This window comes from Triturus cristatus, chromosome 10 (genome assembly GCF_964204655.1).
Source record: "Triturus cristatus chromosome 10, aTriCri1.1, whole genome shotgun sequence".
Classification (NCBI taxonomy): Eukaryota; Metazoa; Chordata; class Amphibia; order Caudata; family Salamandridae; genus Triturus; species Triturus cristatus.
Window position 1 is genome coordinate 333691971 of NC_140593.1, and position 72089 is coordinate 333764059.

The window sequence follows — 72089 nt, forward strand, 5'->3', positions numbered from 1 at the left end:
AGCCATGGAGGTCAGGCAGGATGGGCACTAGAAGCAAGACACACCATGAAGAGCAACAGTGAGACTGTGATGGCATACACACAGACCATGGAGGGAAGGTGGGAGGGGTTCAGGGGCAGCTAACTGACCACACAGGGAAGGTGGGAGGGGCCATGGCAGCACAGAAGACCATGCATGGCAAGTGGGAGGGTTAGTGGCAGCACAATCGCTATGATGGGCAAGAAGGAGGGTGCAGGGGCATGCACAAAGGACGATGGAGGATAGAAGGGAGGGTCAGGACCTGTGCACAGACAAGAAAGTTCAGGGGAAGGGGCCTCACAACAGACCGCACGGGGTAGGCAGGAGGAGCAGTTGCAGCACAACAGACCAGGGAGGGCAGAAGGGTGTGGCAGTACAATGGACCATGTAGGACAGGAGGAAGAGGATAGGGGCATGGCATGTGGACAGGCAGGGTGGAGGTGGCAGGGACAGGTTACAGTCATTTGACAATGCTAGGCAGGTGGGAGGGGAGTGGCAGCTCAACAGAACACTCAGAGTAGATAGAAGTGGAAGGTCCATGGAACATGGTGGGCAAAAAGGATGGAGCAGGGGCATGCACAAAGACATCAGAGGGCAGGGGGAAGGAGAATAGGGGCAGCAAGCTAAGCACAGAGTTTAAGCAGGAGGTCAATGATGGGGCATAGAATTGGGCAATGGAGGGCAGGAGGAGTGGACTGGTACATCATACTAAATTGAGGGCAGTGGCAGCACATCAGACCATGCATGGCAGGAGGGAGGAGGCTAGTCCATGGATTCACACAACAGAGGATAGGGAGGAGGGGGATGGGGCAGCAAGCTAACTGTTCAGAGAAGGCGAGTATTAGGAACTTTATTGCTTTTAAAACGTGTGTCTGTGCGAACTACTTAAGATATGAACAAGTATGCAGCATAATCGCACTTTTATTCAGGAAGAAGAGGACGTTTGTTACTGTGACTCCGGGCTCACTTGGCAGAAACACCCCCTGACCCTCCACCCCCTATCGCAAAATGTAATGCCCGTGAAAAGGGTAGGTGAACACAGTGTTATATAGAACATAGTCCTGAGAGCACGATTGAAAATGAAAACTAGATATAGTGTATGGTATAAACTATGCACCAAAAAGTGTGATATAAGATGAACCGGGCGTGAAATATAATATGCAATACATTGTGCGCAATGACAGATTCATTGGAGAGCGCGAGATAGCACAGGCACTAGCGCGTGCTATGCGATATGTGCCTTGGAGTGTAATATGCACAGGGCAGTGTTGTGTAACCTAACTAGTCTCTAAAGTTGTAATATAAAATATGTGCTGGGGAGTGTAACGTTGCATATGCACTGTGACAAAGATATGGATCCCAGATTGTAATATGTATAGCATAGCACTGTGCGTTATAACATAGGCATCGAGGAAGGCACGTTAGATGGGGCAATATAACCCGTGCGAAGACAAGTGTGGCATGACATATTCACTGGGTGGTGTTACAGTGCACATGGGCTAGAGAGTGTCATAGCATACGCACTAGCTAGTGGAATACAACACAGAGGTGTGTGGCACTCAGCAGGCAATGGTGGGTGTAACACAACATTGGGCTCTGCCAGGAGCACGCTGTGACTCTCAAGTGATGTTCGTCCCCTTTCCAGAGAGTAAAATAAAAAGTATTACACATCCGGCAGTGGATGTGTGTTTTATTAACCGTGAGGGGGATTTCTTGCATAGTTTTGGTCGAATTTTTGGCGAATCCCCTTTGAATGGCTTGGTGTGCATGTGTATTAAATGTACCCGTCAATGGCTACCCATGTTTGTATAAATAAACGACAAGGGTGTCTACCGGAATTAGGCACGGTAGGGCATCAGATATGTCAGAGCTTCACTAGTGGTGTAAATACATTCCACGTGGATTCATTGTATGCATAGTCGCCTTTTAATGAATATCACGCAAATCGTCATGGTGATAGGTACGTACGGTTTGTCCAGCATGTCCTAGGTGTGTCTATAAATATATATTTTTTAAAAATAATAAAAAACAGTGGCCGGCCCTGGGGATTGGGGTCAAAAAAATATAATTAGGAGACAGGCCCTGGGGGATGGGGTCATCAGGGCCAATAAATTAGAATAAGAAGGGGAACCACACAGCCCCCCTTCTTAAAAAAATAAAATAAATAAAAGACTGGCATCGTGCCGGAGGCCACGCCCCCTCCTTGCAGCACTCTGCAAACGCGCCCCCTGGTGAGTTGTAAGTTGGGAAATTAATTCCTCTTCAATACTGAGGGTCCCTGAGGGCCAACTAGCCCAATAGGCATCTCCAGTATGCGCCAGGGAGCTGCGCTGCAGACAGGTGTTCTGAGGCCAAGCCCCTTTTTACACCTCTCTGCAACGCAGCTCTGTGGTGCTTACTGGAGGTACCTAGTGGTCTAGTTTGAACCTAGGGACCCTTAGGATTAAAGGGGACTTAATCTCTCAACTTAGAACAGCCATCGGGTGCGTTTACACAGTGGTGAAGGGAGGGGACGGGGCCTGAGGTGACGTGTGACGTGTGCAAACACGCACTATGGCACCTTTTAAATTGGGGATATAATTTTCCTTCAATACTGAGGGCCCCTGGGGGCTAACTAGCCCACCAAGTGCTTCCAGTAAGCGCCACTGAGCTGCATTGCAGAGATGTGGTCCAGGCCGTGCCACTTTTAACACCTCTCTGCAACGCAGCTCTGTGGCACTTACTGGAGGTACCTAGTGGGCTAGTTGGACCCTAGGGACCCTCAGGATTCAAATGAACTTAATCTCCCATCTAAAAACGGACACAGGGCGTGTTTACACAGTGGTGAAGGGAGGGGACAGGGCCTGAGTTAACGTGTGCAAAAACACCCTGTGGCCTGTTTTAAGAGGTAGTTTTAATCCCCCTGCCCTATTATATACTTGGGGCTTACAGAGGAGGTCATGCTAATCACAGGGTGACCCCAACGCATGTTCCCTAGTGTATGTAGGTGTTTTCACTGTATTCTAAGTGTCTTTTAACATAGCACTGGCTCTAGGACTGGTTAGTCAGACTCAGTTACCACCAGTATCCGTCTGAAAAAGTTGAGGGTACAGGATGATTTTGCAACAAGGCTTCTTTCTGCTCTTCTTTTTGTTCTTTCTGCACGTTATCCTTCTTCCTGCACTTTTCTTCGTCTTTGAGGACTTCTGTTGCTTCTTTCTGCACTTCTTTTTTTTCTTTCTGTGCATTTTTTCTTCTTTCTTCACATGTCCTATCTCTGTAGGCATAGTTAGAAATTAGCATTTAAAAAACCTTTTAAATTCACAGAAAAAAACATAGGTTTCAGGCACGTTATAGTTAGGAATTAGCATTTAAAAAACCTCAGAAATTCACTGAAAAAAACATAGGTTTCAGGGGTGTTATAGTTAGCTGGACTTTTCACTTGTACAAAACCATTGAAATTCCCCCGTTATAGTTAGTTCAGCTAACTATAACTCGCGCGCCCGCAATGCACTGCTGATGACGTCACATATTACATCACTCATGACATGGTCAGTGACATCACTCATGACATCACTGATGACATCTCAAATGACATCACTCATGACATCACTGATGACATCATCCATGTGATAGAGTAGCAGACCTCCTCTCACCCTAATATAACCTTTGATACACACATTCAAAAATAGAGACTAAACTTTTCAAAACAATGGACATACCAATACCAGTTACAACAACCTCTTCAGTAATTCTAAGATCCACATACACATCCACTCATTCACCAACAGTCCTATACAGTCACTCATACATGTACTCACTCATCATATGTACTCATACGCCTATACATCCTGTTACACAATGCCACTCATCCATTGAGTTACTCACACACATAGTCACTCATGCTAATAAAGAATCAAACATACATTTACTTGCATATACAGTTATACACACACCAACACACTTACTTCTACGGAAACTTACACATACTTAGTCTTTTAAACAATCACTTATAGAAACACATACTTATTCATACAGGAACTCTTTCAATCTCTCACTCTCACATGTACTCACTTATATACACCAATAGTCACATATACTAGTTTAAAACATATGTAGTTACTCATAAAGACACTATTGAGACAGTCATTCACTCACTAACACACCCATACACACACTCATCCACCCATACAGTCCTGCACACATGCTGTCTTCAACACATACAAAGAGTGAGTCACTCATTCATGCACCTATGCACTACGTAATACCCCCCACCGAACCATGCAGACACTCAGACTGATACTCAAAAAACCAACTAATAACCTATATAGACACCCATGTAGCTACTCACCAACCCATGCAGCCACTTATACACAAAGTGAGAGACTGATACAGATATTTACATATTTAAACATTACTCTCTAAGCCATGTATTCACTATGATACACTTAATCAGTCAGTTACACAATCAATTTTTCAAAAACAAATCATCCATTTAGACACTTATATACCCATTTATTCTTCCATCGACCTTGAGATATACATATATAAAACATATTTAATTTTCAGAAAAACACACATTCACTGGATGATGTCATCAGTGATGTCATTTGAGATGTCATCAGTGATGTCATGAGTGATGTCACTGATCATGTCATGAGTGATGTAATATGTGACGTCATCAGCAGTGCATTGCGGGCGCGCGAGTTATAGTTAGCTGAACTAACTATAACGGGGGAATTTCAATGGTTTTGTACAAGTGAAAAGTCCAGCTAACTATAACACCCCTGAAACCTATGGTTTTTTCAGTGAATTTCTGAGTTTTTAAAATGCTAATTCCTAACTATAACGTGCCTGAAACCTATGGTTTTTTCTGTGAATATATATATATTTATTACCTACTGGCGGTCGCCAGTAGGTAGTTATAGTTAGGACCTATTATCCATAGGAAAATTGTAACATTCCATTCCCAATAACTTTGACGCCGGTTGACAAATCTTCGCGAAATTTTCAAAACTAATGGCTCGTTACGGTCAGCTCTTCTCCTGAAAGTTTGGGGGTTATTCGTCAAGCGGGGGCCGAGAAAAAAGAGGGGTCCCAAAACACATTTTCCCAATGTTATTTCCCATAGGAAATTTTAGACACGGCTACAGCCCGAACTGTTGAACGGAATTACACCAAATTCTGCAAAAAGGTAGCGTTTGGTCAGAAAGCGCCCTTTTTTTTAATGGTGTAAATACGTTCAGTAGTTCCTGAGAGATTCAAAAAATAGTGGTCAAAAAATCATTTTCCCATAGGAATCTTTAGACACGGTTATAGCAAAAACTGCTGAACGGCATGACACCAAATTTGGTAAAAAGGTACTTCTTGGTTCAGAGAGCGATCTTTTAGAAAATTGTGTAAATCCGTTCAATAGTTTTTGAGAAATTAAGAAATAAAGATAGTGATATCTATGGCCGCGGAGTATCTTTACACCCTCCCGATCATGAGCTTCATGCTAATTGACTGTCAACACTCCAAACCAGGAAGTGTTGGCAGCCATCTTGTGCCTCGGAAGAACCGAGGCACAAGAAAACAGAAAAATAATCGCAAAAAACAAGAAAAGGGGGCAGGGTAGAAACACCCTGACCCCCTAGGCCTGCTCAGGGGGTCACACAACGACCGCCAGGGCCAAAAAAAGCATTTTTTTTAAAAAAACAAATTGGCGAGATTCGCGCACCCATTCGTTAATATTTAGCGCACCCATTTGTTAATATTTAGCCCCCGGGTGGGCCAAGTCCCAGGGGTAATCTTTATATTGTGATGGGGGGCCCAAAGAAGTCCCCCAGCCCCGGGGACCACCACCCCGGCGCTTTTTGAAAATATTTGCGGGGGGCTCACAGCTCCCCCGCAGCCCCGGGACCAACACGACCCGGGACTTGTGTTTTATTTTTGAAAAAAAAAACCTAACCTGTGTGGGGGGGCTCAAGCCCCCCACACGCCCCGGGGACCACCACTGCTCCAGGGCACTAAGTATGCAAATTGGGTGGTCCGTTACGAACCCCCCAGCCCCAGGGACCACCACCTCCCTGGGGCTTTGCTAATAATGGGAGGGGGGCCATGCGGAACCCCTCCTGGAGCCCTGTCATGGCCCTGGGGACCGCCACCCTGCAGGGCCAGCTCCTGCAGTGTCCCTGGGTGCCCACCCCCGGGACACTGTAGTTTGCTATGGCAGGGTGGGAGCCTCGTGGCTCCCGCCCTGTCATAGCAAACTGCTTTGGTTTTTGGAAGAGAGAGCAGGGAATCCAAAAACCAAAGACGATTGCTTTTCCACACAGGGAGCTGCATCTTAGCAGCTCCCCGTGTGGAAAAGCAATGCTGGCTCCCGCAGGACGCGGGGAGCCGACGGGACCGTGTGGGGATTGGGGACCCCCACGGTCCCCAGTTGATAGGGCCGGCCCCGGGGGATGGGGTCCCAGGGGGCCATAAGTGGCCCAGGAGGGGGGCCACATGGCTCCAATCCCATATTATAAAAAAAATATTTAAAAAAGAAAAAGAATGGATGGGGTCCCCGGGGCCATGAATGGCCTGAGGAGGGGGGCAACGCAGCCCCCATCCAAAAATGTAAATAAATACAAAAAAACTGGCCATGCCCCTCCCTTCACCACTGAGTAAACGCGACCCATGGTGTGTTTTAAGTTGGGGGATTAAATCCCTTTGAATCCTGAGAGTCCCTGGGGTCTAACTAGCCCACCAGGTACCTCCAGTAAGCGCCACAGAGCTGCATTGCAGAGAGGTGTAAAAAGGGGCGTGGCCTGGACCACCTCTCTGCAATGCAGCCCTGTGGCGCTTACTGGAGGTACCTGGTGGGCTAGTTGGCCCCCAGCGACCCCCAGTATTGAAGGGGAATTAATTTCCCAATTTAAAACGCGCCACAGGGCGCGTTTGCAGAGTGTTGCTGGGCCGTGGCCAATTCCGGCCCCAGGGACCCCATCCCCCGGGGCATTGCCACATATTTTTTAGTTTTTTATGGAGGGGGGCTGCGTGTGGAAAAGCAACTCTGCTTTGCTTCATTGAAGCGAGAGCAGGTTTCCCTGCTCTCACTTCAATGAAGTAAAGCAGTTTTCAATGACAGGGCGGGAGCCGCACGGCTCCCGCCCTGCCATAGCAAACACATAGCAAACAGCAGTGTCCCGGGGGTGGGCACCCAGGGACACTGCAGGAGCCGGCTCTGGGAGGTGGCGGTCCCCAGGGCAATCAAGGGCTCCAGGACGGGGGCCGCGCGGTCCCCATCCCAAAGTGTGCACAGCCCCGGGGAAGTGGTGGTCCCCGGGGACCGCCACATTTACATACTTAGTGCCCCGGAGAGGTGGCAGTCCCCAGGGCGTGTGGGGTGGCTTCAGCCCCCCCACACAGGTTCTTTTAAAAAAAAAAACAAGCCCCAGGGGGTGGTGGTCCCCATGGCTGCGGGGGGCCATGTGCACCCCGCAAATATTTAAGAAAGCTCCGGGGTGGCAGTCCCCGGGGCTTGGGGAGGCCTTGGAGGCCCCCGACACATTAAAAAAAACAAGCCCCGGGGGCTGCGGGGTGGCCGTGTGCCCCCGCAAATTTTTATAGAAAGCCCCAGGGGGTGGCAGTCCCAGAGGCTGCGGGAGCCCCCCTGGGCCCCCACAATTACAATATGGCATGCTCCCAGGACTTGGCCCACCAGGTGGCTAAATAATAACGAACACGGCAGCCCACGCTTTGTTTTTTTTTTATTTTCACAGCCGGATCGGTAGATAATCTTTTTTGGGCAGGCCTAATGGGTCAGGGTGTTTCTACCCTGCCTCCTTTTCTTGTTTTTCGTGTTGTTTTTCTCTTTTCTTGTGACTGGGTTCTGGCTGTCAACACTTCCTGGTTTGGAGTGTTGGCAGCTAATTAGAATAAAGCTCGTGGTCGGGAGGGTCCGTGGATCCACCGCGCCTCTAGATATCGATATTTTTATTTCTTAAATTTCTCAGGAGCTACTGAACGGATTTACACCATTTTTAAAAAGGTCACTTTCTGAGCCAAGCAGTACCTTTTTGCCTAATTTGGGGTATTTCCGTTCAGTAGTTTCGGCTATAGCCTTACCCAAAGGAAATAGATTTTTTGACTCTTAAGTTTTTGAATTTCTCAGCAACTACTGAACGGATTTACACCATTTAAAAAGAAGGTCGCTTTCTGAACCAAGCTCTACCTTTTTGCTAAATTTGGTGTAATTCCGTTCGGTTCGGGCTGTAGCTCGTCCCAAAATTTAATATGGAAATTAAAATGGGGAAAATGCATTTTGGGGCCCCACTTTTTTCTCAGCCCCCCGCTTCACAAATCACCCCAAAACTTTCAGGATAGAAGCTGATCTGTATAGAATTTTTTGGGGGGAGAATTGCGGGAAGTTTAGTCAAACGACGCCAAAGTTATTAGCAAATAAAAAAATGCTTTTCCTATGGAAACTAGGTTGTAACTATAAGTACCTACTGTTGAACACCAGTAGGTAATATATATATATATATATTCACTGAAAAAACCATAGGTTTCACACACATTATAGTTAGGAGTTAGCATTTAAAAAACCTTGCAAATTCACTTAAAAACCCATAGGTTTCACACATGTTATAGTTAGGTGGATATTTCACTCGTAAAAAACCAATGAAATTCCCCCGTTATAGTTAGTTGAGATAACTATAACTCGCGCGCCCGCAATCCTCTGCTCATGACGTCACATATTACATCACTCATGACATGGTCAGTGGCATCACTGATGACATCATCCTTGTGATAGAGTGGCGGTCGCGTTAGTTATAGTTATCTCAACTAACTATAACGGGGGAATTTCATTGTTTTTTTACGAGTGAAATATCCACCTAACTATAACGTGTGAAACCTATGGTTTTTTAAGTGAATTTGCAAGGTTTTTTAAATGCTAATTCCTAACTATAACGTGTGTGAAACCTATGGTTTTTTCAGTGAATTTGTACGGTTTTTTAAATGCTAAGTTATGTAAGTATTATAATTTTTTTTATATATTTATTTTTCAATAAACTACGTATTAAATTATTATTTTTTTTAATGGTTTTTCACCGTGCGCGCACCTCCGCGATTTGAAAAAAAAAAAAGTCAATGTTTTTTTCTGCCTTCTGGGTCCTTCAGGGACCCCCTGACCAAGGCTAGGGGGTCAGGAACTCTCTACACTGCCCCCTTTTCACATTCGCCACCTTCCTTTTCCACTCTCGCACTGAAAACAAACAAAATGGCGGCCGACACTTCCTGATTTCGACCGATTCGAACGTTGACTGACATGTAACAACCAATCAGAATTACGCTCGCGCACGTAAGGGTGCGCGCACGGTGCACGCACAGTGCGCGCACGGTGCGCGGCTATAGATATGTATGTGCTTTTAACTGCAATTTTCTCAGGAACTACTGAACAGATTGACTCCATATATGCAAAAGGCACATCCCTGACCTGAGGACTACCTCTCTGCCAAATTTTAAGTAATTCTGTTCAGCCGTTCAGGCTGTACCTTCGACTAAAGGTCCTACGGGAAAATGCATGGGGGAAAACTCGTTTTGGGACCCCCCTTTTTTCTCGGTCCCCGCTTGACGAATCAGGGTAGGAGCTGAGCGCAGCGCCCCATTAGTTTTGAAAATTTCGCGAGGATTCGTCATCCGGCGCCAAAGTTATTCAAAATAGAATTTTTAGATTTCCTATGGAAACACGGTCCTAACTATAACTATCTACTGGCGACTGGCAGTAGATAATTATATGTATGTATATATATATATATATATATATATATATATATATATAAACAAGAGTTGCCACCAATAGACGGAGCCGCTCACAGCGTGTAAAACCATTTATTCCAAGAATTTCCAACAGCCTGGCTTAGCACACAAATGAAATGCCAGACGCGTTTCGGGCTGAGAACGCCCTTGATCACTGGCCCTGGGACTCGACAGCACGAGCAGACCACCTGAGCATAAGAAATACCCCGCCCCAGTGGGCGTATGCTCAAGAGTATTCTGGTACATGAAGTCAGCTCAGATTAAACTACAGTGGGCGTCGTTGAGTCCCGCAAAAATGTTAATGTTACCCCAGTGGGTATGTGCAATACAGTCAGACTAGAGATAATAAATCCTCCTCAGAACGGACAAGCTGTTTCTGTAGTGCCTCTTGATACTCCACACTACGAACCCGCATGATGTGCAACATGAACCAACATTTTTTATAAGTCCCGGGGGATGGTGTCCCCGGGGATAATAAAAATTTGTGATAGAAGCTATTTTTCTTTTACGGTAAAATTAGGAGTCGCGCATCCTATCGCGTTGGGTGCACGATTCCTGCCACGTATGGTGCGCGATTCCTAACGCGTTGGGTGCGCGACTCCAAGCAAAAAAAACTGACATTTTTTGGCGATAAACCTCAAGCTTATGTGTTTCGTTCTTGAGTGGCTCTAAAAAGAGACGTTGTGTTCATTGAGAGTTTTTGGTACTTATAAGTAAGTACCTATACAGAGTCTAAAGTTGTTGAGGAAGACTCTGTTTCCTTCATCAGTAAAGTGTACACCATCTCTCCTATACATCTCTTGCATATGAAAATGCAGATTGTTATTGTAAATGGACCCCATTCTATAGTCTCGGAGAAAAGCAGAAACAGATTCATTCACATGTTTCCTAGCTTTCTCAATCTGTGGACAAAAATGATTGGACCAGTTCCATTTCTGCCTTTGGCATATGTTAGAATAGACAAAAGCAGTTTGGGGAAAAAGTGAAATCAATTCTGCAAAGGTGTCCTTGATAAGCATTTCCAGACCTACCCCAGTCAAAGTGCCTAGGTCATTGCCGCCACAGTGCACAATTATGAGGTCAGGGTGTTGGAGATGCAAAAAGGATTTTACCAATGGCATCAATTGGCGCCACTTTAACCCTCTCTGTCCAATCCATTTAATGTCTACATTTGGCAAACCTAGGTCTTTGTGAATGCCTTTGTTTTCTGCATACCTTTGGCTCCAGAAAATATAGCTGTGTCCCACAATCCACACTCTAAGCATCTTGAAGGGAGGTCTGGATGCATTCAGATGGTCTCTGTAAAAGAAATGGCAGTTTAAAAAGTAAGATTTTTCTAAAATGGTGGATAAGATGCAGTTTTGAAAAAAGAAAAGAAATGATTGGTTGTTTGACAACCTTCTACACTGAAAACTAGGGTGCATGTTTCTGTTTTTTAAACGCATGATTCTTATTGGTTAACGAAAACTGATTGAAAGGAACATTATATATGATAAGCTGAAATGTTGAAAAGTCAAGCACACTTGTGTTTTGATTAGCAAAATTGTGTGCTGAACTTGTGACCTGTGTGCTCAGTTAAGTGTTCCATGAACTGTTTCTATGGTGACAGGCAGAAGGCAGATTGGGGTAGGGTTCAAATTTATATCATTTGGAAAGGGTTGAATTGTTTAACCAATAGAAATGTGTGTTAGCTTTTGAATTAATGTGGGAAGGAATGTGATTTGATGTTTACATGTATATGTGTGCAAAATGAGAGGGAAAATTTGCCATTCTTTGGTTTTGCTGACAGGTGCACAGTGCAGAGATTCTGTATAAGAAAATCTGCTGTGTGACTGACATACTTCTTAATCTACAAAATAACTTGAAAGGTGAGTTATTTAATTGTGAGGGGATGTATGTGGTCTATTTTGATTTTAATCAGACTAATGTATTTCTCCTGCTAAAGTGGATGGAGTACTTTGTTTTGTCTACAATCTTATTGTCAGTGTGTGTGCATGTAGAAACCATTCTGTGATAAGCATTTGTGTTTTTCGTGTGTTTGCAGACAGATAACTGTGCTTTTTTCATGTTTTGGTAGAATTAGAAACCAGTCATTGTTTATGTATTTGCAAAATGAGTCACGTTTCTACACTAAAATGTAGTACGCCTTCTAGATTAAGAAATGTGTTTTGGTACAGTGCAAGGGATAGTGTTGTTTGTCTAGAATCACACAGTGAGTCTGTGTGCATTTAGGAATTATTTTGAGAGAAACATTTTGGTACTAATGTGTGCAGTCATCTTACATCTTGTAGACTAGTAAATGTATTTTGTACAAGGGATAGTTGGTTGTCTACAATCACACTGTGAGTCTGTGTGCATTTGGGCAACTATTGTGACAAAAGCATTTGGTAACATCATGTATTTGCTTGCAGATAACTGCTTTAAAACCTGTTTTGTTGTCAAGTTTGAGTAGCATTAGAGGCCAGTCATTGCTTATGCAATTGCAAAATGAGTCAGGCTTTCACAGTAGTGTGCAGTATTGAAATATGTAGAATGTGTGCAGTCACCTTACCCCTTCTAGACTAGTGTCTTGGTAAAGTACAAGGAAGAGTGTTGCTTGTCTACAATCACACTGTGAGTCTGTATGCATTTGGGAACCACTGTGAGAGAAGCATTTGGGTACTTCCTATCTTTGCATACACGTAACTGTTTAAAAACCTTTCCTGCTTATGTATTCGGAAAATGAGTCAAGCTTTGACACTAAAGTGCAGTACTGAAATATGTAGAATGTGTGCAGTTACTTTACTTCTTCCAGAGTAGTGAATGTGTTTTGGTAAAGTACAGGGGATAGTGTTGCTTGTCTAGAATCACACTGTGAGTCTGTCTGCATTTGGGTAACCATTGTGAGAGAAGAATTCGGTAACATCGTGTATTTGCTGACAGATAACTGTTTTAAAACCTGTCATGTTGTCAAGTTTTAGTAGCATTAGAAGCCAGTCATTGCTTATGCATTCATAAAATGAGTCAGGCTTTGACACTAAAGTGCAGTACTGAAATATGTAGATTGTGTGCAGTCCCCTTACCCCTTCCAGAGTATTGAATGTGTTTTGGTAAAGTAAAGGGGATAGTGTTGCTTGTCTAGAATCACACTGTGAGTCTGTCTGCATTTGGGTAACCATTGTGAGAGAAGCATTTGGTAACATCATGTATTTGCTGACAGATAACTGTTTTAAAATCTGTCATGTTGTCAAGTTTTAGTAGCATTAGAAGCCAGTCATTGCTTATGCATTCATAAAATGAGTCAGGCTTTGACACTAAAGTGCAGTATTGAAATATGTAGATTGTGTGCAGTCCCCTTACTCCTTCCAGAGTAGTGAATGTATTTTGGTAAAGTCTAAGGGATAGTGTTGCTTGTCTAGAATCGCACTGTGAGTCTGTGTGCATTTGGGCAACCATTGTGAGAGAAGCATTTGGTTACATCATGTATTTGCTGATAGATAACAGCTTAAAAACCTGTCATGTTGTCAAGTTTTATTAGTATTCGAAGCCAGTCATTGCTTATGCATTCACAAAATGAGTCAAGCTTTCATAGTAGTGTGCAGTATGGAAATATGTAGAATCTCTGCAGTCACTTCAGCCCTTCCACACTAGTGAATGTGTTTTGGTAAAATAGAAGGAATAGTGTTGTTTGTCTAGAATCACACTGTGAGTCTGTGTGCATTTGGGAACTAATGTGAGAGAAGCATTTGGGGGTTTCATGTTTTACAGACACATAAGTGCTTAAAAACCTATCCTGTTGTTATATTTTGGTAGAAATAGAATCCATTTATTGTTTATGTGTTTGTAAAATGAGTCAGGTTTATACACTAATGAGCAGTAGTAAAATATGTGGAATGTGTGCACTCAAATTACCTCTTCAAGAATGGTAAATGTGTTTTTGTAAAATTCAAGGGATATTGTTTGTTTTCTAGAATCACACCGTGAGTCTGTGTGCATTTAGAAACTGTACTAAGAGAAGGATTTGGGTATTTTATGTGTTTGCAGACATATAACTGGTTAAAAACCTATCCTATTCTCATACTTTGGTAGAATAAGAAACCAGTCATTGGTTAGGTATTTGTAAAAGAGTCAGGGTTCTACAATTATGTGCAGTAGTACAATATGTGGATTGTGTGTACTCTGTTTACCAATTCCGGAAAAGAAAATGTGATTTGGTAATATGTATGGGATAGTGTTTGTTGTCTACAATCACACTGAGAGTCTGTATGCATTTAGGAACCATTTAGAGAGAAGGTTTGGGGTACTTTATGTCTTTGCATACATATAAGTACTTAAAAAAATTCTAATCATTTAGTCAGTACCCAAGTACTCATACACTGAGCCAGGCCTTAGCTCATGGACTGTTTCAAACGCCTATCCACTATGCATGCAGGTCTCTAACCACCTACACACTTGTCTTTCACTCCTTCAATTGACTAGTCAGTATCTATATACTTCAATAAACCCCCTGTCACTCACCTTGCACACCTTCAGTGACTCATCCAGTACCATGTACTAATCAATTCGCTGCGCCAAAACCAAAAAACTTAAAAGTTTCACCCAGGCACTCTCCTAGCAGTAGTTTAATGATTCAGTCAGTACCCAGGTACTCATGCAGTGAACCATGCATTACCACACGGACTGCTTCAAATCTATCCACTATGCATGCAGGCCTCTAACCTACTATACACTTGTCTTTAACACCTTGAATTCCCCAGTCAGTATCCATACACTTCCAGCAAACACCCTGTCACTCCCATTGCACTCCTCCGGTAACTCATTCAGCACCATGTAGTAATTCATTTACTGCACCAAAACCCAAACACTTATAAATTCACCCAGGCACTCTTCTTGCAATACTGTAAACATTCAGTTAATATCCAAGTACTAATGGAGTGAGGCAGGCCTTAGCACATGGATTGATTCAAACGCCTATCCACTTTGCATGGAGGCCTCTAACCACCTACACAATTGTCTTTCAGACCTTCAATTTCCCAGTCAGTATCTATAAACTCTAATAAACACTCTTTCACTCCACTTGCACACCTCTAGTGACTCATCTGGCACCAGGTACTGATCTATTCACTGTGCCAAAACTCAAAAACTTAAAAAGATTCACCCAGGAACTCTCCTTGCAGTACTCTAATGATTCAGTCAGTACCCAGGTAATCATGCAGTGACCCAGGCCTTAGCTCATGGACTGTTTCAAACGTCTATCCACTATGCATGCAGGCCACTAATCACCTACACACTTGTCTTTCACACCTTCAATACCCCAGACAATATTCATACAGTTCCTGCAAACACCCTGTCACTCCCCATACACTCCTTTAGTGACTCATTCAGCACCATGTAGTAATCCATTTACTGCGCCAAAACCCAAACACTTATAAATTCAACCACGCGCTCTCCTTGAAATACTCTAAACATTTAGTTACTATCTAAGTACTAATGGAGTGAGGAAGGCCTTAGTACATGGATTGATTCAAATGCCTATCCACTATGCATGCAGGCCTGTAACCACCTACACACTTGTCTTTCACACCTTCAATACCCCAGACAGTATTCATACAGTTCTTGCAAACACCCTGTCACTCCCCTTACACTCCTTCAGTGACTCATTCAGCACCATGTAGTAATCCATTTACTGCGCCAAAACCCAAACACTTATAAATTCACCCTTGCACTCTCCTTGCAATACTCTAAACATTCAGTTACTATCCAAGTACTAATGGAGTGAGGCAGGCCTTAGCACATGGATTGATTCAAACGCCTATCCACTATGCATGCAGGCCTCTAACCACCTACACACTTGTCTTTCACACCCTCAATACCTCAGTTAGTGTTCATACAGTTCCCACAAACACCCTGTCACTCCCTTTGAACTTCTCCAGTGATTTATTCAGTATCATGTAGTAATCCATTAACTTTGCAAAAAAACAAACACGTATAAATTCATCCAGGTACTCTCCTTGCAATACTCTAAACATTCAGTCAGTACTCAAGTACTAATGGAGTGAGGCAGGCCTTAGCACATGGATTGATTCAAACGCCTATGCACTATGCATGCAGGCCTCTAACCACCTACACACTTGTCTTTCACACCTTCAATACCCCAGTTGGTATTCATAAAGTTCCTGTTAACACCTTGTCACTCTCTTTACACTTCTCCAGTGACCGATTCAGCACTATGTAATAATCCATTCACTGGGCCAAAACCGAACCAGTAATAAATTTACCTAGGCACTCTCCTTGAAGTACTCTAATGATTGAGTCAGTACTGAGGTACTTATGTAGTAAACCCAGCTTTAGTGCATGCACTGCTTCAAACGTCTATGCACTATGTATGCAGGCCTCTAACCACCTATACACTTGTCTTTCAGACCTTCAATATCCCAGTCAGTATTCATACAGTTCCCACAAACACCCTGTCAGTCCCCTTACACTCCTCCAGTGACCCATTCAACATCATGTACTAATCCATTGACTACACCAAAACCCAACCACTTATAAATTCAGCGAGACACCCTCCTTGTAGTACTCTAATGATTCAGTCAGTACCCAGGTACTTATGTAGTGAACCCGGCCTTAGCGCATGCAGTTCTTCAAATGTCTATCCACTATGCATGGATGCCTCTAACCACCTACACAATTGTCTTTCACACCTTCAATTGACCAGTCAGTATCTATAAACTCAACAAAAAAAACTTAACACCCCTCTTGCACTCCTCCAGTGACTCATCTGGAACCATGTACTAATCTATTCACTGCGCAAAAACCCAAACCTTTAAAAGATTCATTCAGGCACTCTCCTTGCATTACTCTAATGTTTCAGTCAGTACCTAGGTACTCATGCAGTGAAGCATGCCTTTTCACAAGGACTGCTTGAAACAACTATCCATTATGCATGTAGTGGTGTAACCAGTTTCACACTTGTGCTTCAGGCCTACATTTCCACAGTCACTAGGCATACACTCCAGCAAACACACGGTGACTGCTGTTGCAAACCCATAGTGAGTCTTTCAGTACCATGTAGTAATCTATTCAGTAAAGTAAATCTCAAACAACTGTGAATTCACCCAGTGTCTCTCCTTATAGTACTGTAATCATTAAGTCAGTAAGCATGTAGTCTTTCAGTGAGGCAGGCTTTAGGGCATGAACTGCTTCAAAGTAGTATGCACTATGCATGTAGTGGTCTAACCACCTTCACACTTGTGCTTCAGGCCTATAATTTCTTAGTCAGTATTTATTTAAAATGTGTTTGTATAGTAATAGAAAAGTATAATATATAAAGATATTAATATACATTTTTTTGTGATTCATTTTTACAGATACTGTTTATTACCATTAAAATAGAGAAATCATGCCGGACAAAGTAAGAAAAAGAAAAGAACAGAAAAAGGACAGTTACTTTAAGAAAAATCAACCACAAGTATTGAATGAACAATATAATGTGGCTAAAAAGAAAAAATCTTCTGGTAAGATCACAAAGCAATTTATTAAAAATGTTTGTAGGACCAGACAGAATGTACAGAATGCTGAAACCTCTGAGAATGCTTCAACTTGAAAAAATATTCAAAATAATAGGAAAAGCAAAAAAGCAAATGGACAGTCAAAGGAGACGAATTATGGTAAAAGAAGACAAAATCAGTATAAAGAAATAGGCAAAAAATTATTTTACAAGAGAGTAGTACATAATTTGCTGAAAGATGTCAAGAAATATAAAAAGAGAGCTCTATTTTATAAAAAGAAGAAGCATATTGAAACCATTGTTGAAAAGGCTTTTGAAGTAAAAAGGAAACTATTCATTTTAGAATTAAACAGAATTCGCTCACTAGATAAACCAATCCATTTAATGAAGGCCAAAAGTAAGAGGAAAAGAGTAATTAACAGAACACATTTTTGTGATTTTCTTTGGTGAATGGAAACACAGTTCAAGTTCCGAGCCTTTCTTTAATGAAGAGAGTTATTTACAGAGCAATAATTTATTACATGCAGTTGACACCAGTGGTCGAGGTTATGAGGTTAGTAATTGTTGTCCAATTGACAAAGAGAAAATGGTTCAAAGAAATGCAAGTGATAGCTGATGAAGTTCTAGGGAAACGTCCTAAAGACCCTGTGTACACTTGGGATTGCAGTAGTATTTGTAGTGTACGACAAGAATCTATTGATAAATTATGCAGTTTCTTACGAGCATATAGTAAAAAAAGTGTTAAACCAAAGATTAAGGTGTTGCAAGGAATAGTCCCTTGCAGAGTGAGAAAAAATACTGGTTTGCATGGTCATTCTCTGGCTTGTCTTTCTAGGAAAGTTTGTCAAAGTGTTTTTCACCATTTCAGGATGTTGGCAGTACATCATACTCAAACGCGGAAGTTAGTGAGAAGATTGTTTTATGCAAAAAGTCCAGCACTAAAGTTAAATAAGTTGAACAGTGCTCTTTTGCGTGGGTCAGTCTCAGATGTGAAGAAGGTTTGTGATGATATTGAGTTTTGTTACTTTGGTCCTCAGCAAGAGAGTGCAGAAACTGACACATTAATAGAAAAAAATGTTGAAGACAATGTAAAACCCATGATTACAAAAGATTTTGAAGATCAAATCACAAAGTTTAAGGTGATTTCAGGTGAAAGACCAAATGTTTCTTGTATTTGTTGTCGGCGAACTCACTATAAAAATCAGACTAGGAGTGTCAATTTGTATTTAAAAAGTGAAACAGAAGATAATGATAAGTGGAAGGAATTTGCAACTTATTTGTTGGTAGAGGATTGTTTTGATTTGGGATCTGAGCAGTGTATTTGTAAATATTGTTATAACAAATTAGATGAGAATAAAATGCCTGCTAGAGCTGTTCATAATAATCTAGAGTTGGTTGCTATTCCTCCAGAGCTGATTGATTTAAATACCTATGGGTCTATTCTCATTCAATGTGTGCACCCGTTTCAGGCTATTGTTCGTATGGAGCCTAAAACAGGTAAATTGCCTCCATCAGACTTACAAAGAGGATTGAAAGGAAGAGTTGTGTATTTACTGTTAGATTTAAAGAAAAACATTGAAACTATTGGTGTAGACCGTGCAGAAAATGAACCACTGGTTATTCTAGTTAATGGTGTCCCTACTAAGAATAAGAAAATCTGGCAAGAGTTAGTGGATGTTAGAAAAGTGCAAAAGGCAACATTGTATCTGATAAAAATAATGAGTACTATAGAAATGTGTTTGTAGGAGAAGAAGAAATAGAAGATACTGAAACATTAAGTGGACAAATTGAAAAAGTGGATATGTCCAGATGAGAAGAAATCTATGAACATTACAGTGTACATCCACTTCATTCCACAGAAGTGATGGGGAATACGACTGAGTTGTTCCAAATGAAGAAAGCAAAAGGAAGTCCAATGAGTGTATGGGAAGAGAGCTTGGAAGCTCGTTGTTTCCCGCAGTTGTTTCCAACAGGAAAAGGTGGACGATATGATGAACGTCCTGTGCAGATTCCTGCATCTGAATATCGGACAACAAGATTATATGCAGAAGATCCAAGATTTCGACAATGTATCCCTTATATGTTTCATCTTCTGTTCGAAAGTGACTTGTCTGGACTTTCATATGCAGTAAATCACATTTTAAAAACTGGAATGCATCTGCAAAATGTTACTGCAAAGGATTTTATGGATAAAGTGCATCAGAGAGATGATTATTTAGAATCTCAGTTGATTAATCTGATGGCATGTCAGCGTGGGACTAATGAATATTGGAACCGTCGTCTTGGAGAACTGAAATGTTTGCTACGGAACTTAGGAACTCCTACATGGTTCGTTACACTAAGCTGTGCTGAGTATGCTTGGGATGATTTACTTGAATTTCTTCGAGAGGCAAATTCAAATATAAAAAATATTGAATACAAGACACCTGGAGAATTGTGCTCTTTGGATCCTGTTAATGTATGCAGATATTTCAATCATAGATTTGAAGCTATGATGTCTTTCATCTGCAATAAAAAGAATCCTCCTCTTGGAGAAGTTTTGGATTTCTTTTGGAGAAAGGAGTATCAAGCAAGAGGTGCTCCTCATATACATATGTTGTTATGGATCAAAGACGCCCCCAAATTTGGAACAGATTCAGATGATACTGTTTTGTCTTTCATTAAAGAATATGCCACATGTGCTGTAGCCAATAGCAGAGAAGATAAAAACTTAAAACAACAAGTCTTACGATTCCAAAGCCATAGATGTGGAAAATACTGTTGACGAAAGTACAAGTCTAAGGATAAGTTCTATACCAAATGTCGTTTTGCATTTCCACATCCTGTATTATCCAAAGGAAGAGTGAACAGTTTTATGTCAGCTATGCGACATACCATTACAAAAAAGTCTCTGAAAAATACCTACAACTTAAGAAGAAGCGAAGAGTCAAAATACATAAATGACTACAATCCAGTTATTTTATCCATGTGGAACGCTAACATGGATATTCAGTATGTTGCGGATAATTCCATTGCTTTTGCTCGATATGTAACGTCCTACATTACTAAATCAGAAAAGATGGAATTGAAAGAAATATGGGAAGAGATTTCTCATGAGAAGACTCTAAGTTAGAAAGTATACAGTTTCAGTTTGAAGATGTTATCACATCAAGAAATTGGAGCATATGAATGCTCAGATCGGTTATCATCTGCAAGTCTATACTCCAAAAGTAGAAGAATCATTTGGGTGATTATAAGTCTTGCAGCAATGCGAAATTGGGTACTGAAATTTGTTCAAGAAATTGAATATTTAGCAGAAAAAGAACCAGAAAGTACAGATATTTTGAAAAAGAATATGTTGGACACATATTACCCAAACAGAAGTCATCATCTTGAGAACATGTGTCTCCATGAAGTGCTGCAAAACTACACTTTTAAACGGAATACTACAGAGAACATCAATGATGGAAAATATGAAGTCACTGGTTACGAAGGATGTTTGGTGAAACAAAGGAAAGGAAATTTGATTAATCACAGGAAGCTGAGTTGCGACACTGCTGATAAAAGGGAATTTTACTATTTAGCCCTTTTGCAACTGTTCAAACCGTGGCGTTCAGAACTGGAATTACTTGGAGATTTTCAGAGCTATGAAGATTCATTTAATGCTTGTAAAGATAGCATACAATGCAGTGCTTTTGCAAATTATGTGAAAATGTGGAATGATGAAATTGATCAAGAAGCTACAATTGCAACTGAGATTGCTAGAGACAGTTCTCAAGACAGTCAAAGTTCTGCTGCACTGAGTCAAGATCCACAAGGACAACCAATTGTTGAAAATGAAGCAGCACTTGCCATGAATGAGGTGGAAACAGCAATGCATCAAGCTCAAGAAGATGTATTGCAGTTAGGAAACTTGGAAGAACAACTAAATGTTGAACAGAAACAAATATATCAGCAAGTGAAAGAACAGATTGACCATGGATTACTTCATGAAAGGAAAGAGTGCTCATGTACATCATTTCAACCTATCCGAATGTATGTGAGTGGTCAAGCTGCAACAGGAAAAAGTTTCTTAATTAAAGTAATTACAAGTTATCTGCAGAAAACAACTGAGTCGTATTTGTCTTGTGTTGTCACTGCTCCAACTGGGTTGGCAGCACATAACTTTAAAGGAATTACTTTACATCGTTTACTAATGCTACCAGTAGAGCATGAGAACAAATAGGAATACCACAAACTATCTGGAGAAGCTTGTTGTGAAGTTTCAAGAGTACTGAAGAAAATGAAACTTCTCATTATTGATGAGGTAAGCATGGTCTCAAACTTGATGCTTGCCTTTGTGCATATAAGAATGCAGAAAATTCTTAAAACAGAGTATGATGTGCTATTTGGAGGAAAACACGTAATAGTTTTTGAAGATCTACTGCAACTGTCTCCTATAAAAAGACAACCAGTATTTAAAACACTTGCGCATGAAGATACCAGAAAGTCTCTGGGTAGTGTTGGAAACGTGAACATTTGGACATATTTTGAATACAAAGAACTGACAAAAAATATGCGACAGGCAAATTATGCTGAATATGGAAGTATTCTTCAAGGTATAAGAATTGGACTTCTGACAGAACATAGCAAACAAGCTTTGCAGAGTCGATTACTTTCCAATTTGTTTCCAAATGAAAATGTAGTTCCTGAGAAAATATACATGAAAATTGCAGAAAGAAATCAGTGATCTGCTTAATGCCAACACTGCGCGAGTGTTCTACATTCAACGAAGAACTATTGAAACTGGAAAATGAAGAAATTATAAAAATGGAAGCCATCGATAAAATAGAGCATGAAGGAATCACTATTATTTTGACGGGAAAATTGAAAACAAAATTGGATTCTTTAGAAAAAAGATATCTAAAACGGCTGGTTTAGAAAAGACTCTATATACATGTATAAACTGTCGGGTAATTTTAAGGCGTAATTTGGATGTAGAAAAAGGTTTAGTTAATGGAGCAATGGGTAAAGTGGTGGATTTTGTTAATTATCAGAAAAAAGATGGAATTTAATTTTTAAAAATTCAATTTGATCAGATTGAAGAAGTTAAAGAAATTGGTCGTTCAGTTCGTTTTTTGCTTGTTAAAGATTTATGTGTCCGTAGGAAACAATTTCCATTTTCTCTGGCATACGCAGTGACTATTCATAAATCTCAAGGATTAAGTGTAGACAGTGCATTGGTGAACATTGGATCTTCCGTGTTTAAAGAGGGTATGGCATATGTTGCTTTGTCGCGAGTCAGAAGATTATCTGGTTTGTTTTTGATTGATTTTGATGACACAAAGGTTACTGCAGATTCAAACTGTGTAAAAGAGAATAATAGGTTAAGAAGGGCGTATGCTCCAAATTTAGGTCATTATCCTGTATTTGAAAAGCGTGTGGTTGGTCGAAAAAGAAGGTATGAGACTATCTGTGCTAAAGGTGTAGAGAAGGGAAAAGAACAAGATAATGTTGTGATTGCAAGTAAAAAGAAAAAGGACACTATTGAAGAGATTGTTGGTTATCAGTTTGAAAATAGTTCAGGTGTCAACTGCTATGCTAATGTAGTGGTCAATGTTGTTTTTATTCTTGAAGGTTTGCAACAACAAATTATGCAGAATCGGGAAAAAAGATTTTGTTCCTTGTTGCATTCTGTTTATGAAAAATTGAGAACAGATACAAGTAAAATACAAACTGTTTCAGATGTTCGTAATCTTTTGGATGTATGTTCTGGTTCTACAAAATTTACGCAAAATATCCAACAAGATGCTCAGGAATTTTTAATGTATATGCTTACCGTTTTTGAAAATGAAGGTGTAGAAATAGAAAATATTTTTGGACTTTGTTACAAATGGGAACATCATTGTGAAAATTGTATGTATACATCTAGCACTAATGTAGACACTGAAAGATTTCTATATTTAACATTACCGGACTGTAAATCAGTGTCTTTCAATAAATTAGTTAAAGCTGCAAATCAAAACAGGGAGTGTAGCCAATGTAAATCAGAAATGTTATCCACATTATTTTAAAAAAAATATGGCCAATATATAATTTTAATGATGCAACGTTGTACAGCTGAGGGAAGAAAATTGGATACTTTAATAAACCAATTTGTAGCAACTATCAATATCAGGAAGGACTTTTGTAGCAATTGCAATAATTTTCCATGATAGTCCTTCCACAACATCTGGACATTACACTGCCTATCTAAAATGTGACAAAGGCTGGACACTTTGTAATGATGCCCAGTTGGTTTTCAAACAACGTTTGCCTAGTGAATTGCCAAATTCCTACCTAATATTTTTAAAGCCAAGGTTTTAGGAAGATAATTCACTCTCTGAGGAATTTATTGTTATAATTTATTAGGATTACCATTGGACAATTTACATAAAAAACAGTGCAAAAATACCATTTGGCCTCAAGGAAAGGTATATGTTTGAATTATGGACTTTTTCTTACTCATTGACTCAGTGAATATTTTAAAGCGACAACATTTACAGTTTTTATAAATTGAAGTTATAAAATTTTGTTAGCAATAAGCATTTTATATATGTGTGATTTGTATTTTCTGGTATTTTACTGAGAATAGAATGTTGTTGTTTTTTAAACAATCTTTTTGATTGGTTTTTTTTGCCCGCTGTTATGTAATGAGCACAATTAAAATCATTATTTCTAGTGAAATTCAATATATTCTGAGAACAGCAAAAAAGGCAAACAAATTACTTTGTTTAAATTATGCTGTGTTGTTAAAAATGTATTATTACATGTTATAACTATTTTTTCTTTTATTTCCAGATCCTAATTCTAAAATAAGCAATTTACCCCAATTTACATTACAAAAAACATCTGAAAAAAATGTGTACCATTTTTTATTTCTATTACTGTGAAGGTAAGTTTAATTAAGTATTAATATGCACACTGGGCAGATCTGCAAGAAGCTACAAAGTTTGAATACGTTTTTCAAAACACACTGTTTATACCTATGTAGTTTTGGAATCTCTCTGTCATAGGATATCGTATGACCTGTAAAAAAACAGATTTCAGTGGTTCATCATATTTCCCATTGTACGTATTGAATGACTGCAATCATTTCAATCATTCTTCTTTGAGCATCTTTGCAGACAAAACTCTGTGCTTACCTCCTATCATTCACAAGCAATTTTCCAAACAGAAATATGTTACTTTTTGTAACATAGTTATAGCGCAAGACACTCTTTTATATTTACAAATAGAGGAAAAGGCACTCTGTGTACCTTTTTTTGTCAATGTAAATACGACCTCATCATACACACCACTTTGCATTGAAAGGGTGTTTTATAAGTGTTGCTGTGCGTGATTGCACAGAATACGGATAGAACAAGACACATCTCCAGATTTATCAAAAATAATAAATCTGGACATGTGTGAATGCTGCACCATTCTCCAATTGGTGTAGCAAAGCACAGCAAGGAGAATTGTTTTAATGTCTCCTCATTTTTTAACCTTCAATATATGCTAAAATGCTCAGCATACATTACTGATTGTTTTTGTGCAGGAAGGTGTGTCTTCCTGCACAAAAACAAACACCACATGACACAGATATCCTTGCACCGTGTTGCGAGGGTGCCTGTGTCACCGCATGGCTGCAGTTTAAGCAGCCGCGCAGAGAGAAGCAAAGAATGGCAACATATTTATGTACATATGTTGTATCCCTGTGCTTCGGAAGTACCACAGCACACTGCAGTTAAAGAGGTTACTGTGTGATGCTGCAGCACTTCCTCATAGTTCTGCACTTATACATTCACCATACACTACTAATGCATTCAGTCAGTCAATTACGCACTACACATACATTCATCTAAACTTTCACACACTAACATACAAATATAGCTCTTTTTTTTAAACCAGGAAAGTTAGTTCTTATAAGAACTTTTTTTTTCTTCTTTTTTGTTTTATATTATTTTTTTGTTGTTTTTCAGAACAATTTTTAAATTTTGGGGGTTTTTCTGGAAAAAAAGGAAAAAACAGAACTGGAGGAACAAAACAATGATCTTCAGGGAAAAAAAAAATAGCAATGATGGTTTTCTTGCTTCCTGCAAATTAAGTCAATGGACTGTAGGGGGACTTTGATGAAGCTATCATCTGTAAGTGTTCAGGCTGACAATCAGGGTCAAAGCTGTGAGTGGTAATATTAACTTGTGCGCCCTCTTTTCAAAAGATAAGACTTGGTGGAAGGTCTTTTCAAGTGAAAGCGCCACAAATCTGGAACACGCTGCCAATTACCTCGAGAGCAAACACAAACCGGTGGCGGATCTGTGCTGCATCATTTCACCAAATTCCTGGCTACCGGTGCTCTGCTCGTCTCGTCTCCCGGTGTGACCGAGAGGACTGGAACTGTTGGGGCTAGAGGGACACCTGCGCCCAAAATCGCTGCCTGGGGGCCTTGCGAGGCTGCGCCACACGGACCACAGTGTGGGGGTGGGCGTAGTGGGCGTAGTGAGGCTACATGAAGCAATACGGAGTGGGGGCAAATCTACGCCCACCCGCACACTTCGCGTAGCCCCACTACGCACCACCCACCTCCCTCCCGCCCTCATTTTACAATTACTAGAAACATTAGATAAAGAAAAATTACTTACCTGAGCTGCCGCGTCCCGGGGCTCCATCTTGCTGTTTCCTGGATATCTTCTTTCTCACGAATGCGCAGGCGCCCGCCCTGATCCAGGGATTCTGAGGGCTCCTGGAAGCGAGCCTCACAGGCACTATGAGTTCCAGCATCCTCAATGCCACCACAGGTGCCACGAGTGAAGGGGAGGCGTCATCCATCGCGTTTATAGCACTGCCCCTACCCCCGCGCGCGGGACGAAGCCCGGACCAAGGGCGGGCCCGTCCGAGACCGGCAGAGGCCAGACTGGGCCATTTCCCTTGTCTGTTGCTTCTCGAGCAGTTGGCGGATTCGCACTCGATATTTGGATAGCTGGCCATCAATACCCTGTACTTGCGAAAGGAGGTAGGCTTGCACCAAAATCTACTATATAGACACTGTTCGGACGCATAATACAGACACTGGTATTTAAACCCCTTGATAAGGAGGAAGTTTCCCTGGACTACGTGCTGGCTTTATACAACAACATATTACGAGTAAGAGGCATTCCTCTGCTTTTTTTTTTTTCTTGTATTTGGATACACGCCGTTAAATGTTATTTTATCCATTTACTTATGTTTATATTTGTTCTAATTTAGTCGTGGTATCATCATAAGCCACTTAAAAATATGGGGAGGCGAAAGGTTCAGATGGGGACTGCTGGGGTTAAATCAGCGGTTAGTTCATCTTCCACTGTTACTACAATGGACGCCTTTTTGCAGAGAGCAGCTGCTGTTATTGACAAAGAGATTGAACTTGTGAATAGGCGTCTTTCCATGTCACCCTCTAACTGTTTGCACCCACCTACACTTAGATCTAGTGTGCTCCCGGTTGAACCTCCGTCTGTCCATTCCGACAGCTGCCAGGGGTCGTCTGCAGTCTCCTTTATCACTGAAGGGTTACCACCTGTAAATTAAGCTCCCTCTCCAGTGCCTTCTCCGATCCCACATAGATCTCTTTCCCCAGTTGTCATAATTGAAAATAGAGGAAGTACTATTCCACCTCAAGGGAAGGACAGTACTAACATACTGAATCCTATGACCATTCATTCGCTCTTCCAGTCTACCCAATCTACTGCCCAGAGGGGGTTTAATATCCAGGGGAGCACAAAACGGAAACTCCAAACCACTGGGGGTAAAGCAAAAAGATCAAAACTGACCCCGGCCATCAAGCCTTCTATCAAATCTTTGGTGCCCAAAACTGTAGCCACAAACCTAGACATGACGGTTACCAAGGCTTTTCAAGACATAATGATTACCTTGTTGGATACTAAACTGAGTCCTATTTTGGAGAGGCTAACAGCAATTGAGAAAAGTCTTGCAGGGGGGGCCAAAACTGATATCCGTATAAATAACGGGGCTTCAAGTGAGATCCTTGAACCAGAAACAGCAGTCAAACTTGGCCCAGGCATACCTAAAAATCCTACCAAATCACATGAAGACCAGCAGCTTGCACAGCGACATGCTGCGCAGTCAGCTCAAGGGGAGATAGACTGCCAAAGGGGTGGTCAGACTCTTAGCAGGCCACGGGCAGTCCCTCCGCACAGGCGGGACCCTCACACCATTGTAGGCCAGTTGGATGGCCCCGTGACGTGGCCAGGGGAGGTCTGCCACCGCCCTACCACCATTCATCTTCCCCCAGAATCCACACCTTATGTAGTGGTCTTGGAGAACGTCCCGCCTCTTCGCCCAGGTATAAACAAGGATTATAATAAGTTAAAGAACAAGGTACTCCACTGGTTAACAACTAATACTCCCGCAGGTCCTGGTGTAGAACGCAGTATCATTATGGTACGTCGAGTGGAATGGAGAGGCAGCTCTAGAAAGCTGGGAGGGGGTGACTGTGTTATAGTTAACTTCAACAGGGCCTCTGTAGCCGAAAAAATCCTGTCAGGTGATATTCGTGTTGGTCAGTCATTTCCTGGGTCCACAATACAGGCACTTCCACTGGGTTTCTTCTATAGAGCTGAATCTCATGGGTATATAATGGGAAATGAGGATAGGGAACTCTCACAAGCCAGACGGCCTTATAAAAACCCTGTAGGCAACAATCGAGGGTTCCCACAACCATTATACAGTACACGTTATTCATGGGGGCCTCACTTTGCTCCTGTCGTGCCTCCTACCCTAGCATTAGCCAACAGATTTTTTATGCTATCGGGGTTGGAGGAATGCGATTGACTGGATGTTTCTGACGAGACCGTAGTAGAGCCAATGCACCAACAGAGGGCCCACTCAATCCCGGCAACCGAGATGGAGACAGTGCAAATGATTCCACTTTCATCACCACAAATAGAGGTGACACCTCATGATGCGGACAGTAATGTTCTATCATGGAACATAGCAGGCCTGGCAGACAAGTTCCAGGATCCCTTATGGCAACAGTTTGTTAGGCAATTCTTAGTAATTTGCCTTCAAGAGACCTGATTAGTGGACTGCAACTTGTTTCTGGAGGGTTTTAAAGCTTATTTTGTTCCTGCTTACCCGTCACCCAGTGGTAGAGCCAAAGGAGGTTTGGTTATTTATATCTCCCTGGCCGTCGACTGCCAGGTACAAATTCGCCCTCCTTTTAGCCAGGGCCTTCAGGCCATCACACTTAAGAAGGGGAACAACACAATGACCCTGATGAGTTTTTATAACCCACCGAATAATAAAAAGGGGGAAGGTAACATCATACAGCTGAGTCACTATCTAAGGAAGTTATGTGATCTCAGCTTACACCCCTTGATGGTGCTGGGAGATTTCAATACTCACCCCTGTGGCGACCCAAAGATCACAAATATGTCCGACATGGGATGCCACAGAATGAGGGGGTTTCACTTTGAGCATTCAACACAGGGGGATGAATTAAACAATCTAGTCAATGAATTTGACTTACTGACACTAATGTCCCTCTCTGCCCCAAACCGTAAAACCCTGACTCCAACCTTCAAAGGGAGAGGTACCGAGTCTTTTATAGACCACATTTTAATTTCTTCCTCCTCTCAGTCCCTTTTTCAGAGGTTTACCATCAAGGACAGTGGTTATAGTGATCACAATCCCCTTTGTGTACACCTCTGTGGTGTATTTCTATCCAGCAAATCTAGGGGAAGGGTACTGGGAATCACAAGACCTATAGACGGTGGGCGCCGCCTTAAATGGTTCCAGATCGGCCCAGATGCTTTCCACAGGGAGGTGAGAGACTCATGTGTTGCTGAACTTGCTCTTTGTGTCCAACCGGAGAGTCTACCTAGGGATGTTCTTAGTGCTTTCAGCGCCATTTCACGCAGAGCAGGGGAACTTTTGAGGGCTCCAGCCTGTAAGGTATCTAATTCAAACCCAAGATGGTTCGATTCCTCTTGCTCCCAGGCAGCACATACGTTAAAGGAGGCCCTGAAAGTTGTTCCGAGAAACCCCCCATACATACGGGCATGTCGTACAGGATACAAGCAGGCCCTAGCTACCCGTAAGAGAGCTCTGAACGAGGAGGCATGGATGGAGCTGCTAGAGTCTAGCACACTAAGGAATGGCACACCGTTTTGGGGCATTGTCAACAGATCCCTGTTCTCCGAAGACACAGGCAACATCTTAGACTCCCACATCACAGAAGAGGAATGGGTGGCCCACTTTTCATCCATGTTTAAGGGTTTCATGGGTCACCACGACCAGTTACCCCGGGCAACAAACACTGACTATCTGGTTTTTGAGTTAACAGAGGTAGAGGCGGAAATTGCGGGCCTAACCAGTAACAAAGCTCCTGGACCGGACGGAATTCCTCCGGACCTTTACAAATCGGATTTATCTTTCTGGGCCCCGATCCTGGTGGCTGTATTGAATGCAGCGGTCAGGGACGGTAGTCCCGAATCCTGGGCCATCTCTACCATTGTGCCAGTGTTTAAAAAGGGGGATCGAAACAGTACGCACTGCTACCGACCTATCTCTCTCATTGACTCTGTAGTTAAGGTGGTGGGAGGGCTACTATTGCAAAGATTATCTTTATGGGCAGAGGAGCATAATATCCTCGCCGACACCCAATATGGGTTTCGTGCGGGGAGGTCGACGGTGGCCCAATGTTTAAACCTTTACCTGATCCTTGGCAAGTACACGATGGCCCGCCCAGGTACGATCTACATGGCCTTCATGGACCTATCTTCCGTGTTTGACTGTGTAAACCGGGTCAAATTGTGGCAGTCCATGAGGGCCATGGGGGTGGAGGCCCCAATTGTGGACTTTCTAATGGATCTGTATAGGGATACTAAGGCAAATATTAGATATGCACAGGATCTTCGGGTTTCCAAGGAATTCAATATTGAAAGAGGGGTGAGGCAGGGCTGTATTCTTGCCCCCTTCCTGTTTAACCTATACATCAATGATCTTGAAGGAGCCCTGGTAGCTACGGGGGCGGATTTTCCGCATGTGGGTCGCCGGGGTCTCCCCGTCCTCCTATATGCGGATGACGCCGTCCTGATAGCGAGAACCGCTAGAGGACTCCAATCTTTACTAGATGCTTTCCTGAACTTTATGGGGTCCCGTGACTTAGCGATCAATAATGCAAAAGCCTATGTCTTGTAGGTAGGGGATCGACCCATGAAAAAGTATTATTTTTCCGTAGGTTCTGCGAAGGTCCCCACAACGTCAGTTTTTTCATACCTGGGGGTCCTGTTGGATGATCGCCTGAAGTGGGGGCCCCTTATTCTAAGGAAAAAGGGGGAGCTTATCTGAATAACTGCCGCCATTTTCAACTTTGCTGCTAAGATGGGCAAGCGCCCAATTGCAGTCATGCTGAAAATCTGTCAGGCTAAGGGTGTGTCAACTGTATGTTATGGTAGGGATGTCTGGGGGTATACCACAGCAGATGTGCTGCAGGTGGCAGAGAATAACTTTTTAAAGGGCCTACTGGGAATGCCAACCTGTTTATCTAACCTAATAGCTCATGAAGAACTGGGGGCCTCATTTTTATGTGATACTCTTGCCTTGCGTCCCCTAGTGTTTTGGCTTAAGTGCTGGCCAAACAAGGAGCTAAAGCTCACCCAGCAGATTCTAACAGACTGTATGACCCTGGAACATATGTCCAGAATTCCATGGTTGCAGTATGTTAGAGGTCGCTTTATGGAGTTGGGGCACACAGAACTTTTTTTTAAACCGTCAACTATAACAAAAAAGGATGTGGAACTGGTTAAAAAAGCATTTATTTGCATCAGGAAGCTAGAAAGAGATGAACAGGAATTATGCAAACCAAGCGTCCATACATTTCTGACCCTAAAAACCCATCCATTGGCTGAGCCATACCTTCTGGGAACATTGACCACCCATGAGCGGTTTTTACTGTCCAGGTTTCGTCTCGATTTTTTCCATCTTTTAATTGCCATTCCGAAAGGGTTTAGCAGAGGACAGGTGTTAGCACCCTGTGGTTGCGACAACGTGTCTCCACAAGACCTGCTACACTTTATGTTCCTCTGTAAATTCTACGAAGGACCTCAGAGACATTTTTTAATCCCCCTCTTAAAGAGGCTTAATTTTAACCAGGTTCGCCCAGTACTTTTGTATTTGCAGCTGCTGAATACAGACTGTATAATCTTTATTGTAGGCTATTTGAAATCTTTGGTGAGAACCAGGACCTGCCTGGAATATTAGTTATTTTAGGGGGGGGAGGTACACATAGTTTTAAGGTATGTCTCTTGTGTGTTCTCTATTTTTAGCACAGAAATGTACTTATTGTACCTGCCATATTTTATTCGTAACCTTTTTATGGCTATGAACTGTAAATTATTTTAATGTACTTCTTTTATGGGATGTGTATATACATTGTGACTTTTATGGTTTTCACACTGTAAAACCGAATAAAGTTTTATGAAATGAAATGAAGTCAATGGACTGCTCTCTGTAGCAAAGGATGGCGTTGCATTTTACGCAGAGGACTTTCAGTGTGGCAAACTGTGGACGGATGTCCAAGTGTTGGTCTGATGGATCCACATGCGAAGTACTCGGCTGTGATGCCTGTGAAGGACCAGGAAGAACTTGCCTTCTTCGGCACTCTTCACGTGCCAGGTTGACTGGATGCATGGTCTTGAGGTGCTTTTTCATGCTGGCTGTATCACATGAATACTTTTTAGTTGGATCGCCACGGGAGAGCACTCGTTGACATATCTTGCATGTCACTGAGGTGGCATTGGTTTTGGTTTGCCCCTCTGGAAAAGTAAAAAATTTCCAGACCACAGATGAATACTTTTCTGGGCGTGGTGGTTCAACCAGAAATTCATCTTCCGATGAATGAGCAGATGCTGGAGATGCCTGCTGCCCTGAAGCCATTGTAAGTTTGATCTAAGTGTAAACTTAGTCAAAAAAAGTTCTTCTCAGCAGAGAGATGCTCCTCCAAAGAAGGTCTAAGAAAAATGATTGAAATGGGTGGGGTCTTTCAATAGTTAGAATAGGAAGTCTAATGAACCAATCAAATCTCTTTTTTTCAGGTCACATGGGATCCGCGCACCGTGCGCATAGGCAGCATGCACCGAGCACGAATCCGCAAAATTGCATTTAAAAGCAATATAGGATGATTAAAAGTAAAAATATATTAATTTTATGAGTAGCTTAGATTATGTCTTCCCTTAATATTTACATGAAATACATATATATATATGTTTTTTTACATTTAAATATTTCTCGGGATTCGCGCACCCAACGCGTCAACCACGCACATGACGTTTCGCGGAAGCGCGCAAGCGTCGCGTAACATACTTCGTACATGTTGCGTATGCGCTTGGAGTTGCGTACCGGTAGCATAGCAATCGCGCACGAAAATACGTACCGAACGCACACCGTACGCGGATCCTACACTACAATCGTAAAATGGCGACTATGTTCTGCGCAGGGATCAAGAAAGATGCGCATAGGGTGCGCGAATCCAAAAAATAATTGAAAAAATATATATAATAACAAAGTATTAAAAATATAGTTTAAAAAAATATATAAAAAATAGTTTTAAAAAATTTACAAATATTTTTGAATAAAATGTCATTAAAACCAAATTATATTTATTAATTTTTTTAAGAAATAAGTTTTAAAAAAACTTACAAAAATGGTGAAAAGCAAAATAAAAAAACATAAATAAAAGAATTGATACACTGAAAATTAAAGATTTAGAAATTCTATGAAAATCATTAAAAATCATAGGTTAGAGATAAATTATAGTATAGGAATTAGCATTTAAAAAACCTTTGAAATTCACCTAAAAAACCACACTGACCATGTCATGAGTGATGTAATATTTGACGTCATCAGCAGTGCATTGCGGGGGCGCGAGTTATAGTTAGCTGAACTAATTATAAAGGGGGAATTTCAATGGTTTTGTACGAGGGAAATGTCAAGCTAACTATAACGCCCCTGAAACCTATGGTTTTTTCAGTGAATTTCTAAGGTTTTTTATATGCTAATTCTTAACTATAACATACCTGAAACCTATGGTTTTTTAAGTGAATATATATAGATATATATATATATATATATACATATTACCTACTGGCGGTCGCCAGTAGGTAGTTATAGTTACATCCTTGTTTCCATAGGAAAATAATTTGTTGATTTGCTAATAACTTTGGCGTCGTTTGACAAATCTTTGCGAAATTCTCCCAAAAAAAGTCTATCCAGGTCAGCCCCTATCCTGGAAGTTTGGGGTTGATTCGTCAAGCGGGGGTTGAGAAAAAAGGGGGGTCCCAAAACTAATTTTCCCCATGTTAATTTCCATAGGAAATTTTGCGACAAGCTACAGCCCGAACTGCTGAACGGAATTACCCCCAATTTGGCAGAAAGGTAGAGCTTGGTTCAGATAGCGACCCTTTTTTCAAATGGTGTAAATCCGTTCAGTAGTTTTTGAGAAATTCAAAGAATAAGAGTCAAAAAACCAATTTCCCTTAGGAAACTTTGTGCAAGGCTAGAGCCGAAACTACTGAACGGAATTACCCCAAATTTGGCAAAAAGGTAGTGCTTGGATCAGAAAGCGACCTTTGTTTTAAATGGTGTAAATCCGTTCAGAATTTGCTGAGAAATTCGGAAAATAAAAGCTTTGATATCTGGGCGGAGCCTAAGTCCTGTGTACGAGCTTCACTGTGATTGGCTGTCAACACTCTAAACCAGGAAGTGTTGGCAGCCATCTTGTGACTCGGTAGAGGGGAGTTACCAGAAAACAGAGAAACAAAGGCATAAAACAAGAGAAGGGGGCAGGGTAGAAACACCCTGACCCCCTAGGCCTGCTCAGGGGGTCCCAGAAGGACCCTCAGGGCCAAAGAAAGCATTTTTTTTTAAATTATCAGTGCAATTAGCGCTGGGGTCGCGGTTTCCTGCGTTTTATTTTAATGAGACCACGGGGTGGGCTAGGTCCCGGGGGCACTTCTTAAAAAATAATAGTGTGGGCTTGTTGAGGTTGCGGGGGCCCGCTTGGGTCCCCGCAGACCCGGGGCTTCACTCATGTTGGGAGGGGTTTACGCGGCCCCTCTCCTGGAGTCCTCCATGTGCTTATAACTTTGGCGTTGTTTGACAAATCTTTACTAAATTTTTCAAAAAGTTTCTCTTTTTTGATCAGCTCTTATCTTGAAAGTTTAGCGGTGTATTGAGGACGTACAAGGTTGGTTGTTGATTGAAAGCAAGTTTATTGCGAGACATTTGCGCCCATGACCGGAGCCATCCAGCTGTGAAGATATATTACAGGGTGATTGGTCAAGGGGGGGCTGAGAAAAAAGGGGGGTCCGAAAAAGTGTTTTCTCAATGCATTTTCCATAGGAAATTTTAGACAAGGCTACAGGTCAAACTGCTGAATGGAATTACGCCAAATTTGGCAGAGAGAAAGGTCTTGGTCCAGAAAGCGCGCTTTTGTTGAAATGGTGTAAATCCGTTCAGTAGTTTTTGAGATATTAAAGGAAAAAAAGATATATAAATCTGGATGGTGCCTAACTCCCAAGCATGAGCTTGCCTCTGATTGGCTAACACTTCAAACCAGGAAGTGTTCTCTGATTGGCTGCTAACACTTCAAACCAGGAAGTGTTAGCAGCCATCTTGTGCCTCGCATCGAGTGAAAATATAAAAAAAAAGGTCCCGGGGCAATTTAATATACCGGAGTTCTATCTGTGCAAGATACCCCTTTCACGCTGCGTCTCCCTACATCAGCAGGTAACGCACCCTTTTCCCCCATCAACAGCATACCAGAAACAACATTCTTGGGCCCGCAAGTCTCCCTCTGCGAACCAGTTGTCGGCTCACAGCTTTTCGGGTGCGAGTTCTCGGGCCTGCAGTTGTATCTATGAAGCCAAGACTGAAAATATATCGCAGGTCTCTCTCTGCGAGATACCCTCTTCACGGTCCCTCTCCCCACATCACTGTTCCGCAGCTATCCCTTTGGAAGCCGATGGCCCGCACCTTTCCCTATACCAGTTGGCCCGCAGGTGTTCCTCTGCGAGCTGGCCCGCATCTCTCCCTCTGTGAACTGACGGGCTGCGGTTCTCCCTCTATGAGCCTGCCAGTCAGCTCGCAGCTCTTCATCTACGAGCCAGCCCGCCAGCTCATAAGTCTCTGAGAACAGATGCAATGGAGTCAATGATCATGCAGGTCGGACACCCAACACTGCTCCGACATCCCCCAGCAGGAGCTCCTTGTCCGCCAACCCCCCTCACCCCCACCCCCCACAAACAAATGTGACAGTCACGTTAGGGAATCTGGAACGTAAGAAATTGGGTAATGTTGTTTAATTATTAATAAGAAGATGCTTGTGAGGTTGGACAAATAAGAATCTTAGTCATGTATGGATTTACATATAAAACATTTTATTAAAACAAAACAAGAACAAATAGAACTATGTACAGCCATGTCGTGTCATCGCTGGACCATTTGTGAATCACAGCCTGCAAGACAAAGATAAGATGGTGCGTCATGCGTCCAGCAAAGGAGAAAAAGAGAAAGAGTGAGAGAGAGGGAGAGAGAGAGAAACAAAGAAAGATGGAGAGGAAGACAAAGAAAAAGAGAAGGAGTGTGAGAGAGAAAAAGTGAGATGCAAGGAAGAGAGTAAGAGAGAAACAGTGTGAGAGAGAGGAAGAGAGAGAGAAAGAGTGAGAGGAAGAGAGAAAGAGTGAAGAGTGAGAGAGAGGAAGAGAGACAGAAAGAGTGAGAGAGAGGAGGAGAAAAAGAGTGAGAGAGAGGAAGACAGAGAAAGAGTGAGAGAGAGAGGAAGACAGAGAAAGAGAGAAAGAGTGCGAGAGAGAAAGAGAGAAAGAGTAAGATACAAAGAAAAGAGAGTGAGAGAAACAGTGTGAGAGAGAGGGAGAGAGAGAGAAACAGTGAGAGAGAGGAAGAGAGAAAGAGTGAGAGAGAGGAAGAGACAGAGAAAGAGAGAACATGTGAGAGAGAGAAAGGAAGAGATGAAGAGGGAGTGTTGACACTGGAGAAAATCTTCGCAGCTCACCTTTGTGCCACCGGTGTGTCTCAAACCACGTGCCGGGACATAGTGCACCCTCAAGTTTAGTCATCTGCAGAATTAGTAATTGCAGTGTACATACAACTGCACATGCCTAATTCTTTGTTTCACCAATGCGCACTCAGGCTGCTACAGCCCATCCACTCCCACTGCTCGGAGGTGTCTGTGCGCTCTTGTGTGCCCAGGCTGTTTCACACTATGCACTCCCACTGCCCAGAGGTGACTGCCCGCTGCTGCGGAAAGAAGCCTCTCTGCTCACCTTCCGCTACCGGCATGTGTAAGTAACTTTCTCAGGCGTTGTCAGGATGGCCACGCATTATCGCAGGTTCTACATGCGTTCAGCTGTGGTGGTGTTGGGGGGGACGTTGATTTGTGAATCACAGCCTGTTAGATAAAAAGCAAGATAAGATTGTGCACCATGCGCCCATCAAAGGAGAGAGAGAGAGAAAGAAAGAGTGAGAGGAAGACAGAGAGGAAAAGAAATAAATAGTGAGAGGAAGACAGAGAGAATGAGAGAAAGAGAGAAACAGTGGGAGTGAGAGGAAGAGAGAGAGAAAAAGAAAGAATGAGTGAGAGGAAAACAGAGAGAAAGAGTGAGAGAGACTAAGAGAGAGAGAAAGAGTGAGAGAGAGGAAGACAGAGAGAGAGAGAAAGAGTGAGAGAGAGGAAGAGAGAGAGAAAGAGTGAGAGAGAGGAAGAGAGACAAAGAGTGAGAGAAAGGAAGCGAGAGAGAAAGAGTGAAAGTGAGAGAGAGAGAAAGAGTGAGAGAGAGGAAGACAGAGAAAGAGAGAAAGAGTGAGATACAAGGAAGAGAGAAAGAGAGAAACGGTATAATAGAGGAAGAGAGAGAGAAACAGTGTGGGAGAGAGTAAGAGAGAGAGAGAAAGAGTGAGAGAGAGGAAGAGAGAGAAATAAAGAATGAGAGAGAGAGAGAGGAAGAGACAGAGAAAGAGAGAAAGTGTGAGAGAAAGAAAGGAAGAGATGGAGAGGGAGAGGGAGTGTTGACACTGGTGAAAATCTTCGCAGCTCACCTTTCTGCCACCGGTGTGTCTCCAACCATGTACCGGGACATAGTGCACCCTCAAGTTTAGTCATCTAAAAGATAGTATAGAATTAGTAATTGCAGAGTACATACAACTGCACATGCGTAATTCTCTGTGTCGCCGCTGCACACTCAGGTTGCTGCACCCCATCCACTCCCACTGGCCGGAGGTGTCTGTGCGCTCTTATGTGCCCACACTGCGGCAGACTATCCACTCCAACCGCCCACAGGTGATTGCCTGCTGCTGCGGAAAGAAGCCTCTCTGCTCCCCTTCCACCACCAGCGTGTGTGTAAGAGGATCCACCACATGCCGAAGCAACCTTCTCAGGTGTTGCGTACTCGCAGTAAAGCAGAGCACACAATTCAAAGTGGGTGTTGATTGTCAGGATGGCCACACATCATCGCAGGTTCCACACAAGTTCAGCTGTGGTGGCACTGAGTGGCGGGAGTTCCGTGTTGGGGGGGCCTCAATTCATGAATCACAGCCTGTTAGATAAAAAGCAAGATAAGATTGTGCGTCATGCGTCCATCAAAGGAGATAGAAAGAGAGATAGAGAGAGAAAGAAAGAGTGAGAGGAAGACAGAAAGAAAGAGAATGAAAGAGTGAGAGGACGACAGAGAGAAAGAGTGAGAGAGATGAAGAGAGAGAGAAACAGTGAGAGAGAGGAAGAGAGAGAGAGAAAAAGTGTGAGAAAGAGGAAGCCAGAGAGAAAGAGAGAAACAGTTTGAGAGGAAGAGAGAGAGAAAGAGTGTGAAGGAGAGAAAGGAAGAGATAAAGAGGGACAGTGAGTGCCCATACCACGGACAAAACCCTCACAGCTCACCTTTATGCCACCGCTGTGTCTCCAACCATGTGCCGGGACCTAGTGGAGCCCTCAAGCTCCCACATATGAAACACAGTACAGAATTAGTAACGGCAGAGTATATACGACTGCGCACGCCTAAATCGCTGTTCTGCATTTGTGCATCCAGGCTGCTGCACATCATCCACTCCCGCTGCCCAGAGGTGTCTGCCCGCCCCTGCGCACCCAGGCCTCACTGCTCACCTTTTCGCAGGTAGGGCACCCTGCATATCATGCAGCCCCGCTCCGCAGGCCACCAGGTCTCACATTTGGTGCTGCGTCTTGATTTTGCCATGGCAGAGGACATACCAGTGCACCCATCATCATCGCAGGTTGCACACCCGCTCAGCCCTTGTGGTGCCACTAACTCAGTGACCAGCGAGGCGATGCCACATGGTGGTAGGCCTGCGCTGTCTGATGGCTCAGGCCTACACTGCGGTCCAGCAGGACACACAAAACTTGAGCTGTCCAGACCGCCGGGACAGGCCATCACCGCAGGCTGCACACCCGCTCAGCAGTTACGGTACCCGTAACTCAGTGGACCGAAAGTCAACGTCCCGTGCCAGTGTGCCTTTGCCGGCCGCAATGCATCCGGTGCGAGCAACTCTGAAATGGTGTCAAGCACGTGCGCCCGGTCTTTTTTATCGGGAGGGTCACGTGTCATGTGATGCCTGTGCTGGATGGGTGTGGTGTGGGTGTATACTAGCCGTGAGGGAGTGGCTGTGGCTTACTGACAACTAGGGTGTGACCAGCAGATCACTGCAATGAAAATCTGGGCCATTTAGCGTTGTTGTCCTTCCCTGTAAGCGTAAGTAGAGTGGGCTGGCCTGGCATATGCCAGTCCTGCGTGAGGCTGTGAAGAATGACTCCAGTGCTATGGGCCTATATGAGGAATCAACTGGGCATGCGGGTGTTCTTGTTGTAGTGCTGCCGTCACCCGGGTCGCAAGCGTCAATGTGTCACTCTGTGAGCCAAGTCCCACTATATGGCCAACATGGAAAGTACGGGGAATCACTGACCCTACATTCATCCATAGTTCCACACAAGAAAGATGGTGAACATGACACATCTGTGTGGATGTGAATGTTTATTGCACATTCAGTGGAGTATTGCAGCTGTAGCAATACAGGGCCATGCAAAGCTAAATTTCCGTTTTTGGGACATGGAGGGCAGCCAATTAGAGACAAGTTTGTTGTCGGAGTAAGACTGCGCCAACATATGTACTTATACAATCACTCCGCCAATCCCCACACACTTATACATTTACTATACACTCTCCTTGCAGACTCTAGTCAGCCAGTCTCTATGCAAGTACTTGTACAATGACCGAGACAAAGTTACATAACCAAAGCTTTCTCCCACTGTCAAAGGTAAGTTGGTTGCATACACTGTCCAGAGCACAATGTAATGTGGTAGGGCCCAGGGGCAGCATTTTGCATACATAATGAACACTTGGACACAGATAGATAGTGGAACTGGGTACGGGCACGTGCGCTTGACTCCTTTTTATTACCAGGGTCACATGTCCAGTGACGTCTGTGCTCGATGCATGTGGGGTGAGTGTAAGCCAGCCCTCTGGGAATGGTTGGTGCTGGCAACAAGTACAACAGTAATCATTGGATCAGACACAGAGATTCAATCATAAAGGGTCAATGATTTGTGCTGCACTAAGGTAGGGCCATCAGATGTGGAATTACACACAAAAGATTCTTGTAAAGGGTCCATGACTTGTGGTACACTGAGGTAGGGCCACCAGATGTGAAATTATACACAAAATATTGTATCATAAAGGGTCCATGAGTTTTGCTGCATTGAGATAGGGGCATTAAAAGCATTCAGCGTGTGCGCAGCCAGCGGTGATGCGTGGTCCGGGGCGGGCCGCACTGGGAGCAATGTCTCTTGCCTACTGGACTGCGTCATCTGCAATTGAGACTCGATCTGAGCCCTGCAGTCCGCAATGTAGATGGAAGGCAGTAGTCAGCACAGACATCGAGGAATGTTTTTTGTCACTTCCTCTTGACAAAATCCGAGGACATATAGTACAATTCTGTCTGCAATTAATAAATCATGTCTCAATGTAAATTGTGAGCTCTGCTGACCGCAGTGTAGGTAACAAAAGATGAAATATGTATGGAATACATTGGCGAAATGTGTAGGTTTCGGGGACGTTATAGTTAGTTGCCTACTGGACGCTGAAATTAATGAATCAAGACTGAATTCCAACTGTGAGCTCTGCTGGCCGCAGTGTAGACTGCCATTCAGTGTTCCTTTGAACTTGCAAGATGAATTTGGTCATTATACTAAAGCTATAATTGATCTCAAATAAGTTCTTGAAGCAAGGATACTAAAAGGATATTGTGTAGGTTTCAGGGACATTGTAGTTAGTTGCCTACTGGACTCTGTAATTAATGAATCAAGACTCAATTTTAATTAATTAATTGGATCGGCCGGATGCTGATCGGCTGAGGAAGCGGCCGCGCCCATTCCCCCTCACCTCCACCTGACGTCAGGCGCCAGTTTCAGCAGCAAGGAGCCGTGAACCTGCTACTGATGGCCGGATGCTGATCGGCTGAGGAGCCGCAAACCTGCAGTTTACCGGGAGCATTGGAAGTCGGCTCCTTTTGATCTTTGATCTTGTAACTGGTGGCTTACGTTTCCTTCGGCCATCAAAGGAAAAAAGACAAATGCTTTCTGCTGGTTTCACTGGGTGTGGCGAGCTTGCCAAGTGGAAGTACACTTTTTTAACAAAATAACTGGCTTGATTTCGTGGTTGTCTGCTGTGGTCCTCTGGATATGTGGATTTGGGGATCATCTTCAGGGGCTCCAGGTTTCTCTCCAAGAATGGGGAAGTGAAAACTTTTCCTTGCCCATCTTGTTTGAGGGTCGCTGGGAAGGTCCCATAAGGCCCCTTAAGTAGATCTGGCAGAATTTTTTTTTTTTTTTAGCTGCTACTGGCAAAGGACTTTGCAAGTAAGACATTATGAGAAAGCCTAATAAAGGAGCAAAGAGGATCACTCAGGCTGAGTCTCCGACTCTAGGTCAAAAAGTTCAAAAACGTGCTGTCCAGGCCGCGGTGCGGTCAAACCACGCAGCTGCATTTAGGAAAGACCTTCCTCTTCCATCAGATTTTGTGGAGATGGCGGGTGCTGATGCAGCTAAACACGACCATTACGAGGTAGCACTGGCGGACTCGGACTCCTCCATTAGTCCTAGTGAGATGGCTTCTTTAAGGGCAGACTCACCAATCTCCACTGCTACAGCCAAAGAGACTTTAACTGCTGGAGGGGCAGTGAGGGAATCTTCAGAGGCTAGAAAGTACCCTATCTTCTTTAAAACTAAACAGGGTGGGCCCTTCACTGAGGCGGAGCCAGAGCAGGAGAAATCCTTTTGGACTCAGGCCCAGAAACTTTAGGCTTAGAGACTGGCAGTTATCCTTCCTTTCCCTCCCTTCCCTCCCTTCTATCCTCAGGTTTATTAAATCCACCAATTGGAGGAGGGCTCATGCAGCATTCTATGCCGGCGGTCTCAGAAGCCTCTATGTCAACTTCACTAGAGGTGTCTGCCCTGACTGATCAAGAGGGTCTCCAGACAGAGGGCAGGTCCAATCTAAATCAGATCGTTCCTCCGCTAAGCAGCGGCTCTTTCTCTATGCAATGGGATGCAAAGAGACTTCTCAATTTGATTCTGGAAGAAATTTACGATCTAAACACTTCTCAATCTGTTGAGATCGCAGCAATAAATGCTCGTTTGACGAAGATAGAGGAAACCATGGCTCAGATCCCAGGATTTCCCAATTGGAAGATCAAATGTCATCTCTGAATCTTAAAGTCCCCACTTTCCAGTCTCAGAGAACTGCGCTGGACCTTAAATTGGAGGAGTTAGAGAACCATTCTAGACGCTCAAATCTCAGAATTTTGGGTATTCCGGAGGGCATAGAGGGTCAGCAGACATTAGATTGGATTGATTCCTTTATAAAGAAAAATGTCCTCCCAGAATTTAATGGGGATCTGACAATGAAGAGAGCCCATCGTGTTCCAGCATACCTCCCTCCTAATGCTAAGTTTCCACGGACAATTCTGGTTAACTTTGGAGACTTTAGGGTCAAAGAACAGATCTTGTCAAGAGCCATTAAACAAAGACAGTTTTCTTCGGCAGAAGTGCCATTATGTCGTATTTTTTCAGATATGTCAGCTTCCGCAGCAAAAAGGCGGAAAGAATGTGTTAAAATGCTACATCTGTTTAAGGCACAAGGGGCGCAAGCTATGATAGCCCAGCAGAGCAAGCTGAAGGTGCTAGTCAAAGGCAAATTTCATATCTTCTGTAATGTTGCAGAGGCACAGGAATTATTGCAACTGATTTTGACGGATAAATCCTAATGGTTATGTAATGAGTTATACATTTTTTTCTTTTTTTTTCTTCAGAGGATATTCATGGTGTATTCTATGATTGAGTCTTTTGTTTATAGAGATGTTCACTGCAGGTAAAAAGCTGTCAAATTTCTGCTAGTGTTACTCAGGAAAGAGGGGGTGAGGGCAGGGGTGTGGCTAATCAGCTGCACTAGGCGCCAAGTCATTGTGCCTGTAGAAAGGTGGGTGGGTGGGACAGGTTGTTGGACTCTGAGCAAGGGCAGCCATCTGCTCGGGCAACAATGGGTCAAGGAAGGAGACATGGGGTGGAAAGGGAGCTTTGGGGAAAAAATGAAAAACATATTTTTGATTTTTATACATCCGTTCATCACTACTTAGAAAGGAAGAAGGGAGGTAGAAGGGGGGTAGTCACTCTGCTGGTTATTAGGTGCACACTGTGTGTTAAACTGGGAACTCTTTTATTATTAGTATATCTCCTATCGAGTGATGGCAAATCGGGACTCGCCTAGGACACCGCCCTGTATGTGCGATAGTCTGGCGATTCCGATTAAAAATTCAGGTATGGAGCGATGGCTAGATCTGGTGGACTCAGAGGGCATCCTCCCGTGGGCAGTACTATCAGCCAAAATAGGCCCTACCTTTTCAAGGTTTAAATATCTTCAATTAAATAGCTGGTATGAGTCGGAAAAAGGGGATATAGGTGGAAAAGGGGAATTAGAACAACTATTTCAAGATCCGTCCCCAAAGAAGAAAGAAATAGCCTTATAGTATGCCCAAATCCAAGACGCTGAGGAAGCCAAGATCCCCTCCCCTATTTCAGTTTGGAATGACTCACCACTGGCCGCCCAAATAGAGGAACTATTCTATCCATCATTAAAGACGCTGTATAAATACATAAAGCCTGCTCCCCTGAAGAAAAATAATTTTTATGTAATAAACAGGCTATACTATACTCCGGCTAAAATAGCCAAATTTGCTCCTACCCCTCCTCCAAGGTGCCCAAGATGTAGTCTTACAAATGCAAACAACATACATATCTTTTTTCAGTGTTCGGTGTTAACCACATTTTGGAAAGGAGTGGGAGAAGTGTTGACATCTATTCTAGAGGTGGATATAGTAGTAGATCTTTCTTTGGTGTTCTTTGGTAAAAATGATTTTACTGGCGGTGTATCTTCACAGAAGCATATGGCCTTAATATTATATTTAATCATCTTGGCAAGGAGAGAAATATGTATCAAGTGGAAAGACAAAACTCCCCCTGGTAATGAAGATTGGCTTAGAGCCGCCCTTAAATCGGCACGATTAGATCAAGACACCGGAGTAGACAACCAACCCAGTACTTGGCAACCATTGATACGTTGGGCACAACAAAGGTATTTGATCTGATGGATTAAGGCAATATCCCCAAAAAATTGTTCCTTTTTTTTTTTTTTTTTTTCCCCATGGTCCTATGATTACACCAGTCCTCTAACACGGGAGGAAGGTCATGGGTCCTAGACAGAAACAGTGAGCCAAAGAGGCCCTCAGGAATCGAGAACAAAACCTGGCTTGTTAAATCTGTGGAAGTTTTTGGTGAGATGAGGACAAAAAAAAATAGAAAAAAAAAAAAAAAGAGTAATGGCAAATCGGGAATATGATAAATGGGAAATAAGGAAGTTCTAAAGGTGGTTTCTTTTAATGTAAATGGCTTAAATAATAAGAGGAAAATGAGAGCCATCGAAGCGTGGATTAAGACTGAGAACCCGTCAGTTATCCAGTTACAGGAGACCCATATACCAGCGGGGAAAATAGCAGACTTCTCAATGTTTAAATCCTGAGCTGCTTATAGGGGCTTTTCTTCATCCTCTGCAGCCCACAGAGGAACAGTGATTTTTCATAGTAAGAAATTTCAGGCCAAGGTAGTCAACTCAGCGAGTGATCAAAGTGGTAGATGGTGCTGGGTCACCTGTAATTTAGGAAATAGATCATTGACTCTTGCCAGTTTATACGCCCCGGTAGAGGATAATCCCACTCCATATGAGGAATTCTTCCAATCCTTAATTCAGGTTTCAGGGGACCTAATAGTGGGAGGGGATTTCAATTTGTTAATCAATCCGAAATTAGACTCTTCATCCAAGGCAAAAAAACAATTAAAGCAAAAATCTTTTAAATTGGTTCAAAGTTATAGCTCAATTTTGGATATAGTTGATCCTTGGCGGGTGGCATTCCCCACTAAAACGTCTTATACCTGTTTTTCAGGGAGATTCCACACTTTTTCACGTATTGATTTTTTTCTTATTTCTAGAAGCTTGGTTTTTAACTCACAAAAAACTCTGCAGAACGGGCTTTCGGATCATGCACTGATAGTTTTAGAATTGGAATTGGGCGATTGTAAGAAATCCTCCAAAAAATGGCAGTTGAATCGACAATATTTATTAGAGGAAAACTGGGTATCTATTATCAAAACAGAGATTAGCGAGTTATTTGAGCAAAACTATGGCTCAGCCCCACTAGATGTTGTTTTGGATTCATTTAAAGCATTTTTTCGAGGGCTTGCCATTGCTAAAGACGCGGGGAATTCAAGGGCTAGGAAGGAGGAAAAACATTTACTGGAGCAAAAAGTGCAAAGGTTCCCTGATAGATTCCTCTCTAGCAAACCGTCGACAGCTCGATCAGGCTAAACGGGACCTGGCTAACAATTACTATGCTAAGAGTGATTCCCTATTTCAGCAGACTAGGCAAAAAATCCATGAGGAGAGTAATTATACCGGCATATTTTTGGCATGGCAGGCAAGAGAGCGGGCTGCAAGCAATCAAATACTCGCACTGAAATGCCCCATCTCAGGTTCTCGTTTGGAGGACATGGACGCTGTTGGAAATATCATGGTTCAACATTATGAGAGGATATATGGCCAACTTCATTCCATAGATAGGCCATCTTTGGGGGAGTTCCTTCAGGTAAATGAATTACCTGTATTAACAGATTTAGAAAAAAGGAGTATGGCGAGACCATTTACAAAAGAAGAGTTAGGGGAGGTTATTAAAAACCTTCCAACTGGGAAAGCCTGTGGGATGGATGGCCTCCCCGCTGAGTTTTTAAAAACATGTATGAGTGTAATTGAGGATTTTCTCCTTTTATTGGCAAATTCAATTCTTGAAGGAGGATCTATACCTCTCTCTTTCAGAAAGGGGAATGTAGTCAGTTTTTAAAAAAAAGGTAAAAATAGTGAAGATCCGAATTCATACCGTCCGATAACGCTTTTAAATTCTGACTACAAATTAATTACCAAACTTTTAGCCAGTCGTTTTAATGGGATAGCTTCACATTTAATACATTCTGATCAGAATGGTTTTATCGCCGGGAGGCAGCTCGGAACGAATACACATTTTTTAGTGGAAGCACTAGACTATTTTGAGACCCAGAAGATTCCAGCACTAGTACTTTTTTTAGACGCTGAAAAGGCATTTGATTTGGTTATTTGGGAAACTTTATTTTATATTTTATCGAAATTTGGTATACCCTCCAAAAATTACTGGGCTGATCGAGAAGCTACATATGAATGCAGAGGCCAATATTATAATCAATGCCGCTCAGGTTGGTCAAGTAAAAGTTAAAAGGGGAACCCGGCAGGGATGCCCGCTATCCCCAGTGTTATTTGCCTTTTTTATTGAGCCTCTTGCGATTGCAATTCGGAACAACGGAGACATTTGTCCTCCACTTTTAAATATGAGTAAAATCAAATTATACGCAGACGACATCATGCTCATTTTAAAACCAGAAGAGGAGGTGCAGGTTAAAGGCTTTCAGATTTTTGATCTTTATGAGTCATTCGGCCGCTATAAAATTAATAAAAGAAAAACAGAGATTATTTTATGTGGCTGTACACCTAGGGTAGTTCATCCCGATATCTCTTTGTGCCTTAAGTCTAATCCCAAGAGATATCTGGGGATCTATTTTTCGCCATTTATTCCAGAATTATATGATTTGAATTTTGTTCCATTGCTACGAAAAATCCAGGATTTATTTGCACGATGGAGCTCTCTCCCTTTAACCATTCTTGGTCGGGTTGCCTTGATCAAAATGTCGGTGCTTCCATTGTTTAATTTTCTTTTCTCAACAAATTCCTTGTGTGTTAGTTAATTCTCTCTTTATGAAAATAGAGTCAATGTTTACATCATTCCTTTGGGATAAGAAAATACCCCGCATTGCACTTAGCACTTTATATGAAAAGTTGGAAGAAGGTGGCCTTGCCCTCCCCATTCTGAAGGAATACTATTTTGCATACTTTGCACAATATATGTCTAGATTTAAGCAGGGTGTGTAAGGAAAATCAGATTCACTGCCTACTATCAATATTTAGATTTCCGAAATTAGTTAGATACAGGCGTGTAGACGGGTTTTTTCATAAGCGCCAGGCATTTTTTAGACGGTATTCCATTCCTGTTGTCAATGCCATAACCCCAATTGCAGATCTTTTTGTTTCAGCAGGTATTAGAGATTCGCTTTTATCTATACAAAATTGGACCAAGGCTGGGTTGCAAAAACTTTGCGATTTTCTTCGGAATGATAGATGGTTGACCGTAAGGGAGGTGTCTCAATTAGTCCCCGGCAACTTCCGTCTCCTTGGCTCTTATAATATTATTATTACATTTTTTAGTAAGCTTGATCTCCCTCAGATTATTGGTCAGAAACAGATAGTATTAGACCTGTTGGAAGACAGGGAAGTGAAAAAGCCGGGGGATTGGAAAAAATGTCTAGCCGTAATCAAAGGGGCAGACTTGATGGATAAGGTCGCAACAAAATGGGGTAAACATGAGGACTTGGAAATCTCAGTAAATACATGGGCCACAATTAATAAGCTAAATTTCAGTTCAGTCAGAGGGGCCAACTGGAGGAGGATGTTATTTTTCAGCAAGTGGTTACTACATAGAACCCCTTGTTTTGTAGCTAAAGTCTACCCCAATCAATCGGGACAGTGTTTTCGGTGCCATACTCAACCTGCAGCCAATTGGACTCACATACTATTACAGTGCCCCAGGATACAGAAGTTCTGGAACAACATTTTAGAATATCTGGCAACAGAGTGTTCGATATCTATTGGATTTAATAATCGACTAATAGTTTGGGGCTATGATTTAGATCTAGGGCTTCCCATGAAGGTGATTACATTTTTATATATCTGTATGGCAGTCGCCAGATCACTCCTTCTTCAAAGATGGCGGACTGATCTAATTCCGACTAAGATTGATTGGGTTTGGAAAATGGGTCAGGTTAAAAGAAGTGAACGAACCTATGCTTCACGGATAGGAGGACTGAAGCAATTTGAGAAGATCTGGCAATTGTATTTTGTCTGTGATTCTTAAGTCAGTATTTAATTGGTTGTATCTTTTTAATGGGTTTTTCGTTTTATGAAATATAGAACTTGGCATTTTTTAACATGGAATGTTTATTTAACATAATTAGACGTATGTTTTATGATCTATTGGTGTCACTTTTTCCCCCTTCGGATGTTACTGATGGAATTTAAAGGATGTATATTTGTATTTAAAGCTATTTGATATCGGTTTTCAATAAAAAAAACAACAGCAAAAAAAGACTCAATTTTAATTGTGAGCCGTGCTGACCGCAGTGTTGGCCAGAGGCAGCGGTCAGCAAGGGCCCACAGCCACATGGCGTTGAGTTGAGCTGCACAGTTAGTGGCATCAGAAGCATTCAGCATGTGCGGAGACTGCGATGATGCGTGGTTGAAATGAATCAAATGATTCTCTTGAATGGAGCTCAAAGTTTATTAGAAGAATCCTATTATCCACCCATTGCACGGAGTGTCCTCTTGCTCAGATGATCGAACGGCAACTGATTAATGCCATTCGAACACCCTTACAACAGCGCTCCATGCGTGAGCCACAATTCAAAAGAACATAGCAACATGAACATTGCACTAGGCATCATGCGCCTAACATTCTTGGCATGGCGCGTGATACCAACTAAATTAATAGAACTAAATAACCCATTACAGTGGTCCGGGTAGGCCGCACTGGAAGCAATGTCTTTTGACTAATGAATTCTGCCTCAGTAAGGCCACGTGGCGGTGACTTGTGGTGCAGTGAGTTAGTGGCACTAGAAGTACTCAGCGTGTGCGCACCCTGTGATGATGCGTGGTCCGGGCAGGCCCCACTGGTAGCAATGTCTTTTGTCTAATGAATTCTGCCTCAGTAAGGCCACATGGCAGTGACTTGTGGTGCACTGAGTTAGTGGCACCTGAAGCACTCAGCGTGTGCGCACCCCGCGATGATGCGTGGCCGGGCAGGCCACACTGGTAGCAATGTCTTGTGTCTAATGATTTCTGCCTTAATAAGGCCATGTCGCGTTGGCTTTTGGTGCACTGAGTTAGTGGTACCTCTGGCGTTCAGCGTGTATGCAGCGTGCGATGATGCGTGGTCCGTACGGGCCACACTGGGAGCAATGTGTCTTGTCTACTGGACTGCGTCATCTGCAATCGCGACTCCAACTGAATTGTGAGCCCTGCTGTCCGCAGTGTAGATCGAAGGCAGTACTGTGTACAGACGTAACTCTGCGGTGCTGTGCCGCTGTGTTCACAGGGGGCCTGTGTTGAGGAGGCCCGCAGTCATGGCAGCAGCCACGTGGCAGTGTGAAGGCCGCCACTCTGGCAAATGTGTTGGCCTTCACACAAGTGAACCACGCCCAGAGTCCCGGCCTATTTCTTCACACTTCTACACTGGAGTGGCATACGTTGGGCCAGCCCACTGCGCTTCCGCTTACAGGGGACGACGACACAGGTACATGACCGAGATCTTCCCCACTGCCTGAGGTAACATGGTTGCGTCCACTGTCTACAACACTACAAGCACCAGCAGTATATGTACACATGGAGAGGTTTGTGCTCTGCATAGTGAGGTCTGTCCAGCACATCACCGCTACACTTGGTATTGTGTGCATTATTATTCATGGGTGACTTGCGTCCTTCTTACATGTTTGGTTGCCACATCTCGCAACCTTCAGCTATTGTGTGGCTGAGGGGCCATGCCGTTTTTGGAAGGTTCGCTGTCCTGTTGTGCACTTCCTCAGTGGTAGTAGGGGGAGGTCGTCTGGAAGGGAGGTCCTGAGGGTGGTGGCAGTGGGTTTTGTGGCCTTATTGGGTGTGTGAGGTGCATGATCAGTAGCTCTATGACATGTGTTGGTCTTCAGATGTGATTCTAGGCTGGGCTCCGTTTCACACTGTAGGTAGTCATCCTACTTTACACCAGTAAAAGGCAGATGTTACATTCCTACTGCTAACACAGCTTGTCGCCTGTCTTATTATTATTATTAGCACTAGTTGTTGCTCTCATTTGTGGCGATTTGGTTTTGCGGAAGCTATTGCTGGAAAACTGCCGATATCGGCTGTTTTCACCAGGTTGAGAATGGAATGATAATTTAAAATCACTGAAGAAAAACCATAGGTTTAATGAACATTATAATTATAAATTAGCATTTAAAAGACCTTTGAAATTCACTAAAAAAAACATAGGTTTCAGGGACGTTATAGTTACAAATTATCATTTTAAAAACCTTTGAAATTCACTGAAAAAACCATAGGTTTCAGGGATGTTATAGGTTACAAATTAGCATTTAAAAAACCTTTGAAATTCACTGAAAAAACCATAGGTTTCAGGGACTTATAGTTAGATGCACATTTCACTCATACAAAACCATAGAAATGCGGCCATGAAAAGGGCGGAATCCAGCCCAACAATGAATTTGTAAAACAAAATGAATGTCGCACTCCACAGCTATTAAGTTCAGGGTTTTATTCACCAACACTACCACCAACAAGTTTCACCACAAGGGCTTGTTCGTGGTTATATATATATTCACTGAAAAAAACATAGGTTTCAGGGACGTTATAGTTACAAATTAGGATTAAAAAAACCTAGGAAATTCACTGAAAAAAACATAGGTTTCAGGGACATTATAGTTAGTTGCACATTTCACTCGTACAAAATCATAGAAATGCAGCCGTTATAGTTAGTTGAGCTAACTATAACTCACGCCCCCGCAATGCACTGCTGATGACGTCACATAATACATCATTCATGACATGGTCAGTGACATCAATGATGACATCTCAAATGACATCAATGATGACATCACTGATTACATCATCCACGTGAAAATCTGATACACCTCCTCATGCCTTAATAAAACCTTTGATGCACCCACTCTAAAATACAGACTACCATTTTCGAAACAATAGAGACACCAATACCAGTTACTACGTACGCACGCACTGATTCCTAGGTCTACACACACATCTACTCATTCACCCATACAGTCACTCATACATGCAGTGACTCATCAACACAACACTATTATAGGCCCTCATACACCTATACAAACACTCACACACCGCCACTCATCTAGAGTTACTCACACATCAAGTCAGTCATGCAAAGAATCAATCACACTTCTATTTACTCAGCTATACAGTTATACACACACAACCTTACTTATTCATAATGATACTAACATATACTCACTCTCTTATACAATCACTGATACAAGTACACACTCATCCATATAGCACTCTCACAATCACTGACTCTCACGTATAGTCATTTATATATACTCCAACTCTCTCATGCACTGTGTTTTACATATGTAGTTACTTGGACATGTAGCACTGAGATATCCATTCACTCACCAACACACCCATAAGCACACTCACCCACCCATACAGCTGTTTCCACATGCAGTCTTGAACCCATATACCCAGTGAATAAAGAACTCACACATCTATGAACAAAGTCACACACCTCAGGCACCCATTCAAATACTCAGGCAACCAATCAATAACCCACATAGACACTCATGTAGCTACTCATCAACCAACACAGCAGCTTAGACAGCAATAGACAGACTGGTACAGACATCCACACAGTTTAGTCACTAACCCATGAATTCAGTAAGACACATTTAATCACTCACTTATACAGTCAGTCACGCACCTTCTAAATCTTCCATCCACACACTTATACACCCACTCCTTCTTCCAAATACCTTGGCCAATATATTTGTAAAACATATTTAAACTTTACAGAAACACACAGTCACTGGATGATGTCATCAGTGATGTCATTTGAGATGTCATCAGTGATGTCATCAGTGATGTCACTGACCATGTCATGAATGATGTAATATGTGACATCATCAGCAGTGCATTGCGGGGGCGTGAGTTAAAGTTAGCTCAACAAACTATAACGGCCTAATTTCTATGGCTTTGTACGAGTGAAATGTGCAACTAACTATAATGTCCCTGAAACCTATGGTTTTTTCAGTGAATTTCCTAGGTTTTTTTAAGGTTTAAGGTATTTTATTGGTGCAACACATGGAGACAAACAATACAAATCATAGAAGGTGTCAGGGCACCTGCTGCGAAGGCCATATACTGGGCTGGAGGCCCTTCAAGGAACATTCCAACAAAACATTAGTCCGCTATGACACTCGAGGATAAGCAGTGTTGCAAAATTCGTAAAAAGCCCCCCCCCCAAACCACCCTTCCCGAACCTCAACCCCAAAAAACCCCCAACCCCGACTCCCCTCGTCCAGTGCATGGGTCTGATCATCCCCACCCTCCCCCCCCCGCCCCCCCATGAAGGATCCCTGCCACATGTCCATTCAGGAGGCCGAGTCCTCTTGCGTCGTAAGCCGCAAGAGGCGAAGATATCTCAGGCAGGTCAGTTCCCTAAATTCAGTAACCAGCAGGGACTGAAACGGCTACCAGAGATCATTGAACTGCTCTATATCCCCGGCCACTGTAAGCGACAGTTTCTCCATCCCCAGCACATGCCACAATCTATGAAGCCAGCCCGTGACAGTGGGGAGTGTCGTGGAGCGCCAGTGTGCGAGAATGTTCTGCATCGCCGATCCCAGCGCAATAGCTATCTGCCTACCCCTGCGAGATCTTAAGGGATACATCAACCCGTTCGGGAGGCCTAGTAATATGTATGCTGGAGGCGTGGCAGTTCAGTGTCAAAATGGGGGTCAATATCGTCTATCACCTCTTTCCAGTAAGAGTCGAGGAGCGGACAGTCCCACAGGATGTGTGTCAGCGTGCCCACCCGCCCGCATCCCCTCCAGCAGGCATTATCTTTGCTGTGGTCCATGTCATGTACGCGCTCCGGGGTGTAGTACCAGTATGTCGATACTTTGGTTAATGTTTCAGTGAGTCCCATATGGTATGCCGAGTGCCTGGCCCTATATGCCACCTGCTCCCATTCTTTGTGACTCAGTGACCTGCCCAATTCTCTCTCCCAGCGCTCCCTTCCTGGATTATAGAAGTGTGAGGAAGGTGGTTGTAGCAGCTTGTAAAGGTCGGTTATCAGCTTCGCTTCAAACGTGCGAGTTAGAAGCCAGCGTTCATAAGGGAGGAGTCTCCTATCAGCCGTCTCCCTCACCTGTGGGTGCAACGCCCAATGGCGAGCCTGTAGGTAACGCAACCTCTGAGTCTCCGGAAGCGCGTATACCTGTCGGAAGCGCACGAAGGGGATGACCCCCTCCGGGTCGTACATATGGTACAGGGCCCGACACCCCACCATACGCCAGTGAGCGAAGGCCCCCCTCTCCAGTCCCGGGGTAAAGTCAGGGTTATCAATCAGAGGCGTGAGAGGCGAAGGGAATGTTGTCAGGCCGTGCGTGGCGTTGGTGGCATCCCAGACCCGCAGGGGCACCCTCATGACGAAGGGGGCGTATAGATTTGCAGGGCGGTGAGCTCTATGTAGGAAAGGCACCTCCTGCAGGGGCCGGCCCGCCACCGCCTGGTCCTGAAAGAGCCAGTGCTTGTCGGATTCCCACCTGCTCCACTCCACCAGGTAGCGCAGCTGCGCTGCTTGAAAGTACTTGCGGAGATCTGGAATCCCCAATCCCCCGGCCTCCGGCGCCAGCATAGAGAGCGCCCTCTTCATCCTGGGCTTCTTGCCCCGCCATATGAAACGCGCCAGGTCCGACTGCGTCTGCTGGATCCAGCCAACAGGTGGCTGCAGTGGCAGCGCCCTAAACAGATACAGAATCTGGGGTAAGACAGTCATTTTAACGGCAGCTATTCTGCCCAGCCACGAAAGGGCGCTGCGGTCCCACCGGCCTATCTCCTCCCGAATCTTCCTGCCCAAGGCGGCATAATTAGCCACCACCATAGCTGGTAGGGTGGGAGCTAACTGGATCCCTAAATAGGGCACCAGATCCATCGACCAGAGCATCGGGAAAAGGCCTTGTAAGGAGGTCCTGGTAGCTGGTGTAAGAGACACATCCAATGCCACCGATTTCCCCACGTTCATTTTGAAGCCCGGGACCGTGGCAAAGGAGTTCAACTTCTCGAGACATGCCGGAAGGGCAGAGAGCGGGTCATCCAGCGACAGTATGACGTCGTCTACATAGAGGCTAACGGCATGAGTGAAGCCCCCAAACCTCACCCCCTTCACCGCTGGATTGTGACGTATCCTCTGGGCAAAGGGCTCCATTTACAGGGCGAAAAGCAGAGGTGACAACGGGCAGCCTTGCCTCGTGCCCCTCTCGATGTCAAAACTCCTGGAGCTATAGCCATTCACCCGCACCACCGCCGTCGGGAATTTGTAGCAATTGAGAATCATAGATCGGAATTTGTCCCCTATACCCACCTTCAGCAAAACCTGCTCCAGATAAGGCCAGTGGACGCGGTCAAACGCCTTTTCAGCGTCCACTGAGACCATCATTCTCTCCCCGGGAATCCGTGATGCCTTTTCTATGAGGTGAACTATCCGCTTGGTGTTGTCCACCGTTTGCCTTCCCGGGACAAAGCCCGCCTGGTCCGGATCTATAAGTCCCGGTAGGTGGGAAACCAAGCGGGCCGCCAGGATCCCAGTGTACAGTGTGAGGTCTACATTCAAAAGTGATATCGGCCTGTATGAACCGCATTTCGTCCGGTCCTTCCCCGGCTTGGGGATAACCGTGAGAGAGGCTCACAACAGGTTCGGCGGGATGGCTCCAGGAGCAGAGAACGAGTTGAAGAGGCGTGTGAGGAGCGGGGCCAACGTCGCACAAAACGTTTTATAGAAAAGGGACGTATAGCCATCCGGCCCCGGGGCTTTTCCATGCTTAAGGTTGGCAATGGCGGAAATCACTTCCTGCGAAGGCGTCAAGGAGGGGAGGGAAACCGAGTCCAGGTATGCCGCCGTCGCAGGTGCATCCGGGGGATCCCCAGAGTAGAGGTCGGCATAAAACCTGCGGAAGGTCTCGGCTATATGGGCGTCCTCCGTAACCGTCGACCCCGTGGAGTCAGAGATCTCCCTCACCAGCTGCTGTTGTCGTGTCACCCTGAGCCTGTTCACCAGCAGCCGGCCACATCTATCCCCTCCCGTATAATAGGCATGGCGCAGGCGCAAAGCCGCGCACTCCGCGTGGTCCATGTCCAGGGCCGCCAGGAGCTTCCTCGCCCCCTTGAGCTGCCGCCATATTCGGGGAGCCCCCGTCCTGCGGTGCATATGTTCCAGTTCGCGGACCCGCTGGTTGAGCTCCTCCCGCTTGTGCTGCCGCTCCTTATTGTCAGCCGAGGAGAGAGCTATTAACTCCCCCCGAAGTACCACCTTCAGAGCAGCCCACTGTGTTGCCCGGGAGGTATCGGAGTCGTCATTGTGGGGCAAATAGTCCCGAATTGCATTCGTCACGTGCGTGACTACCGACTTCCTGTGCAGTAAGGTGTCCCGTAGACGCCAAACCCGCGGTGGGCACGAGATCGGTGGCAGACAGAGCTCGACGGTGACCGTGGCGTGATCAGACAGGGAGACCACCCCCATCTCTGTCGCGGTGGCTAGTGCACACACCGGCGTGGTGACCAGGAGATGGTCCAGCCGCGCATAAGTTTTATGTGCGTGGGAGTAGTAGGAATAGTCCCTGTCAGTAGGGTGCATGCGACGCCAGAGGTCATGGAGGTCCAACTCCGCCAGCTGCGCCTTACACCCGGCTGAGAATTCCCCAGTTTGCGGAGAGCGGTGTGCGGATCTGTCTAAGGCCGAATCAAAGACTATGTTGAAGTCACCTCTGAGGATAATGTGCCTGTCCTGCGTGGCAGTGACGTCCTCCAGCGCTGAGCATAAGAAGCGCTCCTGTTGTTCGTTAGGGCTATACAGGGACCCCACCGTGAAGTGGAGACCCCCCACCCTAAATCTGTAGGCTAACAGCCTGTCTTTCTGTTCTGTGTGTTTGTGGAGGACCTCTCCCCTAAATTGCCTGGCTACCAGGATCGCCACTCCCGCCGTCTTAGTGTTGCTGGAAGAAAAGAGTTGTGTCTGGAATTTGTATGAGCGGAGCCTGTGACAGTCCCGAGGCAACAAGTGTGTTTCCTGAAGGAGGCAAATGTCCGCTTGGGTGCTTTCTAATAGGGACAACACAGCACGCCGTTTAACCGGGTTGTTGAGGCCCCGAACATTAAGTGTCACGATCTTAAGGGTTGTGGGCGGCATAAGGGAGGACAGAAGAGATAGCGCATAGCCTCCGCATACACAGAGTTTGTCTCATGAGTGCCGCTGCGGCGGCCGTAACCCCTGTGGTGCACTGGACGACCCCCCCTCCCCTCCCGGTTCCCCCCCAACTCCCCGGCCCAACCCCCAGGCTACCCCCCTCCCTCCCTCTACCATACAGCCTGTGCAAAACCCCCTAACTACCAACAAACAAACCCCCCGGCAACAGGCCAACAACCCCTGACCCCCCCCCTCCCTCCCTCTTCCGACCCCCAACCCCAGCAAACCATAGTCCCAGTCGAGTCCCAAGGGGGACAAGTCTGTGGTAAGTGACTTGAGTGGACGTCCAGCCACTGTCCCCTCCCCGCAGCCCCCCCCCAGAGCCCCCAAACCTGCAATATGAAGTAGGCTGTGATGATCTCCACCCGGAGTGTTCTTATGCCGTCAGCGCGACGTCGCCTGAGGCAGTGTCCCTGGCCACCCCGAGCACTGCGCCGGCCATGCCGGCCCTGATGGTGGGTGAGTCCAGCCTCCCGGAGCGGCCAGAGGAGCGCCGCCCTGACACCCGCTGCCAGCCATCTCTAGTAGAGCGCCTCCGGCGTGGCATACTCGCGTCCTCTTCCGTCGCGGTGATGCCCAGGACCCCGCATGTCTCCTGCAGTGAGTGCAGTTGGTGCATAGTGCCATTCCACCGAAAGATAAGACGGAAGGGGTGACCCCAGGCTTAGGGCGTTTTGTGCTCCCTCAGAAAGTCAGTAGCGATCGTGAATGCTTTGCGTTTCTGAAGTGTAATGGCAGATAAGTCCTGGTATAAAGCAACAGGTTGGCCTAGAAAGGTCAGGGATGGCCGATTCCGCGCCTCAGCCAGGATGCGCTCCTTGAGCGGGAAGTCCGGAAGAAAGGCCAGAATATCCGGCGGTGGTGCCGCTGAGGCGGCCGTAACCCCTGTGGTGCACTGGACGACCCCCCTCCCCTCCCGGTTCCCCCCCAACTCCCCGGCCCAACCCCCAGGCTACCCCCCTCCCTCCCTCTACCATACAGCCTGTGCAAAACCCCCTAACTACCAACAAACAAACCCCCCGGCAATAGGCCAACAACCCCTGACCCCCCCCTCCCTCCCTCTTCCGACCCCCAACCCCAGCAAACCATAGTCCCAGTCGAGTCCCAAGGGGGACAAGTCTGTGGTAAGTGACTTGAGTGGACGTCCAGCCACTGTCCCCTCCCCGCAGCCCCCCCCCAGAGCCCCCAAACCTGCAATATGAAGTAGGCTTTGATGATCTCCCCCCGGAGTGTTCTTATGCCGTCAGCGCGACGTCGCCTGAGGCAGTGTCCCTGGCCACCCCGAGCACTGCGCCGGCCATGCCGGCCCTGATGGTGGGTGAGTCCAGCCTCCCGGAGCGGCCAGAGGAGCGCCGCCCTGACACCCGCTGCCAGCCATCTCTAGTAGAGCGCCTCCGGCGTGGCATACTCGCGTCCTCTTCCGTCGCGGTGATGCCCAGGACCCCGCATGTCTCCTGCAGTGAGTGCAGTTGGTGCATAGTGCCATTCCACCGAAAGATAAGACGGAAGGGGTGACCCCAGGCTTAGGGCGTTTTGTGCTCCCTCAGAAAGTCAGTAGCGATCGTGAATGCTTTGCGTTTCTGAAGTGTAATGGCAGATAAGTCCTGGTATAAAGCAACAGGTTAGCCTAGAAAGGTCAGGGATGGCCGATTCCGCGCCTCAGCCAGGATGCGCTCCTTGAGCGGGAAGTCCGGAAGAAAGGCCAGAATATCCGGCGGTGGTGCCGACGCACGCCTCGGCAGCCCCACCCTGTGTGCTCTGTCGATCCGGATGGGGAAGTCCGCCGACTCTCCCAAGATCTCCCTTAACAGGGCCTGTAAATAGCCGGCAACTTCGTACCCCTCTTCCGCGGATGGAACTCCCCGGACCCGAATGTTATTCCGCCGGGATCTATTTTCAAGGTCCTCGTTATGCGCCTGAAGATCGAGCTGTTGGTCCCGGAGGCGCAGCACCTCCTGCTGCAGCTGTTCGATGTCTTCGTCCCTCTTCTGGCCGGCACTCTCCACGGTGGCCACACGTTCTCCTAGGCCATCCACCTCTCTTCGTACCTCCCGCACCTCACCGGCGACCTCTTGTTTCAACATTTGGAAGTCATCCCTGAGGGAGCTGAAGAGGGATTCCAGGAAGGATCTGGTGACCGAAGGCTCCCCCCGCTTGCCTCCTGCGCACCCCCGGAGGAGCACGGCGACGGCTGCCCCTTGTCCGCTCTCTGGTGGTTCCTGCTAAGCATCTCGGGAAGAGTGCGGTCCCCCTTCTTGCCGCCTCTGTTGCCTGCCATTGTTAGGGGGACGTAAGTCAGCTGGCTCTTCCTGCGTCTCGGGTGCTCAGCCTGCCGTGCTGCTACTTGCCAACCTCCAGCGCTATACCCCGGGGGGTCGCCCTTCACCCCACCAGGCACCTGTCTTCCGTATGTGCCGTTCGATTGGGTGCAGCCGGCCCCCAAGCACCAGGGCCCTGCCAGGCCCATGCCACGCTCCACGGGCCTGTCTGCACTACCCACCGCAGGAGTGTCTCCACAGTCCGCACCACTCCCGGGCCTTCAGCCCCGCCGCCGCTGCCGCCGGCCACCGCCCCCCCACCTCTGGGGGGCAGTGCGAGTCAATGGGGCCCACCTCCTCTCCGGGATCCCGCTCTTCAATCCTGTCCCGGTGCTAGAGCCAACCAGGGGGGGAACCGCCCCAGTCACTCTCAGGGCACCGCAGGGCCCCCGATCCCCTCCTGCCGTCTCCCGGCTACGCAGGCAGTGTCCAGCACCTACCACCTCCGGTGGCTCCCTCCGCAGGCCCCAGGCTGCTCCTCGTATGGTGCAACGTGTTCCCTCGGGGATCGCAGGTCACCCGGTCCGAGCCCCGCTCCGCCACCGCAATCCCCAGGGGCTCGCAGGCTGCTCAGTGATGCGATCGGCCAATCTCTGGACCCCACAGGGGTGGCGCCACCAGGCGGGTGCCCGCCGGGGCCCAGGCCAGGCCACAGGGACGCACACCGGCCTCGTCTCCTTCCATGCACACCCGGCACGCTCTTCCTCGTGCACTACCGGGCCCGTGACCTCTCCACTTCCCCCCCTCTGGCGTCAGGTGATCGGGGGGCCGTCCACGGGGGCCCCGGCGGGCTCCAAGACCCTCCGCTGCCGGGCCGGTGGCCCCTCCTACAGGCTCTCCCTCCGGATTCAGGCCGCGCATCTCTGCGGCCTAGTCTTCTCCACGCGGTCCACCCGGGGGGGCCACCGCTCTCACCCGCTCCCCCTGCCGCTACTCCTCACCGGCGCCACTGGTTCGTGGCCCTGTCGCCGTCGCTCTCTACCTCTAGCGCCTACGCCCCGCCGGTAGGCCGCGCTCCCGGCCACCCGCAGTGGTATGGCGCAGGGTCCCAGGCTCGGTTCTGCCTCCGGCCGCCTCCAGACGTCCCCGCACCGTGAGGCTCCTCCGGCAACCCTCCTCCGGGCTTCGCCTTCGGGTGGAGTCGACCCGCGCTGCCCGATCCTCGTCCGTGCTCCGGCTACACACCACGGTCCGCGCCGGCAGGCCCCGGCTCTCGGCCCCACCTCCGCGCCGCTCCGTCCCTTGCTCGCTCTTCTTGGGCTCCAGCGGTGCTATCTGGGGGCCACACAAAGTCCCGAAGCGAGGCCGCCGATACTCCACCGCCTCCACCACGAACTCCTGGCAGAACAGGGGGAGATTCTGCTAGAAAGCGCGGTCCAGGGGCCTAGGGTCTCGGGAGCTCACGGAGAGTGCGACCGCTCACCTCGCCATCTTGGCCACGCCCCTATGACCCCTAGGTTTTTTAAAATCCTAATTTGTAACTATAACATCCCTGAAACCTATGTTTTTTTCAGTGAATATATATATAACCACGAACAAGCCCTTGTGGTGAAACGTGTTGGTGGTAGTGTTGGTGAATAAAACCCTGAACTTAATAGCTGTGGAGTGCGACATTCATTTTGTTTTACAAATTCATTGTTGGGCTGGATTCTGTCCTTTTCATGTCTGCACTAGATGGCAGAGTGTACTGTCAAGAGGAATCAAGTTGCTAAACAATATATATATATATATATATATATATATATATATATATATATATATATATATATATATATATATATGTATCATAATGTACATATATATATTTATCTTTGCAGAAAACAAAGGTTAAAGTGATGTGATAGTTAGGTGAAATGTGAATTCAAACATAACATTTTAATCTAAGAAAACTACTAAAATTCACCAGTTATAGTTAACTGATTGCACCAAGGGAAAGGTGGGCACGGTAATTCCAAACTAACCTGTTATAAATGTTTATTGTTTAAACTCAGGAGACTAGGTCGCCAAAACCTTTAATGCCTGCCTGCAATATTTTTTCTCATATTGCAGGCAGCCAGTCAGAACACTTGCTCCCTCAGAGGCCTTACTCCATGTGTTAGCAAGTTGGCCGAGGTGGTCCTGCTTGACATGTCACCCCAAATTTTTCAAACAAAAAAGTAATTCCTGTGGAAACTCTGAGCAAGCTATAACTACCCAAGACTTTTTTGATTTGCCAATATCTTTGGAGCCGTTTGACGTATCTTCACAACATTTTCAAAACTAATGGCCCGCTCTGGTCAGCTCCTGTCTTGAAAGTTTCGGGGTCATTCGTCAAGCAAGGGCAGAGAAAAAAGGGGTTCCCAAAATGCATTTTCTCTATGTTAATTTCCATAGGAACTTTTGTCGCGGCTACAGCCCGAACTGCTGAATGGAATTACACCAAAGTTGGCACAGAGGTAGCTCCTGGTCCAGAGGGCACTCTTTGCTTTAAATGGTGTAATTCCCCGGGCATTTCTCATTATGGGGTGGGGGGCCTCGTGGGCCCCACCAAGCCCCAGGGACTGCCACCTCCTCGGGGCTAATATTAGTAATATGTGTGGGGATGCTCGAGACCCCCCACACTGCCCAGGCTGGCGAGGCCCCGGGGGATGGGGCCCCCGGTGCCATAATTGGGCCAGGGAAGGGGGCCACGATTTAACATAGATTTTTTATTTAAAAGAGGCAAAGCCCTGGGGGATGGGGCCCCAGGCCAAAAATGTCCTCAGGAGGGGGGCCTAATTTAAAAGAATTAAAAAAGAAATAAAAAGAAGTGCCCATGCCCCGGGGGATGGGGTCCCCGGGGCCGAAATCGGTTTGGGGAGGTGAGCTGCGTGGCCAGCTTTCTGTTTAATAAAACAAAATACAACTTCTCCGGCGCTGGGGGATGGGGTCCCCAGGGCCCAACCAAAAAATATTAGGAGAAGGGCCACACAGCCCTTCTTTCTAAAAATAAAAAAAATAAAAGAGAAGCTAGCATCTTGCCAGAGGCCCCGCCCCCTCCCTGTTCCACTCTGCAAACACACCTCCTGGTGCGTTCTGGGTTAGGGTATTGAGTCTCCTTGAATTCTAAGGGTCCTTAGGAGCCAACTAGCCCACCGGGTACCTCCAGTAAGCCCCACACAGTGGGATTGCTGAGAGGTGGTCCGAGGCCATGTCCCTTTTTACACCACTCTGCAAACGAGTCTCTTGGCACATTGCTAGTGGGGCGATGGGGTTCTCTTGTGTCCTGAGGAGCTCAGGACTAAAGAGGATTTCATCCCCCTTTGTGAACCTCTTTCTAAGAGTCTGGGAAGAGGAAATCTTAAAAGAGCAAGAAACACAAACACAGAAAACAAAGTTATAAAATGGCTGAGATATATAGATGACTTGTTCATCATATGGAAAGCGAGCGAAGACAGTGCCAGAAGTTTCATTAACAAACTCAACACCAATGACTTCAATCTTACACTAGCACACACCATGAGCAGAGATTCAGTGCAATTCCCGGATATAGTAGTGGAAACAACTCAATAAATACCAAACTCCATCGCAAAACAACAGCAGGCAACAGCCTCCTCCATGCTCTCAGCAGTCACCCAGAGACCCTGAAGTGGAGCATCCCCTTCGGGGAATTGCTGAGAGCAAGGAGCAACTGCAGTAACCAGGAGGATTTCTTTGTGGAACAAGAGAACATGATAGAAAGATTCAAGGAAAGAGGCTACCCAAGATGGGTTTTGGAAAGAGCCAAGGATAAAGTCAATAAGATTACTAGAGATCAAACACTACAAGACAAACCGGGAAAAGTAGATGAGAGTAGTGTAAGAGTCATCCTCACATTTAATTCAGAATCAAAGGGAATCTCTAGGATCCTCAATCAAAATTGGAACATCCGAGCTAGCGAGCCACCCTCACAGATACTTTGTGTGAATGCCCTCTTATCACATATAGGAAGGGAAAAAATCTTAAAGACATGCTAGTTAAAGGCAATATTACCAGCAATTGCCTTCACACAAATCTGAATCTGAAGGGTTTCTTCCCCTGTGGACACTGTAAAGCATGCCGCAACAGCCGCATGTGCAAACAGTACCATAGTCCGACAGGGGAAAATACAAAAAAAACAATTTCTCACATGTGGATCGACCTTTGTCATTTACATTTTGAAGTGTCCCTGCAAACTTCGGTATGTGGGTAGAACCAATCTAACAGTGAAGAAGAGAGTGTTGGGACACATGAGGGCCATTAACACCACAAACCCCCACTATCCATGTGCCAGACACTTTGCAGAGTATCATTTGTCTAACAGCTCGCTGCTAACTTACTTTGCAATTGAACAAATTGAACGAAATCCCAGGGGTGGAAATAGGGCACTTCACCTCAGACAAAGGGAGTTCTGGCATATTATAAACCTAAAAACAAAGACACCTGGAGGGCACACCGAGGATGAAGAATTAAGAATGTATTTATATGAACAGTAGGAATCCTGAAGGTTGTTTTACAAACATAAGCCACCCAAAACTGTACTTTCCATGTAATTTCCATGATGAATTTATTTACAATGTCTGTGAGCTTCTTCTTTTTATGATACTTTATTTTGTTTTTAAGCCCAACCATGAAAGTAACTTGTGGTTTTTCTTTCGTATTACAGGAGGAAAGGAAGGGGCCGACTCCAGCAGTGGACACGTCTAATTCTCCCCCTACCCTTTTCTTCAACTTCACAAAAAAGAGTGATGGAGGACAGCGCAAGACAGATAAGAGAGTTTTTTATTCTTAATTACAAATCATTATCCCTCCATAAATCTAAGTCAAATTGTACATGCTTGGTGATGGTTGAACAATATATACATTCAATTGTTTGAAGTGTGGTGATACCGAACTTATGGCTTGGGACTAGGCATTACTAGGACATGTATCTATGAATGCACACACTGTACAGAATGGTCTGAACATGAAGAGAATTACTGCTGTCTACTCTACACAGGGTGAGATTAAATAAAATAATACTATATAGGTACAATCTTATTGGGGCACTAGCCCTAGAGGAAGCTGGAAAGTCCACAAGGGAACAGATATAATTTGACACCTGTTATCTCACCTTGTTTATCAAAGTTGACTCCAGGATCATTATGCAACATTACACTGTATGTAAATAGCAATGTAAAGTATAAGGTACTATACTATACATATGCAGAGGTACATTCACTCAAGTCTGTCTCTGGAGAAATAAGTGTGATAAAATGTATATATACAGGTTTTAACCATTACAAAATGGATACAAAATTGTCGGGTTGTCACACTTACAACTGTTGTAATCATACGAATTACAGTGTTATACACCAATGCTTATGACTGTACTAAACAATGAATTTAGACATGTACAACAATCAGTGAAAGTAACTGATGAAGGTGCACATGCAGCAAGAACTTTACGTTTTCTTTAAGTATTTAGCCACTCCGATAGGGATGCCAGGGTACTCGTATCACAATGAGTTCCTTTTTGCTTTTTGTAAAAAACTATGTAGTACTGCCTGTCCAACAGTTTTAGTGTGTGAGCAAGTCTGTGTGGTCACGCGAAACGCACAAACACCCCTGGCACATATTTACATTCCTTTTTCCTTTGTCCTAGCATTACCGCTTTTTGGACAAAGGTATGTAAATCAATCTCCTCCATTTGCTCTATCAATTTTCCTTTTGAGATGTATTCCATATTGTTGGGTAGTAACTCTGCAAATTGGTTTGGTGCACACAAGCTGGGCTTGTTTGTGGATTTGTTACTTGCCAATAGCTTTCAGGTTATTACCTCTACTTGGAAAGATGCCACTAAGTTCACTTTCTCTGGCTGGATGAAGCTTCTGCCATTACCTCTCACCAAATTCTTCGAAAGGAAGCCTTTTGGTCTCCACTCACCAACTATTTATTCTCACCTGTAATGCGTAACAAAGACATTACTTTTGTTTTTCAGCCGCCATCAGTATTGTGATTTATTATTTTTATATTGTTTATATTAAGAAATTATATTATTATCACTTTGTTATCTGAACTTTTATAGTGCCCATTATCGGATTTTCTTATTAAGTATATTTGGTATGAATGTTGATTTCTTTCTCTTTCTTTTCTTCTCTCTTTTTTTTTCTCTTTATTTATAAAAAGTAAAATGCTAATTCAGTAAGGTACCTAATTTTGTATTACTGTTCCTAGTTTTTCTTTCTGATTCTTGACAATAGTAATTATATCAGGTTTTTATTTTACTTTGGACATACATATTGTATACTATCTTTTGTAATTTTCCTATAATCGTTGTTGTAATGTTGTACCTTTGTTCTTATTCACTTCAATAAAGCTCTTTAAACTAAAAAAAAATGTAAATCACATCCCTTTTGATTTGCCAGTTCACATCAAGCCTACTCAGTTATTCAAATCACATCAACATCATACCATTTACAGATGGGCCTTTACATATGACTGTTGAGAGCAAATTAGTTTTGATTAGTGTTCCTTCAATTTGTACATGTGTATGGATGGTTTGTTCATTAAGCCAGTATGTCAGGAACTGAGCTTTGCCAACTTGGTAGGCTGAAACAGACGGGACAGCTAGAACCCCTGCTACTAATGTTTGCGTCACTACATGCCACTTCATGCGTGGCTGTCCATATAACAGACCAGTTGCAACAGCGATTGCCTAAGTTGATGGAAAAATTTGGCATGTATATGAATTGGAATCTTTTTAAAAATAAAAAAATGTCAGCAATATTATCATCATGATCAGCGAGATACCCACGTTTATTGATAATGTGAGTAAAATCCATCACTCAACATGCACCCTAAAGTACTACAATGCCCCAAAGTTGTTTCTAATGGACATTGACTTGCCCTTTGTTACGTGAATTCCTAAGTATTTCATCCCATCCACACTCCACTCAAGAGGGTACTTCCAGCAAATACAGCAGTATTGTCTGTCAGTGAAAAACATTCGGGTTTGTGCAGGAGGTTCTCTGGGCAGGGTGCAGGGTGCAGGGTGCAGTGTATGTAAAAGGTATGACATGTACTTTTGAGTTTTACATGACCTGGTAGTGAAAAACTGCTACATTTGTTTTTCATAAACTGCAAGTCCTATCTTTTCCATTGGTTAACATTGGGGTTGCCTTAAAACATCTTTTAAATGTAACTTTCATTTAGGAAAAGATAGAGATTTGGAGTTTGGTGTCTCTGGACTTACAATTTAAAATCACAACTTGTGGTGAAGTCGGATTTTAAATTGTACATCTGACATTGCCAATTTTAGAAAGTTGGCATTTTCTTACATTAAGGATTATGTGCCTCTGCGTGTCTCTAAATACATGTTAGGGTTGGGTTACAGCTGGGCTCAGTGCATTCCCTCTAAGCAGTTGGACAAAGGGAGCTTGGGTGTGGCAGTTGCATCCTGATAGCCCATCACTAGGCTGGTGGGCCTTCCTGAGGTAGATTGAGAGGGAAGAGCTGACACTTGCACCTGGTGCAAGGGCTGTGCCTGTCATCACACAAAGAGCAGCATACTTTTCTGTAGTGAGTCTGGAGCCAGGGCAGGGATTTTGTGATCTTCATAGGCTTCTTTGAAGTCTACCTTGCTTCAAAGGCACATTTGGGTATAAGTATTGGAGACCTGACACCACCAAATCAGAACTTTGCTGAAACTAAGGACTTCTGCGTGGAAGAAGAGCTGCTGTGCTATAGGAGGGACTGCCACATTGCTACCTGTATTGCTGTGTTGGCCTGTGGCCTGCTGATTGCTGTGCTACAGGAGAGACTGCCACTTTGCAAATTGCTCTGCTGTCTTGGCCTGCTGACTTCTGCTTCTTGTCTGGGAGTGACAGAGGCTGGACATGCTCTCTACATCCTTAAACTCAAGTGACTCCAAGGGCTTGTTGGCTTGCCTCCTGTTTTCCAAAGTCTCAGGGTTACAAAAGATTTCATGCAACTCTGCTGGTGCTGATGGACTCTGTCATCTGCGAGTCCTACCCTTGTCTGAGGTGCCCACTGAGCGGAAGATTGTCGCCCCACATGCCAGAGCTGAAAAATAAAATGTTAATAAAGTTTATTTCTAATCATTTTATTTTTCAGCAACTGACCCGTCCTGAACTAAGTGGCAGGAAGGGGAGGGCCAATGGAGACGAGTGGCAGCAAGGAGCTCTGCTCTTTGAAATGCACATGTTTCTTTGGCCGGCCGTCTTGGGACGGGCAGTTAGACACTCTAACCTAGTTGTCTTAGACAGCTGGGTAAAGAAAAAGCAGGCCTTCAGTGCTCTTAGGAGCACTCAGAGAGCCTCATCTATCCATTCCTGGTGCACCTGTCAATGCTATGAGAACAGCGCCGGGATTAGTCAGTGAAGTTTCCTTGTACCGCCTGGAACCTGCTGGAAGAGAGACGACTGGTGGAGGAGGATGTTGCATGGCACCTCAAGGTAAGTGTTTTATTTTATTTTATTTCTATTGTGCCCCCCGCCCCACCACCCTCGGTACATGGCAGCCTCCACTGGATGCCCCCTCCAGTCCTGTGCCTCAGAAGGGGCCCCTTTGGGCTGGTTGGAACCCACCCTCCAATGCCGACACAGTGCCGATTTGCTGAGGACACTTGTCTCGACTGGAAGGATCCACAACGATGCAGAGCCAATCCAAAGCCACCGCTGTATGCTAGACTCCAACGTAGCATTTACTCTTTAAAACTGACTGCGATGCTCGGCTTTAAGGCATCGATCTGACTGGGTGACTTGGAACCAAAGCAGGGAGTCCTCGACGCAGGAGCTTGCTCGGTAAAAGGCACTTTTTCAGCTGGCCTTGTGTGGGTGCTGTAATCCAACTGCCCCCCATCGTGGTTGGCCCAAACTATGGATTTACCTTGGTCTACCACAACCTCAAGTACCCCTTTAGCCGACCTCAAGTAACCTTTTAGTGCTATTGACTCCAAGCACTGTTTTTGGATTTAATCTTTAAAAATTCATATCTGGACTTCTACTGATTGGGTTTTTGTCTTTTTGATCTTGTTTGACTCAGATAGATATTCTATATTTTTCTAAACTGGTGAGGAGTCATTTTGTGGTGTTTTCCCCATGTTACTGTAATTAAAGTGTTGCAAAAATGTGTGTGTGTGTGTGTTGGAAAAATACTTTACACATTGCCTCTTTAGATAAGTCTGATAGCTGTGTGCCAAACTACCTAGGGCTGAGCACAGATTAATTTTGGTTGTGTATCTGACTTGCTCTGACTAGGAATGTGGCTCTTGCTTTGACAGGTTGTGCACTCTGCCAATCAGAAACCTCAATTTCTAACATATACATACAACACTACATCATCGGCATGCAGGGATGTTATTAGAGGACCAACTTCCACATAAAGCCTATGATGGAGATGAAAGTTATATGTAAAAGATTCTATAGCTAATGCAAAAATCAGGGAGACGGAGGACATTCCTCATCAGATGGCTATCATGCCGAAGTGCAAGTAATTCACCTTAACTTGAGCCGGGGATCCTGTAAAAAGTAGCCTTATCAGGCTAAAAAATTAACTGCCCAACCCCATGCGCTGCAATACCTTATGAACAAATGACCATTCAAATGCATCAAATGCTTTTTTAATGTCTATCAGAATACCAGTGGCTGCTGAAATCTGATCAATTCTATGTGCAGCCATAAACACGTACGGAATAAAGGCCTTCCATCTCTGCAGGATAAACCTAGAGTGCTCTGGGAGCACCAACATTGGCATCAAAGGTTGTACCCTCTGAACCAATATTTCGGAAGAATTTAATTGTCAACATTCAACATTGATATTGGTCTATATGGAGAATAATGACTGGGGTCACAGCCCAGTTCCAAATTGTGGCTTCTAGCATAGATGGAGGATATTTAGCTATAATAACAGCAGCATTTTATACTTCCAATAAAGTAGGAAGTCGGAAAACTCTTTATGAAATTCTACCGGTTGGCCATCCCGCCAAGGAGACCTACTGCTAGCAAGACTGTCTACGGCACTTTTTACATCCTTAAGCATCAGGGGCAAGTCGAGGAGTTCCTTAATTTCACCTTACACCATGGAAGTGAAGCATCATTTGAGAAGTCACCAATCGCGCCATCAGATTGCTTAGAATGGAGTGTATAGAAGCGCATATAATACTGCATGAAATTATCTAGGATATCAGATGGAGCTATTGAGATCAGACTATTATCTGCACAGATGATCGATATCTGAGGAGTATCATTGCATGCAGGGTTTTAAGAGGGATGACAATTGTTGGGGGGTCTGCAAAACGAGCATGGCCTATGTAACTTAGAGCATGGCTTAAGCACGCAAATTAAATTTCTGTGATTCCCATAGTATGCAACCCAAGTGGTATTTTGCTCGCTTTCTGAGCATTCTGTTATTGCATCCAGATATTTCATACAACAAGTGACACACACTTAAAACCAGCTAGGACTCTTGGCTTTGTCAATGGTTATTAGCTGTTTTGATAAATGAGTAACAACCATGATTTGTTGTAAATAATTCATATTGAAAATGTTTTATTTCTGAAATTGTCTCAATCCCAACAGTTATGATCACTCTATGTTAGAATTATGCACCCTTTTATTCTTCATGTCTCCTCCATCTGCTCATCTCTTTCCTCTACAGTACCCTTTTTTCACTCTGTCCTAAATTCACTTATTTGCATCTCTTTCACTTCACAACGCTCAAACACACAATTCACCCACTTACCTGTAGGCACTTTATTTTCTTTTACTTTCCCCTTGTCAGTATTTTGACAAGTGTGTACTCCTTCATTCACATTTCAGAGTCACTATTGTAACTGGAAAACATGACCATTGCTCAGCACGCTCTGCAGAGGCCAAGGATTGGATGACCATGTATTTTGTAGACTGCTTTGACCCCTGTGAGAACCTTGCACTACCTTGACTCTTAAATCCATAACTCCCAATAATTGCCCATTATAAACACTTTGAGGTGACCCAGGCCAACGTCTGCACTATACAAAACTAAAAGGCTAAAGTAAAACACATAAACACAGTATCTTGAAGATAGCAAACACTCTTTGGGAATGGAAGATTAAGTAAAACAGGTGAACTATAAACAGGAATTAATTTACTAGCATGAATTACCTCAGCATGTTTTACTTTCTTTGTTCAGAAACTGGATCAGTGATTTTGCTTGTAAAGTCAACAACATGAATGTAGGGACTGATAGGGACCAGTTTCAATGTCTGTTTTTAATTATTACTGGGTCTGACATTCAGAGGAACCCGTCCCACTTAAAACCTTGATTGCATCCTTTCACCGTCCAAGCCAGTGTCAGCCCAGCCTGAAACCGTCTCCAAACACCCAAGCTTGAGCATATTTCCCTGGGTATAATACCTTACATTGCTCTGTCTCCCTAAATTCTCTGAAAGTTTTCTGCTATTTCAGGAGGGTGGCCCTATCTTTAATTAGTTTCCAATCATTCTCAAGATGCTCACATTCTTTTCCAACATTCCCAAGTGAATGCTAAGTGATCTTAGAATGCCAGACCCTTTAGTAATACATACACCACAAATATATGCCTTGAAGGTCTCCCAAAGGGTGCTCACATCAGAAACCTATCACTCATTCACTGCAAAGAAGTCTACAATCACAGCCCTGTCGAAGCGAAAAACAGAGTCTTTCAGGACAGATCCCTTTAGCCTCCAACTCATAAAGAGCTGAGGAGGAAGAGAAATTTCTAGCAGCAACACCACCAGTGAACGGTTCAATAAAATTCGCTCCAAAATCATTACCTCCCATTCTTTGGTCACCGAAGATTGCGATGCGATATCTCGCATTATGCACCAATGAATAGTAGGTATATTCTAGAACTAAAAGATGTAGCACCCTCCATGCTTAACACAGCTGCTTACAATAAGTGCATGCTTTAGTTGCTTCTGATGGCAACCTACAGACCTCTAAGACTTTATCCAGCTGTAAAGAGATAGCCAAGTTAAAGTCTCCTACCCCCACAACACTGGCATGTCTGCATTTGAGCATCATCTCACCCAAAAATTCAGGTGCATCAACATATTCACTAATTAGGTGGTTGCATATCAAAGTAAGAAACTACTATAAAAAGTGGGTGGGAGGACACTGCCTCACATCCCAGCACTCAGTTTGCCCCACTGCATAATGGTAATGCAGAAACACATGTCTAGAGATACACAACACTGGCTGCACCATAAATGGTGAATACTAAAGACCTTCAACTAAAGTGAGTGTTATCATGTACTGAATTTACCACAATACCTCTCAGCTACTTGCGTGCTGGTATTCCAGGGGACATGCTCCTACCTTCATTTGTGATTGGCTCCTTGCTGAGTTATTTGGCTGACAAGCTCTGGGATACATCTGTGCTCTGGGAGTGGTACCAAACTTGACAAGACTGTGAGAAGTAGTGCCAGCACCACCATATTTTACTTGTTACTAAATAGTAAAGACATTCACCTGAAGTGAGTGTTATCATGCACTGCATTTACCACAATACATCTAGGCTAATTGTGGTGTGGTATGCCATGCAGTATGCTCTCTCCTCCATTTAACAAACAACCATCACCACCTAATGTGTTCTTTATCCATTCCCGCAGGGTACAGTTTGCAGTTTTCCATACAAGGGTTACCACATGATGATAAATATCTAAGCTGACTGCACTGTAGTGAACATAGGACTGGCAGGCCCAACATCTGGTATAATACCACAACAATCAACCCCATCAAAACTACCATCTTCAATAGCTATATACAACAACAAACATGAGCATAGCTACGCGACCAAGTGATTGTGTGTTATCAAGAAAGAGAACAGCACATATATTGTAAGAAATAGCAAACATAATGGAAAATCATGCAAATAATATGTTATTAAGGGCAACCGGGTAGTAAGTACTAGCCATTTTCACTTCAGCACCATTCCCGGCATGCTTGCAGTGGACACCAGGACTACTAGAGCCAGATCTGGACATCTTCCTGGTTCATAGATATAAATCTCAGAATTCCTGTGCTGCTTCCAGTTGTATGAAGAAATGTGCCTTTCAATTATGTTCAGCTCTCAGTCTAGCATGGTTCAAAATAAATGTATAGATTTGTTCTGCAGTAAATTATTAATCTTAAGAAATAAGTGTATGGGCTCCTGAACCAATGGCAAAAAGTCTGAGTAGAACACTACAAGGATCTTTCATACTTCAAATCTTCACTCAGCCTGTTCAGCCTCAGTATGGAGTTCCTGTCTCTGTAATTAAGGATGCACACTATTGTGAGCCTTGGATTCTGCCCCAGAAATGGCTTAGTGCTAAGGATCTGTATGCTCTCTCAATGATGACCACAGAAGAAAAGGTCTACATTCCGAATAGGGACACCAACATCTCTCACACAAACTTCTCCATTTAGGGCACCCCTCTGGATTCTGATACCCCCATGATGTCCACATTGTTTCGGCATGAGTGGCCCTCTAAATCATAATTTTTCAGCTTCACCAATTTAATCTCAGTTTGGTCAGGGTGTCTGCCAGTCCACAGGTGGCATCCTCCATATCAGATATTCTTGCTTTTACCATGGATAATGGATGGCCATGATTATCAAAGTGCCCTTTCATTTTGTACATGCACTTGGCTAGATTATCTATCTTTCCATCAATAGATT